This window comes from Carya illinoinensis, chromosome 16 (assembly GCF_018687715.1).
Source record: "Carya illinoinensis cultivar Pawnee chromosome 16, C.illinoinensisPawnee_v1, whole genome shotgun sequence".
NCBI lineage: Eukaryota > Viridiplantae > Streptophyta > Magnoliopsida > Fagales > Juglandaceae > Carya > Carya illinoinensis.
In genome coordinates, this window is record NC_056767.1 from 26655214 (window position 1) to 26727302 (window position 72089).

Below are 72089 nucleotides of genomic sequence, written 5' to 3' on the forward strand. Positions count from 1 at the left end.
CTAACTAGTGACCATTGCAAGCGCTCTGCACTCACCTCTGTCTTTGTCTTTCTATTTGACTAAATGCAACCGGCCCCGCCCGCCCCTTATTAGAATCTGGGCAATTAAAAAAAAAAAAATGTTTTTTACACCCTAAAATCTAAGCTGAGAATTGATATTGAAATTTTATTGACTACAATCTTCTCATAGTTGCAAGCTGTTCGGAGTAGAAAATTCAGAAATTAATCAACTTGTCTAGATAGAACTGCCTAATCTCGTTTGTTTTGAGATATGAGACGTGGTAAGTTGAAAGTTGAATAAAATATTATTAAAATATATTAATTTAATATTATTTTTGTATTGAGATTTAAAAAAGTTAAATTTTTTATTTTATTTTATATAAAAATTTGAAAAGATTGTAATGGCTAAGATGAGATGAGAGTTTTCTGAAAGTGAATAAATCTTTTTTTTTTTTTTTGTAAAGGCCTTGAAAAAGTCCTCGATGAGACAAAACAGGCCCTACACGTGCCCATTGTATTTGGAGAAAGAAAAATTCTATTTATAAATCGGTGTAGATAATATATTTAATAAAGTATTTATAAGAAAAATTCTATTTATAAATCGGTGTAGATAATATATTTAATAAAGTATTTATATGACATAATTTAATTTTAAATTTAAATTTTATAAATTGAATATTATCACTTAAATGATGTGGATGATGTGCTCAATACACCAGATTAAGAATAGAATAACTTTAATACTGTGTTTGGAAGATGAAGTCATTTGATCAAACCATCTTAAACTAATCATTGATGGGATCTATTTTTTTCAACTTTTCATAAAAAATTAAAACTCATCTCAATCCATTTCATATACTTAATCATATATTTTAACCTATTTACATTTAAACACATCTTAATTAAATTTATAAAATATTATATTCAAACACATATCTCAACTTCCAAATGAAGATGCAAAGAAACTACATCCAACAACCAAACAAATGTTGTTGGAAAGATTTGCTTGGGATGCCAATTTGGATGGAAATAAAGAAATATAACATCGATGTTGAAAGATTTTTCTCCTCTGAAAATGAGGTATGGGATAGACATTAAACGAGGAATATTATGGGATAACTAGATTATGATTATTTGAATATTGAGATAAAATGAAAAATTTGTAAATAGTAATGAAATAGTTTGTAAATATTAGTGAAATGGTTTGGATTAAAATATTTTATAGAATTTTAAAGAATGAGAGAGAGAAAGTTGAATAAAAATATTATAAAGTTAAAATATTGTTAGAAAATAAATTTTTAATATTATATTTATTTTAGAATTTGAAAAAGTTGAATTTCTTCTTTTATTTTGTTTAGAAGTTTAGAAAAATTGTAATGACTAGAAGAAAAAATTGAAATTTTGAAAATTTTCTATTTAAGTGTGTTTGGATATTGTGTTAATGAGATAAGCATCCAAACTAGGGCTAAAAAATGGTGAATTTGGCCTCGTTTATATAATGGGATTAGATTAGACGATTTATGAATAGTAGTGAAATTGTTTGAGTTAAGATGTTTATAAGATTTTGAAAAATAATATAGAAAAGTTGAATAAAAATATTAAAAAACTAAAATATTGTGTTAATATATAATTTTTTAATATAATTTTTGTTTTTACATTTAAAAACGTGGAATTGTTTTTTGTGTTTTGTTTGAAAGTTTAAAAAAATTGTAATGATTAGATATAATTAAATGAAAATTTTGAAAATTTGAAATTGAAAAGCATTTATATTTATAGTGTTTGAAAGGTACGATGTGATGAAATGAAAGTATCTTGATATCCAAACCAGAACTTTAAGTATCTAGGCTTTTACTAAAAAGTATTATAATTCTAAAAGCTAAATTTTTTTCTCATTAATTTTTTATTTGAAGAAAACAAAATGGGTAAAGGATTAGTCAATTTTGCCCCTCATTGTATAAGAAAATGTCTTGGCTTATATATTAATTATGTGGCCACCTTGTAGGGATCAATGGAGCGATTAATTGATCTCAATATTGATTAATTTAAAATAGGGTTCCATAGGTTTATAACCATGAAGAGATATCAAATTAATTAATTTAAAATGCTTATGAGGACGAGACATGATGCACGCAACTTGTTGGAATGGATTGAATGAATTTTAATTACCTCGTTTGTTCTAATTATTTAGCTTATATTAATTCTCACGTGGCACAAATTGATCACAATCGACAAAAAGGTTGGAGCACATTTACAGCGTTTGGGAAGTAGATAAGCCATTCAAGAAAAATGGTAGGTAACACCTCATCTTACAATTAATCACATTTGGCTTAATGACTTTTAATATCAAACTCATGCAAGTGAACCTCCTATTTCATTTTGGGATTATCTTTATTTTATTTTATTTATTTTTTAATAACATGGGGAGGGGTGGTTAGTGTAACTACCTTATCTGGACGTGACCATAGTTAAGAGTCTCCACTCGCTATGACATGTTCGGATACTGACCTCTAGAGGGATAGCCCGTCACGAAATTATCTTTATTTAGTCCTTAACTCTCTTTATTTTTCTTGTAGTATATATATATATATATATATATATAATGAATGTTATAAGAAAGTTTTATACTACACACTTTTATATAATCAACATGTGATTTATCATTTTTGTCATTTTATTTAAATACATTCATATTTAAGCATTAAGATATAAGCGTAAAATGATAAATCACATATTGATTAAGAGGAAGAATATATAATGTGAGCATTCCATGTAGAATTTCTCATATATATATATATATATACATATAAAGGTATGTGTGTGTAATCTAAAGTTATAGTTTAGAATAAGGAAAAATTTAGTTATAAGTACAATCGTATACTAATATGTGCATCAATCTAATGTGATTGATCAAAAAGTAGATTTTATTGAAAACAATACTAATTTAAATTTTAAATATGAAATAATCAATACTGATACGCAAATTAATATACAACTTTACTTATATGTAACAAAACTCTTAGAATAATACATATGAATTGTGTATCATGAATAATTAAGCTAATCTTATCCATTCACTTTTTATCGAGATACATCTAGTAATACTATCATTTGACACCAACCCAACTCATAATATCTAATAGAAAATACTATCTATACTTATAAACCAAAGTATGTACTGATGCATCAGTAATTGAAAATGATAAAAATCTTAAAATTTGAAATTATAAAAAATTTAAATTAAAAAAGAAAATATTGATAAAATGAGACTGTTACTCAATGCATATAATATTATGCATAAAACTATACATACGTGAGCAATACTCATATTCAATTATAGGTTTCGCATCAGCTTCCTAAATTACGTTTATAGTTGTATAAAGGTAAGTGCATGAGTTCCAACTTCCAACGTAATCTTGGTCCACCTGCTACTATAACTAACTAGCAACCATTGATTAGAAAAAACTAGCGACCATTGCAAGCGGTCTGCACTCACCTCTGTCTTCGTCTTTCTATTTGACTAAATGCAACTGCCCCGCCCGCCCTTATATAATCTGGGCAATTAAAAAAAAAAAAACATATTTTTTACATCCTAAAATCTAAGCTGAGAATTGATATTGAAATTTTATTGACTACAATCTTGTCATAGTTGCAAGCTGTTCGGAGTAGAAAATTCAGAAATTAATCAACTTGTCCAGAGAGAACTGCCTTATTAGGCCTCGTTTGTTTTTAGAAATGAGATGGAATGAGATAAATTGAGATTAAAATTGAAAGATAAATAAAATATTATTAGAATATATTATTTTAATATTAAAATTTGAAAAAAATTAAATTATTTATTTTATTTTGTATAAAAATTTAAAAAAGTTGTAACGATTAAGATGAGATGAGATGAGAATTTTCTAAAAGTAAACAAATTTTTTAATTAAATTTTTTTTTGTAAAGGCCTTGAAAACGTTCTCGACGAGAGAGAAGAGGCCCTACACGTGTCCGGTGTATTTGGAGAAAGAAAAATTCTATTTATAAATTGGTGTGAATAATATATTTAATAAAGTATTTATATAACATAATTTAATTTAGAAGAAAAATTTTAAAATTTAAATTTTATAAATCGAATATTATCATTTAAATGATGTGAATGATGTGCTCAATATACCAGCTTGAGAATAGAATAACTTTAATACTGTGTTTAGAAGATGAAATCATCTGATCAAATCATCTCAAACTAATTATTAATGGGATCTATTTTTTTCAACTTTTCATAAAAAATTAAAACTCATCTCAACCAATTTCATATACTCAATCATATATTTTAAGTTATTTATATTCAAACATATTTTAATGAGATTCATAAAATATTATATTCAAACACATATCTCACCATGCATCCAAATGAAGGTGCAAAGAAACTACATCCAACAACCAAACTCATGTTGTTGAAAAGATTTGCTTGGGATGCCAATTTGGATGGAAATAAAGAAGATATATAGCGTCGATGTTGATAAATTTTTCTCCTCTGAAAATGAGGTATGAGATAGACATTGAACTAGGAATATTATGGGATAACTAGATTAGGATTTATTTGAATATTGAGATGAGATGAAAAATTTATAAATAAAATTGAAATAGTTTGTAAATATTAGTGAAATGATTTACGTTAAAATATTTTATGGAATTTTAAAAAATGTGAGAGAGAAAGTTGGATAAAAATATTATAAAGTTAAAATATTGTTAAAATATAAATTTTTAATATTATATTTATTTTAAAATTTGAAAAAGTTGAATTTATTTCTTTATTTTGTTTAGAAATTTAGAAAAATTGTAATGACTAAATAATGATACTAGATGAAAAAATTGAAATTTTGAAATTGAAAAATTTTTCTGTCTAAGTGTGTTTGGATATTGTGTTAAGAGAAATACTTTTTGCAGTCGGCAGATGCAGTCAGCTGTAAAAAAAAAATTAATATGGGACCTACATGAAAAAAAAATTATTTTTATAACTTTTTATAATTCATGTAGGTCTCCCTGAATATAAAAATTTTTTTTTATAATTTTTTATTTATTTATTCCGTACAACCGACTGCACGCCGACTGCATCTGGCGACTGTATGTAGCAAAGCCCTTGTGTTAATGAGATAAGCATCCAAACCAGCGCTAAATAAGGGTGATTTTGGCCTCATTTGTATAATAAGATGAGATGAAACGATCTATGAATAGTAATGAAATTGTTTGAATTAAGATATTTATAAGATTTTGGAAAATAATAGAGAAAAGTTGAAGGAAAATATTATAAAACTAAAATATTGTGTTAAAATATAATTTTTTAATATTATTTTTATTTTGACATTTGAAAACATTGAATTGCTTTTTATGTTTTGTTTGCAAGTTTAAGAAAATTGTAATGATTAGTTATGATTAAATGAAAAGGTTAAAAATTTAAAATTAAACTCATCCAGGTAAGATCTTATGGAATGGTAATGAAAACTAATTTCCGCTGCCGGGATTCGAACCCGGATTTAGAGCTGAACTCTGAATTACCATTGTACTACAGCGGAACTTATGAGAGCTCTGGCCATAGTTTTTATTTATACTAACTATCGTGATCTTACCTATCTTGATATTCAAGCCAGACCTTCAAGTATATAGGCTTTTACTAGAAAGTATTAGAATTCTAAAAGCTAAATTTTTTGCTCATTAATTTTTTATTTTAGGAAAACAAAATGGGTAAAGGATTAGTCAATTTTCCCCTCATTATATAAAAAAATGTCTTGGCTTATATATTAATTATGTGGCCACCTTGTAAGTATCAATGGAGCGATTGTTTCAACATTATTGCTCTCAATGTTGAAGCAATAGCGTAGTTTTTTCTTAGCAAATGATTTATATAATTTTAAAATATGTAAAATCTACAAATTCAATGTTAATAGTGGATCATTTATTTTAAAATAATGCGCGAGATTTACATACTCTAATACTATATCTAATATTATTATTTTTTCTCTATATATCATGATGGTATTTTCCTTTTAATAGCTTCTTCAAAACAGCTGATTTTGATAGGAAAAAGTCCCTTTTCTTTCTAATTATTTCCTACTTTGGGTTAAACATATTCTTAATTATGAAGCTTCCTTAGCTCTCTTATTTGAGGCATCACTGCCTTTTAAAAAAAAGATATGAAGAATAATTTTCCCAAAAGCCTTTCAATGGTATTGATATAAAACTTTCCTTAATATCAACGAATATGACATTGAATTGGATTCGATCCGATTCGTTGATATTAGTGAATACAATTTAATTCTAAATCCCCTCTTATTTATTCTTGAGTTTAACGATTAACTTTGCATTTTTTGTGGAACATTTACTACAAAAATAAGTAATATTATTTTGTTTTCGTCATGTTTTTTTCTCCATTTTTCTCTTAATTTTTGTAATGGTATAATTAAAAGAGCAATGTTACTCTTCATCCTAATTTTTATTATCCTTTCATTATTTCATGATGTGGTATTTAATGATTAGATATCACTATTTATTATATTTCATTTATGAACCAATCATCTAATACTAAATCATAAGATGATGAGAAAATAGATGATGAATATATTTTTTCTAAGAGCAATGCTACTTACAGTCTCCAAATGGAGACTGCAATGCAGGTATAGGTAATTTCATCTTTAAAATTTTTTAAAATTACTAAAATATCGCTCTTAGAATGATATTTTTTTCTTTTAATAAAGAGTCTGTACATACAATCTCCACTAAATAGAATTTTTCTTTTTCTAATTTTAAATATTAGATCGGCTGCCATCCGTAGCCCAAAGCCACCGTGTGTTGCTCCTCTAGTTCAGCACCAACCCATCCATCACTTACCATTGCTAGATTGCTTCCAATAATTCAATATAAGTAATATTAGATACAAGTCATAAATATATAAATTTTATACAAATTTTTCGTAAAATTGTGGGTCCCATAAAATATAAGTTAATTTTTCATATTTTTTTATAGTGTCCATTTTTTATAAACGACTTGTACGAAATTTGTATATTTAAAACTTACATATATCATTTCTCCTTCAACATTATTATTGCGTCTTATTTTTAATAAAAGTTTTTTGTTTTGTTTGTTTTTTTTGTCAAAAAGTAAGTATTTATTGTTTTCTTAGAATATGGAGAATGAGAAAATAAGGAACCCTCTCGAATTTTTCAAAATAGGCAAAGTTCAATGCATCATTATCTATTTTCGTTGATGTTGCACACTAACTGTCTTTTATGAAGATCATTTATTTGGTATCGCCGAGAAATATGGGTCCAAATCATTTGTTTCCCCATTTTTAATCATATTTTTATGCACTCTATTAGTGGTATAATTACCATATATTTATTTTACTTTTTTTTTTTAGTTCTCCTTTTGGTTTAGTGAAATATTAATCATAAAAAAAAAAAAAAAACGGACTCTAAGAGGTTATTTCGACAGTGAGATGAGATGATTTTAGATAAAAGTTGAAAGTTGAATAAAATATTTTTAAAATATTATTTTTTAATATTATTATTATTTTAAGATTTGAAGAAGTTAAATTAAAATTTGAAAAAATTGTATTATTTATTATATTTTATGTAGAAATTTTAAAAATTTTAACGATAAAATGAGATAAAATGACATGAGACGAGAGTATTTTTCAATCTAAACTACCTTTGCAAAGAATAGTATTCTATATTTTCGGATTTATTTATATTACAGAAATTTGAAGAGAGGGAATATATTCCTTCGCGTCCCCATCTGGCTTTTCTGTGACGCTCAATTACCTCTTTAAGAAGGAAAATGGTAAACAGATTTGTACGCTCATGGTATTCGGTAGTCACTTATGTCTTCAAAAAGCAACAAGCTCCAATTGTCGGCAAGCATGGCTCTCTATGTGATACACTTACATTTGAACAGATCCCACGTATGCACTGTGCTACATCCCAGTTAGCTTTAACAGCTCGACCCTTTGGTTTATTCTGACCATTTCCCTTGCAACTTTGCCTGTGGACACTCAGCTTGCTGAAATTCCTAGCTTCATTGTCATTTTCTCCCATAACTTTGAAAAATCTTCCTTCCTATTTGATCACTACTGTATAGGACTAGAAGATTCTGCCCACACGTCATTTGATGCTGCGCAACTCCATAAAGAGTGGCCCACTGTCTCATCTCTCACATGTAGGGCATATGGGGATTGATTATTGGTAACTTTCCTATGGAACATGGTTTTCCTCGTTGAAAGGATATCATTGCTTGCTTTAAATAAGAAGTTTTTTACCACTCCTAGCACATTGATTTTCCATATTTCTTTCTGACCAACAGTTGCATAATTTTGCATTGATGATTCTTCTTCCATCTTTCTTCTTCTGTTGTGTTCTACATAGTATGCATTTTTAATAGAGAAAATTCCAAATTTAGTGTAGCCCCATAGTAGTTTATCTTCTACTCCCATTCTACTAATCGGTATACCACTAACCATGTCAGCCTCATCACTCTTATATATATGATATCCAGTATTTTAATGTATTTTTATTGAATAAGTATTTTAATTAATTTAAAAATTAATTCCCTTATTTTAAATTTATCAGATTTTTGTTAAATTTATTTTATGATTTTTAAGTTGTAAAAATTATTTTGATGTGCTTTTTTAATATTAATTATTGTTTTACAGTAGTTTATTGTTAAATTTTATTAAGTCATTTTGTTTAAATTATTTTATTTAACTCTTTTTAAAATTTATATTTGTTGGATCAGTTTGAGACCATGAGTTGGAAAAGGCTGAACCTCATTTATTTTCATTCATTTTTCTTTTTTCCATTTTCTTTTCTACTCTTTTTCTTTTCTCATTTTTCTTTTTCTTCTTTTCCTCCCCTACTCCTCCCCCAGCTCGCGCAACTCGTTTCTCCCATTTTCCCTCTCATTCTCTTCGTCCTCCCTACGTGCCTCCATGTGCCTCACTGCCCCTCTCATTCTCTTCCCCTCTAACCAGTGAATATCCCCCTCCATTTTCAGACCACCTAGTGCTATCGATAGCCACCACGAGTCCCTCCAAGCCGTGGCGTCCATTTGCTCTAGCATCGCTGTCGCTCCACCTTTGGCCACCATTTCTTCACCACTTTATCACCGGCCTATTGCCTACTTAACCCACTCATTTCTAGTTTCGATTCGTCGCCAGAGCAACCACCACGAGTTAAAATCTGATTGGGCCATTTTTGACTTCCACCGCCACTTTCGCCACCATCCACGGCCAACCACTACTTCCACTAGTTTCACCAACACCTCTAAACCATTACCTATCAATTTCAAGTTTTAGTTTGTCTCTATTCAAAAGTGGGTATTTTGAGATCCACGACCTTAGTGTGATTCACATTGTTACATTGCTTTTTTGTCACCTTTTGCAGCTTATTGATCATCCAAAAATTATTTTATAGTTCTGTAAGTATTTTCCAAATGACTTTTAAGATTTAAATATATTTCTGTATTGACAATAATTGTGATTTGGTTGGTTGTGCCGGACTAAGTCCAAGGAGTCAGAGGTCAGTTGAATTGGAGGACAGAGTTGTGTATATAATTGTTTGATGTTGGAAATTGTTGTTGTTGGTTATTTTTGATATCTTGTCGTAAGCATTGCATAGTGCATGCATGTACATGTGTTGAAAAAATGAAAACTGAGTTTTCATGTAATTGCATGCATATTCATGTGCATATTTGAAAATTTTGTTTTCAAGCGAGAAATAATTTTGGGTATATTTGAACGATTGGATCGACTGGTTTGAGTAAGAAGTATTATAGGGATTGTGGTAAGAAGAGACAATGGTAGAGTATCACCTGTGATTCCCGCCTACGGTACACGCATATGGATAGTGGTAAGCAGGGACGGTGGTAGAGTCCCACTTGTGATTTCTGCCTACGGTGCAAGCATAGGGATGGTGGTAAGCAGGGATGGTGGTAGAGTCCCACCTGTGATTCCCGCATACAGTGCTCTGATGATTGATTATTGGGCCATTTTCTAGAAAAATGTCGAGATTTGATGTTAGGTTATTTTCTGAAAAAATGACAGTTGTTTTAATGGGTTGGGTTTTTGAGCTAAAATAAGATTTTAGCATGCATGTAAAATTGCTTATTTTGGGAAAGGGTGATTTTCGGGATATATACATATGACATCATGTTCATACATTTGGTTGTTGTATGAATGTATTTTTATCTTATGGTTTGTTTGGATCGTTACTTACCTGCAGTACCGTAGATTTTTTACGCAGGTGATGAGGAGGCCGAGCCTGAGAATGCGGCTCCACCGGAGGAGTGATTGGGGATCACTTGTGGGTTGAGTTTTATTTCCTACTTTTGGTTATTGTTTTTTATTTGTATGATATTTATACATTATACTGGTTAATTGTAATATTTTTGGTACACTTATGTTTAAGCGAACTTGTATTTAAATAATTTTGATACTTAGTTGACTGACCTTATTTATTCCATTGCGTTCCTTGTTGTGCACGTGTTGCATGCACACACACACTTAACACATGGCGATGAGATGTGTGACCTGTATTGTCATCATCCAGAACGTCTCGATTCTCGACTTTCTGTAAGTGGGGGTCGGGGGCGTCACAATATATTTCTTTAAAGACACTTTCTTTCCACCTTCCATTCTCTACATCAATAAGTTCTTTGACTTTTGAATCTCTTTATAGAATCTTTATTGTAGATTGGATGCAATAAAATGATGGTGTCGGAACATACTTGTCACCCCATATTTTGATATTATGTCCATTTTCAACCCTCCATATTAACCCATTTTTAAGCAAATCCACATAAAACCATAAACTCCTTTGTATCATTGAAGGATCGTATCCTAAATTAGCCTCCATAAATTATTTTTGTTTGAAGTATTTTTCTTTCATGATATTTGCAGCCATCGAGAGTGGATTAGTCAAAATCTTCCAACCTTATTTTGCCAGCATGGCCTTATTAAAACTCTCAATGCCTCTGAAACCCAATCCTCCAATAACTTTTGGTTCCTCCATCTTACACCAACTCTTCTATTGAATTCTCTTATCTTTATGTTTATGACTCCACCGAAATCTAGTCATCAGAGCAGAGATTTTCTTAGACAAATTCCTTGACAGTTTAAAATCACTCATAGAGAATATTGGAATAGCTTGTATTACATCCTTAATAAGAATATCTTTGCTTGCTTGGAAAAGAAAGTTGTTCTTCTAGTTATTAATCTTCTACCACACTTTTTCCTTAATACACTTAAAAGTGTTGTAATTTGATTTCCCTACCATAGCTGACAGACTCAGATACTTTTCATAGATTCCATTGGCTATAGCCCCTACTATTTTAATGATCATTCGAATTTCTTCTTGCGTTTTTATGATCTTCATACTATTTGTATTTGTACTCATCAATGTCTCTGCCTTTTTTTTTTTTTTCTCATTCCAAATACTAAGCTAGCATTAAAAAGCTTGTTAATTCTACAACTTATGAGCTTGACAGTTAAAAATGTATGGAGAATAGATGGTAAGATCTTAATAGAGGGGAAGGGTTTGGCGTATATTGTATTTTTTTAATAGCTTGAATATGCCGTATATCAAGTTCAATAAGTATATCTTTCTACATTTATAGATTTAAAGATTTATAACGATCACAATGTGATTATGTGACATGAATATGAACTTGATAATATGGTTAGAATTCTTATTCTCTCTTAATTAATTTGTTAAGCTGTCTTTAATTAGTTGTGGCATTTGTTACATTCTTTTTCTAGGCAAGCATATTACATATATATATATATATATAACAATTACAACAAATAAGAGTTAAAAGGGTGGGAGGTCCTAACAATTATTTCAATTCAGCTAATATAACACAAGGAAAAAAAAAAAAAAAAGGATTTGGAGTAAAAAACTTGGCCCCTACCCATTCCCACAAAGGGAAGCCACCTGAAACGGTTTTGATATAGGCTAAAATACATACTGCAATACTATGACCAGAAGTCATAGTAGATTATTTTATGCTACATTTTGTTAGTTTGGATTGATTGAATGAGACTTTCACTATTCCTTTCTCATTATCTTTGGTTAGAAGAAACAGAAATATAAGAAATAACAAATGACAAATGGTTTGAATTGCTAGTAGATGACAATCATTGATTGTGTATGTGCATGCGGGCATGCGCCATTGTTGGCGAGAGGAGGTTGGTTTGATTAGAAAGATCCGAAGCCACTAATCTCACTAATATCGTGTGTGGTAGCAGAAAACTCACCATAATATAGTGGCATGTGGATCTTACACTCAATTTAGGCTACACGTGTGACACGTGTTGCTCCTTTTGATAATCTTCTTCTATTGGCCAAATGATCAACAATTTTTTTTTTTTTTTTTGAAATGAAATGATCGACAATTGAAGAGTCTTGTGGTGTGGTACGTGACGATCATAGGTGGCCATAAAATAGTAGATCAATGCATCTCTGTGCGGCACAGACTGTGCCATTGTAAGAAACAAAAAGAAAAATAACCAAAAAAATAAAAAATTGTTTGACAGAAATGAGGGTATTGTTAAGTGTTCGATGGAAAAAGGTAGGAAAGAACTATCCAATATGGAAAATGATAAACTTACTTCTAATTAACAATTTGTATACAATTATCTAATAAAATAATATTATTTTAAATTTTATTTTGACTTTTCTTTTAATTTGATGTGTTAAAATATAATAAAAAATATTATTATATTTAAAATTATTTTATAAATTACGAATGGATTGTCAGTCTATCACCATCCATCCAATATAAGTCAAGGACAGACCCTTGGCACTTTTAGTTGGTTAACAAGAGCTATAGCTCAAACATTTCTTAAAATGAAAATGCTAGTGGAGCACTCAAATTTACTGTTCATGCATTTGAATTTTATTTATTTATTTTTTAAATTAAAAAAGTGATTATTAGTAAAATTTTTAAATTTTTTAAATAAGTAAAAATGTGAAAAATATTTTAAAGAAAATAAAAGAAAGAACAAAAAATTTATAAGTAGCAGCACGCCTAGCATAAAACATTGGGCGGCCCGCTAGGATGATCCTTTTGCAAATACACCGTAAAGGATTAACATGATTGATTATTCTTTTGTTGAACAATATCATGTCACTTCCACCCCACTTCCACCCCACTTTTTAAACATGACATTTTGTTATTAATCATCTTTTATTTTTCAAATAATTTAAAAATTAATAAAAAATGATATTTTTAATCTTAAGATGTCTAAGTTTCGTATATTTTATTTAAAAATATTAATAAATTTAAGATTTACATAAAAAAATTACTTTTTATAATAAATTTTGCTCATTTTTTAAAAAAGCATGTAAGTTCTGCACATTTCAATACCGTAACTAGCATTATTAACAGTAGTACAATGCTGTAAAACTACGTCCTCCTCTTGAAAAGAAGATCAGGCATTAAGGTCCGCTTATTCTGTCTGTCGCCTTAATCTCACTGTTTGTAAATTTCGATATGATCTTGCGGCCAACAAAGTTAGAGAGCGGAGTGATAAAAAAGATACCCTCTCCACTGCTGTCCTTCTCCCCTTCCCATTATTACATACATCCTATCCTAATCACAGACCCAGAATACATTTCTAGCTCTGTCAAGAAAACAAAGAGCAGATTGAGTTTGGAAGATGAGTAGTAGTACCGGAGGAAGAACAGGAAGAGGATCAGGAGGAGGTGATATTAATGATCAGTCTGAAGACGAAGGATATGAGGTTGATCAGAAGCTGAGAGACTCGAGCAAGAGGTACTCTTGGAAGGGGAACTTGGCGTCTTTGAAAAGAGAGCTTAGCATCAGTACAGCTTTCAGTGGGACGCTTGGAAGAGATCAACGGAGTGGATACGGCAGCAGATGGGATCGGTTTGTCATTCGTCCTGATAACTGGTACGTATATACGTACGTACTTCACTTCAGTGTGTATGCAGAATGCATTTCTTTCTACGTGTCTTCCTAGTCTGTGTAGGTGAGCTGTTTTCCTCAGGGGGCCTCATCTTGTGGCTGTTATTGGCTTTTGGGGCCAGATTTTCATTATCCTCACATGATGGATGATTGCAGTTTGTGTTTGGTTGGCAGAAGTTCTGTCCTTTCAGTATGAGTTATGCTGTGTATAGCCTTTTATTTGTTTATATATAATTAGTTAAAATAAATATTTTATATTAAAAAAATTATACAATCAATTATATTAATAAAATACATAAAAAAAAAATACACAAAAATAACGACTTTGACGTAAAATTTTTGTATTTGATTCTGCGCTAAAATTTAGATAAATGATCAGATGAATCTTTTGAGAAAATAGGAATTCTTTTATAGTTTCAAGGATATTAATTTTTTTTTTTTTGGAGTTTTAAAGATATTGATATTAAAAATAAGAAATTACGAGTTTCCAAACATGCACAGTACTATGCCATCCTTTCCGACCAGCTTCAGATGCTTACCACCACCATCGCCACGACCGTTTCTCCTCCTCTAGTTGTTTCTCGTTAATCTGTACCTTGTTTCTCTTCTTCTACATCCAACTGCTTTGTTTTGATCCTAACCCACATTAAATAGAGATACATGTGATGTGATGACTGTTATTAGCTTAGCAACCAAATCTGCCGTCTCAATCAATCTGATGAAAAAATGGGAAATTTGAAGAGATAAAGACAAAATCTGAGAATTTGAAATAATGGGTGCGGGAAACGCAGGTGGTATGTGTTGTGGACGTATTTCATCCTGCTATGGGCGGTGTACTCGTCGTTCTTCACGCCCCTGGAGTTCGGTTTCTTCAGAGGACTCCCCGAAGACCTCTTCCTCCTCGATATCGCCGGCCAGTTCGCCTTCCTTATCGACATTGTCGTCCACTTCTTCGTCGCCTATCGCGACATCCACTCATACTGCATGATCTACAACCGCAATCTCATCGCGCTTCGGTAACTTTACGGTTCTTTCTTCTTGTTTTTTTTTTTCCTCCTTCCCTTCATTTTTAACCTATTTAATCATGCAAGAATGTAACCGGTTTTTCTTATTTGCATAATTGTAGCTACTTGAAGTCTCGGTTCTTGGTTGATTTACTGGGTTGTTTTCCTTGGGATGCCATCTTCAAGGTACTGTCTTGATTTTTAATGTCTTTTTTAACATGGGTTTTATTTTGTAATAAAAAATGTGGTCTTTTTTTTTTGTTTAAGTAACATGCAGCATGTGGATCTTTTAATTTCTCAAGTTTTCTTATGCACTAAATTTGGATTGCATTTTAATTTTATGTTGGTAGAAAAGTTAAGATGGTCAAAGATACAGAACATAAGAGAAATGGAAATACCAGTCTGTTTTTTATGAGTTCATCTTTATTCTGATATATGTCATAATGCTTTTGGCCAAATTAGATTAATAAAATTTCTAATTTATAATTAAAATATTGAGAAACGGAATCTAACTATACGGGTCTCATAATTTCTCGTTCATGGTTGAGAAAGGACCATCATGAAGGCAATTTCGTCAGTTGAAGGAGAATCCATTAGCATGAGGAGGTGCACTGCAGTTGTTTGTGTTCGGGGTAGTTGTGGATGATCTCCTTTCTTGCATTCTTGGATTACAGAGTATATAAAGGTAACTCTCGGAAAAAGAAACATGCAGCTCTCGGCAAAAAGGGATGACAGATTTGATGGCTGTAAGACACAGCGGCGTATTGGAGAAACACCCGCTGCTGGCAGTGCATGGGGCCCATGTGCTGGTCAAAATGCGGAGGTGCTGTGTGGGGAGGTGGAGTGAGACACTAGGACACTCCTGGTTGCGCGTGTAAGGTATTGGCTAGCGGTTGAGCACAGATTTGAGGTTGGTAGTAGGCAGTGGTTGGCCAACAGTTGGCCAGCTAGAAATGGTTGGCATTAAAATAGGCTGAGATCTGAGTTGGTTTGACGATGCATGGCGGTCATGTGCTGGGCGGTGGGAGCTGAGGGTGCTCACAAGTGGAGGGAAATGGGCAGTGCTTCCGAAGGTAGGGATAGCGTGGTTAGTTAGTGGACCAAAAAGTTTAGATCTAACCTTTAATGGCTTGAAGAAGAGAATAAAAAAACTAAGGAAAAAGGGAGAAAAAAAAGGAAAGAAAATTGGAGATGGAGGGAAGGAAGACACTTTTAGAGGAAGAGGAACGGTGGAGGAGGGGAGAAGCCAGGCTGAGTTATAGGGTGGGGGTTGCTAAGGTTTTGAACTTTGGGGGGATAGGGTTGGGAGAGGCAGGGTTTTTCAAAGCAGTGCATCCGTTTTAGAAAAGGATCATATAGAAAAACTTATATAAGAAATATGTTGACTTTATAAACTACTCTAGTCTGTGAATTCATACAAAAATGATAACTAGGGTATTTTGTAAACCTACAATTCTAGAATGTATCATCTTATATTTTTGTAAACCTCCATCTAGTTCCTTGACTTTATTTGTTTTTCTTCACTTTCTATGCCTTTGTTCTTTCGAGCTCTTTGCAATATGCACAAGGTGACATAATACTACGTACTTGTGTATGTGTTGTTACACAGTTAAAGTATTTTACGAGTCTGGCATAATTTATCTCACAGCAGTAGCAATTATTTATTCTGCAATATCCAAGCTCTTAAGTAAGCGATGTCTCCACTGCAGTGACTCAGAGCAGGAACGTCTTATGCCATCCTGCAAGCTTTAACTGCAATTACTATGAGCCCCAAGAAGGAGAAACACTTAACTGAGATTTTCTATACCATACCATACAAATTAGACAATGAGAGTTTTTGCATGCATTATCATGAAGGGAGGGCATTTGGTTTTCTTTGGTTTTTACTTTTTACAATATTGAACCCCCCCAGAAAAAACCCCAGAAAAAGAAAAGGGTAAAAAGGAAAAGTGACGAAGGTACATTTGGATGATATGCTACAATTTAGGTACACATTATTATTAATAATTTTCTATAAATATTTAACAATAGAAAAAAAGATGGGCAATTTATAACATTTAGTTCTTTTGTTATGACGTTATATTCTTCCATACAGTTTTTGGTTGATTACCATGTCACAATTTGTTTTATTCTTGAGTGAGCCTAATAAATGCTTATGAGGAATCCCTTTTCTACTAAAGAAAGTAGTTGTTCTGTCTTTCTTCCTTATCAAATAAAAAGAAAAAGAAAGTAGTTATTCTTGTGACATCTTTACTTCCCATTTGATTGCACTCCATTGAGTTTGACATGGACAACTTAGCTCAGTATTCCTTATTTGATGATCTGAACACAACTGCTCTGAACAGGCTTCTGGTAGGAAAGAGGTAGTCAGGTACCTCTTGTGGATTAGGCTCAGTCGAGCACTCAGAGTGACTGAGTTTTTTGAGAAGTTGGAGAAAAATATCAGGATAAATTACCTCGGTACAAGAATTGTGAAACTTTTTGTTGTTGAACTCTATTGCACTCATACAGCTGCATGCATCTTTTACTATCTTGCTACCACTGTGCCTCCTGCGGAGGAAGGTTACACGTGGATTGGAAGTTTGAAATTGGGTGACTACAGCTATTCACACTTCAGAGAAATTGATCTTTGGAAGCGATATGTGACATCTCTTTATTTCGCTATTGTTACCATGGCGACTGTTGGTAAGCCTGTCCATATTTCTCACTCGAAGTTAGAAAAATAAAATAAAATTTTACCGTGTATCTTTATGTGCCACACTCAAAGATTACTGCACTTGTGTATGTGTGATCTCATACTCTATTTTATGGATTTATCTTCTTTTTCTGAGGTTTGTCATAGTGTTTTTCTCATGAACATCTAAAACAGGACAATGATCCCTTCTGATTTTGATATGAAGCAGTGCCATGGCATAACTATTTTCTTGGATCAGATATCGCACAGTACATTATTTGTTAAATGCTGATAACTGTCCTTCTCATCTCCATATGAATTAATGCTATTTTTTCAATTTGAGTTTCTCATATCATATTTAGGATGCTTCACTGTATGTGCTATTCTATGCTTTATTTTGCAGGTTATGGAGAGATACATGCAGTCAATATCAGGGAAATGATATTCATTATGTTTTATGTATCGTTTGACATGATTCTTGGTGCTTATCTGCTTGGTAACATGGCAGCACTGATAGTAAAAGGATCAAAGACAGAAAAGTTCAGGGATAAAATGGCAGACCTTATCAAATATATGAATAAGAACAATCTTGATAGGAATATAAGCAAGGAGATCAAAGATCATCTGCGATTACAATATGACCGCAGCGCCATAGAAGTTAGTTTACTTCAGGATGTTCCATCCTCTATCCGGGCTAAGGTATTGATAACTTTTCAGGTTCATGTGCACCGTTGGTTTGGCTTAGTTTTACTAGTATGTGGCATGATTGATATAAATTGTCACTCCATTCCTAATAGCCTAAGCTTTTGGGATAGATTCTTCTCCAACATTATATAAAAAGCTGGTTATTGTTTATGGGGTTTGGCTCAAGTCTTGGTAATACTTTAGTAATTTCTTCTGTTATAGAATTCCATGCTTGATATACCAAGCTCTCATGATAAATGATTCTCCAAAAAATTACTCAACAAGAATGGTTTTCAGAATTGGTTGGAGGCATTTTGAGAATGTGAATCTGTGCAACTCCTCCTTGATAAAAGTAATATTGGATGCTTTTCCTCATGTGGTCATAGAAAAATACAAACATCTATGCTTTTGACATATCTCAAATGAAATTCTCTTTCACCCATACTTCAAGTTACAATTTTTTGGACAGCGGTTGGCGAGGAGAAGTAGACCAATTAAGGGATTCAATATTTCCAATTGTGAAATGTGGACTAGAAATTTCTTAGGATGCATGATGGTCTGTTCACTATGTAATTTCAATGGAATGGATGACACAATTTGTGGGGGACATCAAGCGGAAAGGTCTGGCTACTTGAGCTGGTCGTGTTTGTCTGGTATTTGAGTCTACGATGTGAGGGTGTGAATGGATTATCAAAATCTCATTTTTCTTGTTATGGGACTTAATTAAAATGAAGTGCACATACTTTTGTATTATGCCTCAGTGATTTTAGACATTATTATCGCACTTGACAGATAAATAAAAGGTATCCGAGAATGCTTATAGTTCCAATAGGGTTTATTTCTCACTTCATTTTCAGTTTCACCAACCATTTAGGCATATGCTGGTGCATCAGACACAATTTTGTCCATTCCATATCATCACATTAAACACGGGTACTTTCAAATCTTGCATGTTAAAGAAAATGGTAGAATACAAATTGAAAAACTTTCATTTCTCACATGCTGGAAGGCTTCCTAGAACAGATCCATAATCAGTTGAATTGGTCATTGTACTTACAAATATATGGACTGTTAAAAGCTATTGATACATTGAACAATTTTAACTTTGGCGGAAGTTGTTAGAATACTAGTGGCTTTTGGTTGAAAAGCAATTGTTTTTTCCATTTTATAAAGTTTTAGCTGACTATTTCTTATAACAGAAATTGGTAAGTGTCCTCGAGTTCTAGCTAAGTTGGATTTCCTTGCCTTGTACTAACAGGATGAAGGTGGGTCACAGGTTGGAGACCAATTGTATGTAAAATTTACAATAACAAATTAGGGGCAAATGTGTTTGTCCCATAATTATAAATTTACTACCATATTTTGTAAAAGCAGTCACATTTATGCCAGTAAATATTCCCTTTTCCTGTCCAAACAATTGGTGGGAAATGTGAAATTTTGTAATGGGAAAGGCCTTGGTCTTGGGGGTATGCTCCCTCTAGGTCTAAGGTTCGAATCCTCTTTGGTGTAAACAATTTCTAGGGGCCATTGGACTGGAGGAACTTCCCCTTGAATTATCTGAAGTGCACTTGCGGGAATCTCCTTGTGAAAGAATTCATGCTGCAGCCTTTTAATTGTTGACTTGATGTTCTTTTATTGCATTTACCTGTTTTTTTTTTTTTTTTTTTGATCAATTAGAGTTAGTGCTCAATTTATATCTTTATATAACAGTTTTTTTTCCCCATCGGTGCAGATTTCACAGAACTTATATGAGCCATATGTTAAAGAAGCTTCTCTTTTCAAGGGGTGCTCTTCGGGATTCATAAAGCAGATTGTAAGACATCATGCTATTCATATAAAGTAAAATGTGAATTAGAAAGACTGAGCAATAAGAATTTCCTTTTTGTTTTTAAAAGTTGAATGACACATGATTTCCATGAATGGAATCACATCCATTGACTGGTAATCTTAGGCATGTTTGGTTTACAATTTTTGAGAAAATCTTTATAAAGTATTGATAAATTCTTTGAATGTGTTGTTTATTGGGTTTTATGAAGGGAGAGAAAATTATTGGGTTTTATGTGTTGTGGAATTTATATTGGACGATGGTTGTCCATTATAAATCCCTAGTTGGTTTAAACAATTGTTAGTGTAGAAAGGCACACCCAGTATGGTTGTAACATGTAAATAATCCATTTACAAATGTCACTTCCATTCTACCCCTTACCCAAGGTTCCCACTGGGTTCTTTAAAGGCTATTTCGGTACCTGATTCTATTATTGAAATTAGAGGGGTTTGCTGGATTTAAGTGGCAGTACTTGACAAAATCAGGTAGAAAACTACAGTCATAGAGTACCTTTTTGAGTTTCCTGACTTATTTTTAGGCCTATTTTCTATTTGTGGCATGAAACATGATGAGTGGAAGTACCATTTGGTTGATTGGGGTTAGGTTTTTGTTCCCCTATAGATGTTGGCGGTTTGGAGTGAAGCTGAGGATCTTAAAATGAAATTTTCAGGGGATTGAGATTGCTAGGTTTTGAAGGAGTGGTGGGGTTGAACTGGGGAAGGATGGGTCAACTTTACCAGTGCAAGACATGGAAGTGGAGTTGATGGATGTTGTTTCAACTGTTACATTTCTGCATGGCTTTGCTAATGTTCAGAATGCTACAGCTGGCAATTAAATTAGAAATTTAAAAATGATCAAAATATCTATAAAAAATATCTTCTTATTTATCAAAAAAAAAAAAAAAGGAATGTAAAGTTTGACGCAAAATACAGGGCAGTAGAAGGACAAAATTCTCAGGGAAATGTGGTGAGCTCGCACCCCTATGGAAGTAATTTTTGACTTGGATGACTACCTTAAGTTGCATTGTTATGGGCACAGAATTTTGTGAAAATAAAATACTTTGCTATTATTTGGTGGGATATTTGTGTGAAAGGGATGGGGAGACATGGGATCATTCTCTTTTATGTTGTAGACCTTGAACTGTTTAGTTTATTTTTGCATTCCCTCTTTATATTTTTATTCATTTTTTGGGGCTTCTCTTGTATTCTTACTGTGATACAGAGTTCCCCCCATTCAGAGTATATTGTATCGATAACTTATTTAATAAAAAGAATGAGGCCTAAGATAGTTTGAATCTAATGGTTAGTTGAGTATACTTGCAAAAACAGAAAGGGGAAACTACACTTTTCACTTTGAACTAACGCCCTTCGGCAATGTGGTCACTAAATTGCCACCTTTGCCACATAGTACCATTAAGCTTCCATTTTGTTTCAATTGTACCCTCTATTGGTTGTTGGCTGTTTTGTTTCCATAATGTGAAGTAATGAGCATGTTGATATGTTTAAATTGGGCAATAAGAAGTGGACTGGGGGTATTGCAATTATTTCAACTGGGGGTATTCTCATAATTTAATTTCGGAAAAATGACATTTCCGTCCGTTTTGACAATGACCGACTGATGGTACAATTTGACATGGAATGGAAGTTTAATGGTGCTATGTGACAAAGGTGGCAATTTGGTGACTTAATCGTGAGTGAAACTATTAATTACCAATGAGTTATTTTAAGTCACACAACAAATTTATTCGGAATTATTTTCAAGTTTACAGTTCAAAGTCTCATACCTACAGTGCATGAGCATCATTGTTTAGATTTACAGTTTTACCAATGTGACATTAAGAGCTTAGATTGTTTCAGTGTAAATGGCTCTCATTCTTTCATGGTTTATCAGGCAAGCAGAATCCATGAGGAGTTTTTCCTGCCAGGAGAAGTGATTGTAGAACAGGGAAACGTAATGGATCAACTTTATGTCATATGTCATGGTGAAGTGGTATGATTTCTTTTAGTTCTTTCATTTTCAATATGTTTTCATTGGATTTATTTTGTGTACTTACAATGCAGCATCCATATAGTATTATATGGTATAAGATAATATTTATAATTATTTACTATATATAAAAAAAAAAAAAAGATAATATGGCCATGTTATGATTTTCTGCTTTTAATTTCTGGATCCTAGAATGTATTTAGGTTCTCTTTTGTATACTTCTGTATACAAGGGCTGCACCTATTTCATTCGTATCAATAAAATTTACATCTTATCTATAAAAAAGAAATGATAATATGGCCACTTTAAATTAATTTAACAGTTTTTATTCTATGAGAAAGTATAAAGTTTTAGAAATAAACAGTTTGTAAATTGGGTGAAGCCTATCAAGAGAGTAACAAGATTTTGCCAAGTTATCATGTTGACTTTAGTACCAATACTAGCGCTTAATACTAGTTTTCTGATAACTTTTACACCTCTATCTGTCTCTCTAGTTAGAACTTGTGCCTTCTCTCTTCCTAGAAATCCAAGTTAGTTTTCACCAAGCTAATGGTCATAACAGATGTACTTGCAAAGGTGAAAGGGAAATTTAGCATTAAGTGGCCTATATTACTGGTGAAGGTATTGTTTGACTTGAACATTCATAAGGGAAAATTACTCCTATAGTCTTTGTGGTTTTGGAAACTTTCAAATCAATCTCTAACTCTCAACTTTTATTCCAATAATCCTTGTGCTCTTCCCCGCTATCAAATGGATCTTTCTATCCATGCCTGTACAAATTCATCTATTTTTTATGGAGCTCTTGTAAAATGTGTATCATATCAATACCAAAAAAAAAAAAAAGAGTTAACCCTAAAAACGTTAAAGAAAAACTTGGGGGAAAAAGAAAAAACAAAAAGAGGGTTGGACACCTTCCCCCCCCCTCCCCCGCCCCTGAAGGAGGCTCCTCCACAATCCACCCCCTCATAGAGTGCATCCGTGGAGGAGATCTGTAACTACCTCACAGTTGGATTATTTTTTTTTTTTGCAAGTAATAAGAGATTTATTAATGCAAGTAAATAGGCATAGCCCAAATACACAGGAAGTATATGTGCAGAAACACCTAAATACAAGCTATGAACTAGTAACTAGTAAAGTCTGAAAGAAAATCATTTAAATTATCCCCATTCATTAGAAGAACTTTCGCCCAAAGACAGAGTTTGAAATAATAACTCTCCAAGTTCTCCCAACGAGCATTCTCTTTCATCAAAACAGTGTCCAAAATTAGCACAATTGTGGCTCAGTCCACAAGCCAGCAAAACCCATTGTTGATGGCCAACACCATTGGCAAATTTTCCAATTGCACGCATTCAGACACAAAATTGCTCCATACACACCAAAAACCATGAGTTAACAATCACACCAACAAAATATCTGAAATCAGGGCCAATTGACGCTAACAAAATCCCCGTTTGAAATAAAAAATGTTTGAACACAAATAATAATTTCGAAACCCAAACACCATTTCCAAACTAAACCTTTCTATCAAAACAACCACAAAGTTAATCCTGGTCCATCAAAACCAACTCATATCTGAATGGAAAGAAAAAAGAAACTGGTCTGAATGGCAAGGTTCTTGAACACAGTGGAGAGGTAGATGGGAGCTTTGGCAGCTACACATTTGACGCACTTCCTAGCCTAGAGAGACCCTGCCTCCTCCCCACCAGGCACTCACTCAAGTGCTGCCTCTGCAAGTTTGACACCTTCGGCTTGCCCCTCCTGCCCCCATCAGTACCTCCACCCATCAAACTCATTCCCAACCAAATAGTTGGAAACCACAATCAATTTGACCAATAGGAAATGAAGTCAATGAAAATCTCACCCTAATGCTGACCTTAGCCCTTGTGGTTTTTTCTGTTAGTGATGTGAGGTTGTTTTTGTTTGAAAGAGGAAGAAGGGCATTGGTGTTCTCTGGGCATTAAGACTTTGAGCTGTTTGGTGTGTAGGTAGAGTGATCGATCTGGTGTTAGGGGTTCAATGTAAGTCTTTGGCGGGAGTGCATTGGCTTTGGGTAAACTTGATGGAAGAAGAGAGAAGTTTAATTAAAACTGTCGAGTGCTATAGAGGGCGCAATTGAAAAAACTTAGAATTGTAAGGATGTGAATAGATATGCCCTAAGCACAAGGCGTGTAGCTTATATTTTTCCTTATCTCGAGGATCAATGTATCTCATTTTTTGGAAATATTTCTTCTTATTTGCTTGCTTTTAAAGTTAGATGTAGCATAACTCATACCTCTTTTTTTTTTTTTTTTGTAATTTGTATCTATGTAGACTTGAATTGTAGGCTTTTGATGCATATCATATTTTCTACAGGAGGAGGCAGGAAAAGTGGAAGATGATGAAACTGAAGAATCTCATAAGCGTTTGCAAGCCTACAGCTCAATTGGAGAGGTTTCTTTTCTTTGTAACACTCGTCAGCCCTGTACAGTTCGAGCTCGTGAACTATGTAAGGTCTTGCGACTTGATAAACAATGTTTTGTAGAGATCTTGGAGATAGGTTTTCCTGATGGACGGACTATCTTGAACAACCTCCTTGAGGTAAATTGATCTTTTTTCTTCTCCTTCAATCTAATATCTTCACCCTTAAAATATGGTCCTTCTGAAATAATTGTTAATACCTTTGCTGCTTTCTACAATAAAAAATCAATTGGGTCCACTTACTGGCAAAATTTCTCTATATTCACAGGAAAGATTCTAGAATTTAATGGGGCTAGAAATTTGAATCAATGAGTCAGTAAATAACATTCTAACACTTTACTAATGACAGGGAAAGGACCCCAATCTTCAGAGAAAGATTTTGGACTCGGATGTCACTTTGTATATTGAACAGCGTGAATCAGAGCTGGCTATGAGGGTTAATTGTGCTGCCTATGATGGAGATTCTTATCGACTAAAACGTTTGATCAGTGCAGGAGCCAATCCCAATAAGACAGATTATGATGGAAGATCACCTTTGGTATTGATTTTAGAAGCTGAAGTTGCATTTTATTTTTCTTTGACAATAATGCAATGGAGTGCCCGTACCTTTTAAAAATTTTAAATACTTCATAATCTTTCCTCCCTGTTTTATCTCAATGACATGCGTAAACTGGCAGCTTGGTTGTTCTTCAAAAAGTTTTAATTAAGGGAGAGGTGGGAGAGGTTAGTGTATGATACAATTTATCTAATTTTAAGGGACATAAAGGAAAAATATCATGAGGTCCTTTATCTATGGCGCTATGGCTCAATAAGATGGTTTTGTACTTAATATACAATCACATAATGCAACAAAGCTCGATTTCATGCTGATGGTCTTTTATGTATTTGTTATTAGATTATGCAACTTGTGCCGGACCATCTTAATTATGGTGTATTTTCAATTTACTAGGATTGTAATGAATTCTTGTATAGCTTGTACTAATATAAACTTGTATATTTTTTTTGTTACAGCATATTGCCGCATCCAAAGGATATGAAGATATTGCTCGTTTCCTTATTGAACAAAGAGTGCACATCAACATTTTAGGTGGGCATTTTAACTGGTTGATTGCCATCAAGGGATTGGGGGGCCCCTGGAGAAGGGAGCGATGGGGGTTAAATGCCACTCTGACCTTCTGCAGTTTGTCATTCTGCCAATGGTTTAGTGTGCTCCATGGCATATTAGCCCTCTTAAGATAAGGCTAAACATAATTTAGAGGGGACGTAGGGTCAAAGTCTTTAGGACTACGTGTTAAATTAATTATTTTTCTTTTCAAAAGTATCACCTTTATGATTTATCTCTCATTCAAAGTCCAACACTGCAAAAACTCTTAAATGTTCACCCTTATCTAAGCCGTAATTTGATGATATTAAAGTATTAAAAAACTAAGTCCACAAACCCAGGAAAAAAGAAACAAAAAAACACTGCATGAAAAAACAAAGGCCACAAATTAAAGCATATATGTAAGATGTGTATCATGAAAAAACATCAGATCTAATGTTGATGTGGTAGAAAAAATACGTAGGATTGTATATAATGAACATTGTCTAGTAAAAAATCTACTCACCATTAAATGTCTAAAAGCTTTGCGGATCACTTTTTCAGTAAAATGTTCTCTTTCTATCTTTGTCAACCAGTTAATGATGCTAAAAATTATTCAAGATTTAGAAATTTGATGTCAGAATCATTTTCCTTGATCCATCATTTAGTGGTATGAGCTTCTTCATAAGAGTTTCTTTTTTGGGGGTAAGCTTCATCGTAAGACTCCTAATTTCTTCATTTTTACACATCATTATTTTCACGAGATGATGTCTTAAATTTTGCTTCTATTTCTTAGTTGGTATATGTAACTGGATTATCAATAAATCTAGTAATTAATGTTAATTAGTGATGTGTATTAGATAAGTTCGGGAACTCTCCCTTGCTTGAAGCCATCAAGAATGGGCAAGATCAAGTAGCTTCTTTACTTGTTAAGGCAGGGGCAGAACTTACTATTGATGATGCCGGTGGTTTTCTCTGTACGACCATCGCAAGGAGGGATTTTGTCCTTCTTAAAAGGGTTTTGGCCAATGGCATTAATCCAAATTCCAAAAACTATGATCGCCGAACACCACTTCACATGGCTGCCTCAGAAGGGTTATATTCAGTGGCAGAGTTACTTATAGAAGCAGGAGCAAGTATTTTATTAAAGGACAGGTATGATCTGAATGCTGATCTGGTTTTGAAGAGTGTTATTCTTTTTAAGCCTCCACCAGTTAAGAAGTGCAAAATATGAGATCGTACAATGAGGAAGTTGGTATGATCTAGTTGATGTATGGGTTGAATATGTTTATGGATTAAATATAGTTTTATATTCTTTTCATCCGTATTTTAGCATTATGATCAACAAGGTATGGTTTTGATGATTATTTCCACTACCAGTCTTTGGATGGGTAATTAAATGATCAATCTTTGTCATTTAATATTACATGAGGCATGCTAGTTTGATCTGAATGGTCTAGATAGTTTTGGAAAAAAGCTAGCATGGTTCATAATTTTACATAAAAAAGAATTATGAAGTCTTTTTATGCCTTAGCAAAACTTTTTCTTCCATTATTAGTCTCAAAGTCTATCTTGGATCTTTTCAGTTTTATCTGGACAACTTTGAGATTTTGTATGAGAATTGTCTGTGTTTAGAGATGATACCTTGCTTCTTTACACTAAGCAAATTGTCGTATACTGTTGTCAATATTTAGTATTGAGTTACTAGAACACCATCTACACTGCCTCTGCATAACATGGACTGTACTGCATAACATCCCAATAAGCTCGCTCAAGTAGCAGTTTTTCTTCTTTCTGCTAGCGTTGCTTTATTTTCATATTTCATTCTAATGACTTTATGACCACAGTGCATATTTAGCTTGGAAAAATCATTGAATTTTCAGATGAAAACAAGAACTGTTGATGTCTTTGAAATAAGTTCAAATATCTGCAGTAATATGCTTATGATCATGTTTGAAGTTAAGCTTGATTACTCTCTCCTGACTAAGCATATTTTTTCGTCCCTAAAATCTTAAGTTTCATCAAGTTTCTTATTCTTTTTTTTTTTTTTTCCTTTTCTCGGAAACTTTAGGATAGAGAATACCACAATCTTAGCATCCTCCAATCTCATTGATATTTAAGGATTCATTGTTCTCATTTTTAGGAGTTTTCTGTGTGACAAAATCAGAAGTACTGTTTATGAGGGCAAAATGAGTTTTTCTTTAGATATCTACAGTGGCTGGATACTGCTTGGTCAGAGCATGGTTCTAGAATTGAATTTCAAATATAATCTATCCCAGGAGTCCAGCTGCTAGCTTAACTGAAGCTCATCTATGTGATAAAATTATTCTGGTTCTTATGTCATGAAACTTTTAAAAATTACTTCGAAATAAATTTCAATTTCTCAGTCATCCAATTGTTGTCAGAATAAGTGAAAAGTACAGAAGGGGACACCCTTCCAGTCTGCACTGACTTTAAGATGAAAGAAAGAAAGGAAACCATTTACGCACAATTAGCAATCCATAGCTTAGTATCTCTTTTACTACAGAATTTTACCACCTGGAGTAACCTTTGTTAGCCATCTACTGCTTGCAGATGGGGTAATACCCCACTTGATGATGCCTGCATATATGGAGATAAGAATTTGATCAAGCTGCTTGAAGTTGCCAGAACTTCTCAGTTGTCTGAGTTATCTAATGGTGCCCAAGAAAGTCGAGGTAATACTAAAATTTTACTTCATGCATATAACATTTACATCCTCAATTGTATGATTTGCAATAAACTAGTAATTTCTGGAAGGAATTTTACTGCACAAAAAATTTGTTGCTGAAAAAATCACTTACCAAAAGATGCTCTAACAAAGAAATGAATAGCAATAATCTTCCAAAAAGGAAGAAAAAAGAGTGGTTTGCTTTACTGGATTTCTTTTATTAAAAATAAAAATTTTACTGAAGTAAAGAGGAAACCTCATACAAACAACTGTACAGAAAGCTATCTTAGAGCATTACGATAAAAAAGAGATAATCTATAATATCGAAGAACCTAAGGCACAGTGCCCCATTCTGCGCTACCAGCCCACATCTTACCAGGAAATGTGCTAGATGCATATATATATAATGTCATCAAAGTGGTGCCAAGCACATGAAAGCACTCGCAACAATCTCAAAAGCAGCTATTTCAAATCAACAATAAACAGTGATTTCCAACATTAACCTGGGGCAGTCGGATAGGGACAATTTAGCGCAGCCCCTGTGATTTTCAATCCACTTTTTCCATCCAAATAGCACATCAATGACCTTCTTAGGTCCTTATCCATTGAACTCAAAGACTGACAATAAATCACCCCAATTTGCTGCCGTTACACAATGAAACTGCTAATGTTCTGCAATATCATCAGTATACTTGTACCTATAATATTTTACCCTACCAACTAATACCCTCCTACTTTCAGTGAGATGACGATATTTCTATTGACAATAACAGATGAACTACGACAGAAGAAATGCACAGTGTTTCCCTTTCACCCATGGGATCCCAAAGAGGAGAGAAGAGAGGGAGTTGTGTTGTGGGTACCACAAAGCATTCAAGATCTCATCAAAGCAGCAAGGGAGCTGTTGAAATGTTCAAGTGGCTCTTGTATTTTGTCAGAAAATGGAGGCAAAATTCTGGACATAAGCATGGTTACTGATGATCAGAAGCTATATTTGGTTGGTGAAGCACAAAATGGGTAATTAGGGTACTGTACTAACTAGAGTGATTTAAGATTCTGCAACTGGGAAACGTTCATCTTGCAAGTTAGTAATCTGCTAAATGCTTGGCATGTCTAGAATATATCCAGACATGTTCATGTGAGAACATAATTATCAGAACGACACCCAAGAGATTGCGATACTTTCTTTAGATTCACAAATAATTCTACCCTGTAAATCTTATAGAAAATAAGGGACCAAGTAGCACTTGACACTTAGGTAAGTCCAAGTTGAAGCCAGGAAACAACTGATAGCCTCAATATTGGACTCATTTTCATTGTTTATTGGTGCTCCTTGATTATACTTTAATATTTTACCAGTTCTGGATTGGAATATCCTACTCATTTACATTTACCTTCAAGAGAGAAATTTCTTGGAGCATATATGAATCCTGGCTAGTTTACCTGATAGGCCAAGTACTTGATATTTGCTAGGAAAAAAAACGACATTATTTGACTGGTATGATATATTTCCAAACATGTCATGGAGTTTACATGCTTGCACATAAGTTGTTAGTGTGCTGTGTCACTACTGGTTTGTCCTTGGAACAAGTCATGTACAAAAATGAAATCGAGTAGATCTATCAGTGCAAATAACTAAAAAGGATTTGACCGATACGGGTTATGACTAGGGTTTTCTGATTTGTCTATGGTTTTGGATCATCATGAGCATGTGCATATTAACACCACAATCCTACTCTTTCATGTCAATTTGCACACTGAAAAGAAAATTGACATGGAAGAGAAGGATTTTTGGGCAATACCCTAATAATATATAATTTACCAATGCTTCCTTGTGATCATGATCATTGATTTAGTAATTAATAGTAAGTCTTGAGCATGGGATTTCTTAAGTTAAATAAGGAGTAGTCTATCGTTTTACAAACAAATAAGAAGAGTTGCAGTCATCATGCACTAGAATGCAGCACGTGTCTAGTTTTTATCAATGATCATGATTGTCAAATGATCAATGACCATAATTTGCGTTATGGTTTTTCACTAAAGCTCTAAGTTCAGGATCAAGCACCATCTTTTAATTCAAGGTGAAATTCGGGCTCAAGCACACTATATTACAGATGTGAACTCAGAATCTAAGGTGAAAAAAGTGAAAAAACTGAGAATTGACAACTATATTAGATACATTGTAATAATAATGGAGTTCTAATTGAATTTGTTGGACTTGAATTCGATGGAGATCCTTTTCAATTGCTTGACCGAATTGGATAGACTAATGGAAAAAGATAAACACACTTCAAACATGCTACGTGTATATACGTACGTGTGTGTATATATATATATATATATGAGTTCTGTTGCATATAGTCACTTTTGCGTACTATTTGACACTTCAATAATGTGATTGATCAAAATAGTTATTTTATATTAAAAAAAGTGATGCAGCCAAATACATTAATAGAATTTATAAAGAATACACAAAAGTGATTTTTTTTTTTTTTTTGAAATAGACTTCAATTCAATTCATGAATGAAGGAAATTACAACTGTGACCAATAAGTCTGGGTACAAATCCTGATTACAAGCCAACTACTTATCGGTTATAAGCTCTCTCGTACATAACTTTCATTGTGCCGGATATTGTCTAAAAAATTTCAAGAAAACTCTCTAACGACACAGTCTTTTCTGAGATGCGAGACTCTGTAAACAGAGATGTCCATATCGACTTGTTAGAGAAAATAAACACATTTCACATTTAACCTCACTCTCCAAAGGAGAAAAGGATTTTCACCCTCATCCTCCAAAGAAGGATAGGGACTCACTACCTTCCTCCTCCAAAAGAGAAAAATGAATTGTCTATTTCAAAATTCCTTATTAACCTAATAGAAAAAACAAGAATTAATACACCAAACAACCCTAACTGAAAAGCAAACAAACAAACACTATGCTCTCCAAGCCGTATGCACACGTCGTCTGCCCACGCTGTATGCCCACGCCGAATGCCCACCCCATCTACTCTGGTACTCTACGGACCACTCCACCCTGCAGGCCCTGCCCCATGAAAGGACCACTCCACCATCATCCCATCTCTTTCCAGTCCGCATAAACAGCTTCATCGCCGTCAACCTCTCCCAGCACCAATAAGCTGTGAACAACATTTCCAAGGCTAAAACCATATCCGATAACCTCCACTATGGGCTGACAAAGGCTAAACCAGAGACAAAGCCAACCTCTATTTTTCAACCAGCAAAAACAGGGCCAACGAGAGGTTTATTACAGACACCCAAAGCCAAATAAACAGGATTGACAGATCTAACAACCATACGAAAAGAAAAACTAAGCAACCGTTTAGCCACTGCAACTCCCGATTTCTGGCCACCAACCCTGGGAATGTCCATCGTGAGTTGCGACCAGGCTCCTTCCCAAAAACCGCTTCAACCCCTCCATGTTGCTCAGCATACCACCCGAAACAAACCCTCCGTTTTTCATAGATAAAACAAAGCTCCTTTACCTCGCGAGAAGCACCCCAAACCATCATGCAAAACCATCATCTCCGGAGCAAGATACCCTACCCACACTCACACCGTAACCCTCCGACATGTCCCCACAGGAGACTATACCTAAATAGTCAGGAACATCGGCCAAAACGAAGTTGAGAACCTCCACACCTACAAGAAATGAATCTCCGCCCAGTTGGGTGAAATAAAAAAGTAGAGGCCACGGGACGCCGCCTCTGGTGGTGGCCTTTCAACCACCAAATTGCAGCCAAAACGGTTCTTATTATCTCTAACCTAAATAGAAGAGAAATAGGCTTATTACTAACTGAAACGAAAACGAAAGCTGGAAAAAGATTGGGGGAGGGAGGGAGGAGCCGAAGCTCCACCTCCCGCGGACGCTTCCTGTTCTTTTAACCTAGAGAGAAGGGAGAGCTTCTCTCCCTTATTGTAAGGTCCAAAAGTGATTGTACACAGATTTTATATATATATATATATACACATATTGTAAGGTCCACAAGCTATGTCTTTCTCTTTTTAAAATTGAACCTTCTAATTTGGTCAAATAATTAGAGAGAATCTCGACTCGACTCGATTCGATCAAATTCAATTCAATCGACCCTACAGCTTAGAAACATCCCTTTAGTTTGTCTTCCTAGCATGCAACTGAGAGATTGAGTGACAAATTACTATCACACAAATGCACATTTGATGCCTTTAAAATTAAAGTGTGTGATTTTGGTGAATAATAGATGAGTGTTTGGATGAATTTTTAAACGATTATATAGACTTAATACATGTATTTATTCTCCTCTTCAATTGAAAATAAGGATCTCCTCCTAATTGGATTGGAGAAAGTTCCTCCAAAACAATATTTTATGCGCTTAAAACAACTTAATAAACTGATTAAGAAAAGAAGTTGAGAATTCTTATCTGCCTATTTTAATTAACTCAATTCCTTTTTGAAGGGGGTCAAGTAATTAATTCTCTTCGCTCCTAGTTTGTTTTCGTATATAAAATGAGATGAATTGAGATAAAAGTAGAATTAAATATTGTTAAAATATATTTTTAAATATTATCTTTATTTTAAGATTTGTAAAAGTTAAATTATTTCTTTTATTTTGTGTGAAAATTTAAAAAAATTATAATAATTAAATGATATGAGATGAATTAAGAAGAATTGTGAAAACAAACGAAGCTTAATTTTTTGCAATTAATTTTATTAACTTATATCAAACTTTAAATGGGAAAACAAGTGAAGAAAGATAAATGATATTTACAATCCTAGAATGTATAAATCTCATGTATTCTTTTTGAAAAAAAGTAGGTAAATATGATACTTATATGAAAAAATTATTTTTTAAATAATGGATCCCACTTCTTTTAAAATGAGCACCTAAGACTGTATGTCTACTTGTGAAGAAAATAAATGAAAGAGTTTATCAACCTATCAACCTTAGGGGTTAGCTCAAGTAGTAAATGCCTTAATCTTGATGATATGCTCCATCTAAAATCTAAGGTTCAAATCTTATTGATAATTTCTAAGATTTATAAGATTGAGAGATTTTCCTCTCGAATTATTATCCGAGATGCACTTATAAGGTTCCTCGTAGAATAACTTAAAAAAAATATAGTCATAATCATGAGTATGTAAGTTCTATAAAATCATTTTAAAAAAAATAAATAAATGAAAAACTTACGTAAAAAATAAATAAATTTTTAATAATAAATTATACTTTTTTTAAATTAATTGTAAATCACTCACTTAATCAAAGAAAGTTTATACCCACTAGAGTCCGTACAAATCATTTCACTTTTATAAGATCTAACGATTAAGAAAGCCGCACTCGCCAAAACTGTCCCTCACCTGGAAACCCAAAGAAACTCTTTCCGGTCGTTTTACCTTAGTCATTAAGCCTCGCAAGTAGCATCTGCAATCCATTGATTCAATACCGAAGAAGAAGAGAGAAGAAAAAGAGCAGTGGGGAAAATGGCTTTGCAGTGGATGATATTGACGTACGTTGTGGCAGCAGAGGCCGCCATAGCCGTTTTATTGACCTTGCCTTCACCCAAGTTCGTCAAGGATCGTCTTGTCTCTTTGATTTCTCTTATTCTGCAACCTGCCCTCTTCGTCGTCCCATTCGCAGGATTCCAGCTCTTGGGTTTGTTTCCCATCTCTCTCTCTTTCTCTCTGTTTTTCTTTTAATCTCGGGTTTGTTTTTAATCCTTTGCTAAAAAAACAAGGGTCAATTAAATGAGAATTTCGGACTATAACGGGTTTGCGCCTGTTGTGGCCATTCAGAAGCAAAGAAGAGGGCTTTCTCTGGTTTGCTGACGAGAAAATTGGAGAATTGACTGTTTTTTTTTTTTTTTTTTCGGTTTTGGTACTTCCTCGGTGTACAAACGGGTGATTAGGAAAATGGATTTCGAAATATTTTCTGAAGATCTGGAGTTTAGTGTTTCTTGATTATTTGCAGATATTTATTGGAAGAACGAACATCGCTTGACGTGCACGTCTGAGATCTGCACTGCTGCTGAGAGAGATCGCTATGAGAAATCCGTAAGCTTTTCTTTCCCTTTTTCTGCGTTTATTTTCCTTTTATTTTCAAAGTTAATTATATCGTTTATTTATTAAATTCTGTGTTTTTATATTTTGGAAAAATAGATAATTAGTTTGGTTTCGACATTTCGTGTTCTTGTACTTTTTTTTTTCCTTGAGCTAATTATTTTAATTTTATAAGCATCTAAGACTTTGGAATTTGGACGAGACACTTGTTATTTATCTGACTCTAATTGTGATTAGAGATGTATTACTAGATATTTTAACAAAACCCAACACAGGCACACACACAAAAGAGGAGGCTAGTTCTTCTGATGTGGGATTCTCTGTGGAATGTACTGGAAGTTGTCATACCAATTCCTGCTATCTTGTAACTTGTTTGTGGATTTGTTTAGATTTCATCGAAGGTTGTCTTTTGTTTAAAATTTCCATAGAACCCTAATATTTATGACCGCCCAAAAATTCCATTTTTTATAACTGGGATGATCGATGTTTTGGGAAAAGAATTGATGGTCAAAACATGCACGGGAAGATGCTCTAGTTTTGGAGAAGCTAGTTGAAGCAGATGCCCCGTTGCCTTGTGAATCTAATTATACAATGGTATTAAAACTTCGAGTAATGCTATGTGTAGCCGTGGAGTGCACAAACGCCGTGCAGTCGTTTTGCAAAAGAGTGAGATCAGTTATTAAAAAACTATTTTTTTTTTCATGTGGATTCCATATTTATTAACTTTTTTCAAAGTCACGGCGCTTGCACACTCACGATTGCAACTATTATTTCTCTAAGCTACTCTTTCATATGGGCTGATAGAGACAATAATTATGAATTTTTTAAAACGTTAACGACCTGAAGAGAATGAATTGATTTTTTACGGCTACGTCTTTCTGTACTTACTAATGAAGGATGTTTATCCATTTCCACTGAAAAGTGATGCCTGATTGAAGGCTTTTTGTCTAGGGGAAAGCACTAGCCACATCTACGCTATAACCCCAAAAGAACTAGCCAATTTGAAGCTTCTCTGGGATCACTTCTAAGATCCAGTTTCACCTAAGCTAATGTGGGATTCCGTACCCATGACTACCCTTATTATAACCTTCCCACTCTGTGTCGGTTATTCATATTCTCAATGTGGGACTCTGGGGTGTTACAAATTTAGCCATCAAGCTCTGATTATTATCTGTTCTGCTGAGTGTGATTCATTCTTTATGCTATAAGATCGTTGGCATTTTTTAATTCTCTAATATTAATTTCAGGGGGTGTCTTTGGATGCACCTTTAACTCATTCTTTGTTTGGATTCAACAACCATCTTAACTCATCTCATCTCATTTAATCAATAAAAATTTTCCAAATTTTCAAACAAAATATAATAAACAATTCAACTTTTTCAAATCCCAAAACAAAAATAATATTAAAAAATTATATTCTAACAATATTTTATTCAACTTTCAACTTTCATCTCAACAAAACTCACCATCTAAACCTCCTAGTATAGATTAATAAGTTCTAGTACCTATAAAAAAAAATGGGGGTGTCTGTAAACCCGAAGTGTCAATTTTATGAGCTTCTTTAGATATTGAAAGGTTTTTTTGCCTTCTCTGTCTTTTTGACATGCTGTGTATATATTTTTGGGGATGGCGGTGGAGAAGGGCCTGGTATTGGAATAATGGGATGAGAAAGGTATTCTCCAATTTGAGAATATACTACCACTCTATTTTTGATAGAGGGAGTGAGGGAGCATGGTGGGATTAAGAGGGGAGAAAAGGACAAGATGCAGTGATATGGGATTTGGATGGATTCTTTTCAACAAATTTATTATCGAACTATAATTCCATTGTTGCATACTGTACTTGCTGTTTCACTTAATTGCCTTAAATAGAAAAATACATTTTAGATTCATTCAAGACAGGATATTTTTAAGAAACAATCTTCTGAGTCTTATGCCTGGTAAAATTTAGATCTTAATAATGATTCCCATGCAAAAATTGAACCAAACAGAACCGAATGGAAATTAATTCTTTTCATAGGATCCAGACAATAATTGACAAGGGTTCAAAACGTGTGATTGAATAAGCATTAGTAAATAAAATACAGTTAGCTCTAAGGTGATTGCATATCCGATGCACAGTCCATCTCCATTCCCAGGTTTCCCATGGCATAAACTAGTTCAAGTCTGGATAATTTGTACTTCTGCCGCCTTTCATATACTTACCTTGGACCTATGTTGTGCAGATCTACAAAGCTCAAAGGAATGGCGTTCTGTGTGCTGCATCAATTCTTCTCTATTGGTAATTTCCAGTAATCCATTATCCTTGTTATTTGGATGCTTTATTTAGGAGTCTACGCTTAGTTGTTGTCAATAGTTTTAAATGTCTTTTGAATGGGTGTGCAGGTCTGTGTACCGCATTTGCAAGTATCACAAGGAGATCCAGAGCTTGGAGGAAGTGGAGAAGAGATACAAGGAACAGTAGCTTTCTTATCCATGCCCTTCTATCCAATTAGTGGGAAACAACAGAGTTTATTTTACTCAACACTGTATGAACAACCGACATTGCTTCTAATCTTTGCTATCATGCCATGAACTTCATGCACGTCCAATTGCAGCCATCTGTGCTTGTGGCATGTTCTTTATGTTGCTCGAAGCTGCTACTCATTTTTTGTTTTTCCATACAAAGACATGAAATTCTTTTGGTTTTGTTTCTTTGCATCAAAAACCAATTGTCCACCCACTTGAGCTTTTGGGAACTTAGTTATACCACAAGTTTTCTAATTTCAGATCAAGTTTGAGGCCCTTGTGTGGTTGATGCTCTATAAAGTTTTGTTAAACAGTGGTGTCGAGAAGATGCATTGTGCATTGAAACCATAATTCTCTCCCTCGAGAAAAAGATAGGCTTTTGAGTGGGTAAAGGAATTGTAATGGCATTGGGCTGGATTTAGCGGCCCCATATCCAAGTGTACCAGACTGGTTCAGAAGCTACTCGACTCTGCAATTTGCAAGTTGACAAGTGTTTGATTTGGAAAGATATTTTATAAAAGTAAGTTTATAAAGTAATTTGACTTAATGCGATATGTTATATCTATTTAAAAAGAATATTTAAAAATTTATTATTTATTATATCATATCAAGTTATATCAATTTTTAAGTTTTTTTTATTTAATTTTTTTTTAAAAGATTTTTAAAGATTCTTGGTTTAGATCAAGCAGCTCTCTTTCTCTCTTACAAAAATGAGTTCTCTCTACATTCTTTGTTGTAAACCTGATCTCTCTTTTCGTCCCTTACACTTCCATCCGATAAATTCAGAACTTCTCTACAAAGCTTTCCTTTCATCGCTTACTGAAACTCCTCTTCCTATGGACATGGAGAAGCTAATCCATCAGACTGAAGCACTTTCTTGAGAAGGTTTAGACCTTTTCGCCTGAAAATGAACATGCATTTAAAACAGCTGAGTTAGTACTCATAGGCAAAATAGTAGCACCTCGTCCCTTGAATAGGATTTCCCTACATGCCTCCTTTAGAGCAGCTTGGAGTTTTATCAGGAAATTCCACATTGAAGACTGGACCCCAACATTTTTTCTCTTCACTTTTCAAAATGAAGTAGATAAGCAGAGAATCCTAAACCAAATCCCTTGGAACTTCAAGGGGCATCTTCTTATTCTCAAAAATTGTCCTGCAAAATCCATATGGCAAGAAATTAGTCTCAACACTTCTCCCTTCTATGTCCAAATTCATGGCCTAACCAGGAACCATATGACAGAGAAAAATGCTGCTAAAATTAGAAGAGCTCTTGGCATCTTTCTCGGAGTGGATGTTGATCCAGTTTTTGGATTAGCTTGTAAAAAATTTAGCAGAATTAAGGTGGAGATTGATATTATTAAACCTTTGAAGCAAGGACTCTGGGAACCAAGGAATTTCAGTTTCAATGCTTGAGTGTCCTTCAAATATGAATGCCTCTCCGGTTTTTGTTATGCATGTGATAGAATTGGGCACTCCCAAATCTTCTGTAACGTCTTTTTTTTTTTTTTTTTTGGATGTCGGGGAACCTCTCCAAGGCAGGGCCTTTTGGATCCACCCTTGCAGAATAAACCCCGGTCCCGTGCACCGCATCCTCAAAAGTTTCCCTACATAGAACTGGTTAAATCACTGGCTTTTCATCAGGGGGTGTGGCCCCAAAGAATTGTTTGCACTAATGAGATGTTGAACCTTGGACCTTGAAGGGAATAAGACCCCAAGACCAAGGCCTTCACCACTTGGGCCAACCCCTTGGGTTAAATCTTCTGTAACGTCTTAAGCTCTATTCCAGAACAAATGCCTTTTTAGACCTTGGCTTCGTTCGGAATCTCCTATTTTCATGACGGTAAATCCAACTCAGCGATGCAAAGAATGTATTTCTAGGCTCCCGTTGGATCATTTCATAGAGGACAAACTTAGCCAGGAACACTTTCAACAAACATCTGAAATGGAAGAGGATCGACTATTTGGATCCTTGGCTCTGATCTTGCCCTTGTCTCCTTTGATTGAAAAAGAGAGAGGTATACATTTGGAGGATTCTTTTGGGAAAGAAAAATCAGTAATCGATGATGGAAATCAATCAATGGTAGAAAACTCATTCGGTTGGGGTGAATTGGTGAAAAATTGGGAACACATAGGGACCAACTAGAGTAAGCTCTTCTCAGGAACTCATATCTTACTCAAATTAGAATTTACAGACATTTAATTCAGAGGAAAGCTTCAGAGAGAAACTTACAGAAGATACCTTAAGGAGATCGGCATGGCAGAAGAAGATGGAACCCAACTCGGTGCTTCAGCAGCATTCGTCAGCCACGTACGGTGGCGCACCTGGAACTCAAGCTCCTCCAAATCAGAAGGTGGATTTGCCTTCACCCACCGTTGACTACAGTAGCTCTTCTCAAGGCATTAATGGGTGCTCAACAACTGGATTAACTTCATTCACTCAGAGTATTTACTCCTCTACACTAAACCAGATCCCATCAAGCTTGAAAGACCCTTGCACCACGTCAACCGTACCACTGATTTTAGTAGCAACCCCAAAGATTTGGAAATCCAGTGCCCAAACCTCTCATCAGTTTTTGAATGCAAAGAGTGGGTATCATGTTGGTTGAAGACTAGCGCCGAATAGGGGTGCTACCCGCACCATACGGTGCGGGGTAGCCCCCTCTCCGCACCCTGCCCCGCACCATGCGGGGGTGGGGTTTTCCTCCCCGCCACCAGCCCCCCCATGTACCCCGCCCCGCTAGGCGGGGTGCGGGGCGGATACCCAATCCACCCCGCCTTATTTTCACTTCAAATATTAACTATATTTTATTATTTTAAAAAATTATTTCTAGATCTAAAAGTGATAAAAAAATATATTTTTAGATCTAAATTGTAAATTTAAATTTTGTAGATATGACTATAATTTAAAAATTATGTAATTTTTAAATTTACTAATACATATTTTGTGTAAGTTGTAGTGTAGTAGTTTTTAAACTATATAGTTTTTAAATTTGCTAATGCATAATTTGTGAACAAGTCTAATAAATTATAATATATATATTTATATATACACAATTTGTAAAATATAAATATATATTTATATATATAAATATATATTTATGTTTTTGTATATATAAATATTTATGTTTATATATAATATATATATAGGTGAGGGCGGGGCAGGGGAAATGCGAGGCGGGTTTGGGCCCTCCCAGCCTCCCGCCCCCTCTAGGGGGACTAGATGCGGGGCGGGGGCCCCCGCCCCGGCCCATGCGGGGCGGTGTACCCCGCCCCGTCGTGCGGGGGCGGGGCGAACAGGGGTGGGGTGCGGGGCCCTGCTGCCCACCCCTAGCGCCGAAGCTTTAATGAAATCTAATTTATCCGGTTTTCATTATAACCTAAATAAGGAAAGTAGCTCATGGCAAAGCAAGGCTGGGCCTTCGGTACTGGGCCTGTTAGTGAAGCCAGGGAATTTAAGCCCAGCGGAAGGTATGATGGCCCATTTTGAATAGAAAATCCATTGTCTAGATTGGAGCTTTGGGCTCCCTTTCAATGCTCAAAATTCGATGGGTGCAAAACCAAGGGATCTAACTTTCAAGCCCTCTATCTCCTACAAATTAGTTCAACTGAACCTAGGGCCCATTATCCGTTTTGAGGCAAGAAACTTAGCTTCACGTCCAGATGGGCCTCTTGCCCAAGACTCATTTCATCTCCATTCTTTTGATAGCTCAGTATCTTAGTTCCCATAACGGATATTGATACCCCTTTGAAAAGGGCAACACCTCCTAGAGGTCAAGAGATCACTTCTTTGAAATCAAAAGTGCAGAAAGTTTTAGAGGTAGAAATCCCGAAATTAGGAATAAAAATCATAGAAATCAGAAATGAGGAAAAAGAAGCGGCTTCGATGCTATTATCCATCAAGTCAAAGTCATCGGGGAAGATTAAAAAGTCCAAGGAAATTGCGAGATCCAAACCTTACAACAAGACCACTAAAAAGGAAACTCTATCTAGAATCACCAAGAAAGTTGACGAGGCGGGCTATACCATGCCTCCAGCACATCCATGAAATCCTTGGTCTGGAATTGCAAAGGTTTGACCCACCCCAAAGCAATCAGAAGTATAAAGGTTTTTATAAATAAGTTTAATCCGGATATTATCTTTTTGTCGGAAACCATAGTGTTTGATTATAGCACCACTAGTATTGTAAATAGACTAGGTTTCCATCATTTTGTACATGTCCTAACCTCGGGAAAAAAATGAGGTCTTTTGTCATTATGGCGACCGGGTGTCGATATCGAACTGGTTCGTGCTAATACTAATGCTATCTCTATTTTGGTTTACTCTGATCCTCCTAATCATCATTTGTTAGAAAATTTTGTCTATGCCCCTACACAAAGGCAACAAAAAGCAAACTTCTGGGCTCACTTAGAATCAACCCACAACTCATTTACTGGTCCTTGGCTTTGTATAGGTGATTTCAACGATCTACTAGGCTAGTAAGATAAATATGGTGGTAGGCCGCTTACATCCTCTTCCATTGGTGGGTTACAAAGTTTAATGGATATTCATGGCCTCATTGACATTGAATTCTCGGGACCCATCTTCACCTGGATAGACAACCAGATTGGAAGAGCCATGATTCAAGAAAGGCTGGACCGTGGCATTGCAAATGCATATTGGCGCCTTCTCTTCCTAGACGCTACAATCTAGTACATAATTTCCTCAGTCTCAGACCATAATCCTCTCTTACTAAATACTTTGAAGGCAAGGAAGAATTTCTCTCCCTTTAAATTTGAGGAATTTTGGATTAGAAAATCACTCAGCAAGGTTATTATTCAAGAAGCTTGGCATCATCAATTCTATGGAAATCCTGCCTTTATACTATGCAATAAAATCAACGAAACAAAGAAGGCCCTTAAGCATTGGAATAAAACCCACTTTGGGAAAATCGAGACCAATATCTAGCAAATTGAGATTGAACTAAACAATTTTCAAGGTAATCCACCGAACCCATGGAGTTTACATAGAGAAATTTCTGCATCAAAAGCTTCAAGATCAATTAAAGAATGAAGAAATCTTTTGGAGACAAAAGTCAAGAATCAACAGGCTCATCACAACAGATCTAAACACAAAATTTTACCATTTGTCTACAACAATCCGTTGAAGAAGAAACGGGATCGACTCAATCAAAACAAGCCTAGGTAATTGGACAATGGATAATGAAATTATTGAATTTACTTTCTTAGATTATTTTAAATCCATTTATACCTTCACAAATCCTACCTTCCCGGATAATCTTAAAGATCTCTTTGAACGATGGATTTCAGATGATGAAAATTTATTCTTAACAGTTGTTGTAACAGCCTGTTAGAAATTCAATTGTGAAATTTCTATTAATTTTAGGAACCTCGTGAAAACCACATAAGTTTTCACGAATCCATTAATCGTATAGGTTTTTGTCTAACTACATAGTTAGTGTTATTATTTACTATGGTATCAGAAGTGTGTTTTTGATTATTGGAGATAGTTACAAGTGTCAAAATGTATTATGGTTTGTGCCATTAGACTCGGAGGGTTATTTAAAGTCTTATGGCACAATAACATTTTTTCATATTTTCGGACAAAACGTCTGTTCACTGTAGATATTATTGGATAAAAAGAAATATCTTGAGGTAATTTTCATGAATATTATTGGGTAAAAATATTTTGAGTTGTTTTTTATAGATATTATTAGATAAAAATATCTTAAGTTGATTTTTGTAGATACTATTGGATAGAATATTATGAGATAATCTTTTATAGTTATTTTGGGTAGGAGAAAACTACACTCAACTCTCAACTCCAGTCTCATCTCTTCCATATCCCATCCATAAGTATCTCCAGCCACCTCTCCCCACGAAATTATCTTCATTTACACTTTCCATTGAAAGAATATCAAACACTCTCTTTCGGACAGCTTTCAGGAGGTCTTTTGCACACCCATTTCGAAGCTTTTGTAAGTATTTTATCATAAAATATCCTTCATATAAGTTGTTCCTTTTTTAGTCTAGTTTACGTGGATATCTTATTTGTCCCATTTGAAAATCATTTGGTTAGTCAAATATTGTATAAACTATAGAAAGGTCATTCTGGGAGATAAACTGGAGAATATGTTATAGTTTGGAGTTTTTGACCAAGCTAATAGATAGATATTGGCCCGAAATTTTTATGAAGTATTGTTAACATGTGTATATGATTATTGGTTGAAGATTTTTGCATGATTAAAGGTTTTGATGAAAGATTTTCTTAGATTTAGAAACTGGAAGAGGAAAAACAGTTTCTGTTTTGAGAAAGTTTAACTCTTTGGTGGTCTAAACCTATTCTAATGACTTTGATAATTTTATTGGAGGATCCTAAGCATCTTATATACATGTTATATTATTATTTTGAAGATATTTGATGTTAGTTTCAAAGATATGAAATTTTATGCAAAGAGATATTTAGATAAGCCAAAGTGTGGATATTCTTGGCTAAATTTATGTTTTGATTAATTTCTAACCATGTGATTTTGAATTAGAAGCTTATATATATTTTAGGACATCTTTTTAAACCATGTGATGATTTGGTTTGAAGATCATATATTTATAAGTCATAGATCAAGAGATTTATCAAAACTAATTGAGGAAAAAGTTTCTGTTTTTGGACTAAGTGTAAGACCAAAAAACTCCAAATGTTATTTTGTGATTTTGGTGACTTTAGTTTGATGATTTAAAGCATGGTTGATGTTAGGATGATATTATGAATATGTTAGAAGTAAGATTTGATTTTTGAAATTCTTGGAGATGTTTTGATTTAAGGTCAAAACTTGTGATTCAAGTGCTTGGATCTTTTTACAAAAAAGTTTGGTGTTAATTATTAGCTTTTTATAAATGAATGTTTTAAGTATAGTTTTGAACTTAGGATTGGAAGATGTTTGTTGCAAAATTTTCGTTTAAGCATGAGTTTTGAAGTTGGAAGGAATTGCAACAAAAATCAAGGGAAATGACCTATGGATGTTTCGGCCATAGTGTGTTCTTCATAGTTGTGTTTTGTTTTAAATTTTTCTGAGTTGATATTTAACTTTAGGACAAAATTTACATGAGGAATGTAAATTTTGGAAACTTTTGGAGTTAGTATGCAAAATCCTTAAGTTATGGGTAAAACGGTCATTTTCCCACATGTAAAGAGTAAAATGAAAATTTTACTCTTTAAGTTAGTATTTTCCATATTTCAAATTATTAGTGATTTAGTTCTAATTTTTAGAATCACTAATTACAGTTCCTCGTGATCGCACTTGAAGTTTTATAAGAAACGCGGAGATCGAGGTAAGTTAGCTTTTAACTTACTAGCAGTCTACTGTATATGTGTGCTAAGTAAAGGAACTACAGTGTATGTATGTGTGTTATCATATATGTTATGCTATGCCAAGTTATCACGTAATTGTCTATTGATGACAGAATTTATTCTGTCATCAATTTTTATCTGTTACATAATATATTCTGTCATGTATTACTGTACCTTACAAGTACGTCATACTAAGTATGCCATCTATTACATGTATGTCAAGTCATGTAATATTCACTGTTGCAAGTATGTCATGTTAAATATATTGTCTATTATATGTTATGCCATGTTACGAAATATTTCTATCTCAAGTTGGTCATTTATTTCAAGTTATGTTCAAGTCACGTTATGTTACGTCAGGGCTTCAGTCCTTTCGTATTCCAGTCATATTTCATCTTGATTACTTATGTATGGGGTCACAGCAATTGTGATGCATACACTACGTGAGATACATCAATTGTGACACGTAGAATACATAGGGCCACAACAACTGTGGAGTGTGTATTTAAGCAGTTAAAGAATAAGTTCCGTAGAATACATGGGGCCACAACAACTGTGAAGTATGTATTTACACCTAGAATACATGGGGCCACAACAACTGTGGAGTATGTATTTACACCTAGAATACATGGGGCCACAACAACTGTGGAGTATGTATTTTTCATGTCAAGTCAAGTTTGTGTAGAATACATGGGGCCACAACAACTGTGGAGTATGTATTTTTCATGTCAAGTCAAGTTTGTGTAGAATACATGGGGCCACAACAACTGTGGAGTATGTATTTACACGTAGAATACATGGGGCCACAACAACTGTGGAGTATGTATTTTTCATGTTAAGTCAAGTTTCAGAACAAGTTCATGATAAGTCAAGTTTCATATCACGTTCATGTTAAGTCAAGTTTCAAAATAAGTTCATGATAAGTTAAGTTTCATATCTTGTTCATGTTAATTCAAGTTTCAGAGCAAGTTCATGCTAAGTCAAGTTTCAGATCAAGTTCATGTCAAATCAAGTTCAGTTCATGTTTCAACTTAAGTTATGTCAATTATGTTATGTTGTACGCCAAGTTATGCTTTAATTACTTATGAATTTGAATATGCATTTATACTTTTACTGTCATCCATGCATCATTAGCTTGTGTGGAGGTTTTTTTGTTAACTTACTGATATTTGTAATCAAATCTCACTTTGGTAGTCCCAACTACCATTCCCCCCGAATGGTAGATCTTGTTACAGGACATGAAGGAGAATCAGAAGCTGATCAACTAGACACAGTTGACTAAGCGACGGTGCGACATCAATGTTAATATAGTAATTAACGTAAATTACTACTTGTACGATTGAGTTGCATCTCTAGTACTTTTTGGATCATAACCATTTTGAACTAGTGTTGTGATCTTAGTTGTTCAATGGGTTTTTATGTATGAAGTATGTTTTAAGTATTTGGGATATTTTCAATTTGGTGCATAGTATTTGCTAAAGAAAAAATTTATCCGCTGCGAATATTGTATATTGTTAGATGCATGTTAAGAACATTACATCTTATATGTCATGAACGGGGGCAGGTAACCTTGTGTTGCATGTTTTGACGCTTCAAATGTCCGTCCGATCCCAAACGGAATTTGGGGGCGTCACAGTTGTGCCTTTAGAATATGAGATTCATGAAGCCCTAACGCAAATTCCAAACCATAAAGCTCCTGGTCCTGATGGGATGACAACCCTTTTCTATAAGCATTATTGGCATATTATCAAGAGAGATGTAATTGCGGCTGTTCAAGATTTTTTTAGAAGTGGAAAACTTCTATAACAAATTAATCATACTCACATAACTCTTATTCCAAAAATTGTAAGCCCGGAATCTCCTCATCACTTTCAACCTATTAGCATGACAAATGTCATTTATAAAGTCATCTTCAAAATTCTTGCAAACCGCTTAAAAAATTCCCTTCCAACCATTGTTTTCCCCCTCCAAACAGCTTTTGTACTCGGTCATAATATCAAGGAGAACTCAATTATTACACATGAGATGTTTTATCATCTAAAGCACCATAAAGGGAAAAAAAGGTTTGATAGCCTTAAAGCTTGACATGGAAAAAGCTTTTGATCTTATTGAATGGAATTTCCTTTTTAAGGTCATGCAAGTCTTGGGTTTCAACTCGACTTAGATAAATCTCGTAAAGGAATGCATCTCGACGGTTTCATTCTCTATACTCATCAATGGATCTCCAAAGGACTCTTTCAAAGCACAAAGAGGTCTTTGACAAGGTGACCCCATCTCACCTTTCCTTTTTATCATGTGCACGGAAGTACTCTCAAGATTATTAACAAGATTAGAAGTGTTGGGGCAGCTAGAAGGTATTAAAATCAGTAGAGATTCCCCCTATTTCTCACATTCTCTTTGCAAATGATCTAATTATCTTTGAAAAATCAAAAGAAACATCGATCCAGGTGATCAATAATGCTCTAGAGAAATACCAAGTTTGGTCAGGTTAATGCATCAATCAAAGTAAATCCTCTATCTTCATCACTCAAATACCAATCAAGCAACAAGAAGAGCAATCACGGCAAATCTCCCTTACAAAGAGTCAAACTCAAAGATGAAATATTTGGGATTTTGAACTACATTTAGCCGATCCAAGAAAGAAGACTACAAAGAAATGTTGGAAAAAATAAACAAAAGACTGGATGGTTGGAAATAAAAAATGCTCTCCCAAGCTAGTAGAACTATGCTTATCAGAACTATAGCAAGCTCCATTCCCACTTATCACATGTCAACACTATGCTTTCTAAGTCTATCTACAAGAAGCTAAACACAAGTTTCAAAAATTTGTGGTGGGAAAAATCAAAAGACAAAAAGCATAAGTTATGCCTAAAATCATGGAAAACTTGAATGTAGCACTATTAGCAAAGACATGATGAGAAATGAGCCAACCTAAAAATAGCATGTGGCACAAGCTATTATCAAAGAAATAACTAAAATCAAGCGTCTTTGAATTAGCTGTTCCAAAGGTAATTGATTCAAATCTCTGGAAGGAAATTCTTAAGACCAGATCATTGCTGGGAAAATGTATGTGTTTCAAAATTGTTAATGGTTTGTCTGTGAGAGCTTGGCTTGACCCATGGATCCCAACTCTGGAGAATTTCAAGCCTATTCCCCTAACCCAGACAGATGATCTCTCGACCTCTCTCAAAGTATTAGATCTGATTGTTCAAAATATTAGAGCTCAGAACCTTCCTTTATTAACAACTCTTTTCCAACAAGAAAACATCAACGAAATACTAAAAATTCCCTTGCCTTTTTTAAACTAGAGCCCGTATTGCCCCAATTGGACCAAAACCCCAAATGAAAAATTTTCAGTTAAAACTGCACACCATCTTGCTTCCAATGTGGATAACTCTAGCAGGGATGTAATCGAGGATATCCCTTGGAGGAAAATTTGGAATCTCAAAATCCATAACTGCCACAAGCTCCTCTTATGGAAAATATTCCGTGATATCCTTCCAACAAGAGAGCGTCTCAAAAGATTCATTCCAAATATCCAATCCATAAATTGCCCTCTTTGCGACAAAAAAGAAGAGACCCTTCTACATCTTTTCATGGAATGTCCCTTAATTAGAATTCTCTAGAGTCAAAGTAATTGGCCTCTAAATATCCCTTACTTGGTGGTAAACGCTATGAAGGATTGGCTTCAGTTCATTTTATACCCCATACAAAAACTCGGCCTCACCTCCTTGGAAGAACATCCTTTTAAAGTTTTTGCAGGATTGATTCTTGATTTCATCTAGAGGCTTCGAAATAAAAAAGTCCACAATCAAGAAGAGATCTCTCTACATCAAGCTTCTCAGCATCTGAATCTATTATACTAAGAAAATCTATAGGCTTGGAAAGAAAATAACAATACCAACGTGGAAAAGGATTGGCAAAAGCCACCCACAAATCAAATATGCATTTCTTTTGATGCTGCTATCAAAAACTCTTTCTCTTTGGCCTCAGCAGCAAGTAGAAACTCCAAAGGTGAAGCCATTGAAATTTGGATTGAGAACAATTCCACAACAATTCCGGTGATTGCAGAGGCTCTTGCGGCCAAGTTGGCTTTCAAAATGGTGATACATCTTAACAATCCTTTCACCTCCTTAGTTGGTGATTCACAGTTGGTTGTTTCTTCCATCTACAAAGAGGAAGAGGTCAGGCAAATATCTACAATTACGTATGATATTGCAAGCTCGTTGAAATCTCATGATGGCTAGAGGTTCAACAAAATAGATTGATCCCAAAATCGATTTGTGCATTCAGTTGCGCAATGGGCAGTTACAAAGTATTCTTTGTTTAGTAGCATTCCATTAATCTCGATTCCTTCTAGTATTTTTTATATTGGCAGTGGGAAAGACCCTTCCTAGACTTTGTAATCTCTTTTATTATATTCAAGCTTGCTTAGAAAAAAAGAAGAAGTGATAAATTAAAATAAATAATATGCACAAGAAAATGATATACAATCTTTTTTACTAACTCCTTTTATAACTTTACTTTAAATAGATGATGGTTTGTAAAATTTGAAGCTCAAATCAAGAAAATCTTGTATAATCTCTGATGAAATCTTATTCCTATCATATTAATTTACTGCTTATAAAATGGTTTTAAGATATTATTCTAAGTATAATGGTGGGCAAGAAGAATCTCAATAAACATTTTAATAAAACACATGCAAAGCAAATAAATAAAAAGACAACCACTAAGGGTGGGGCTAAGTGGTCCATGAGTTTGATAGTGGGCACTAGGTCTTGGAGTCAAATCCTACAACGGGAAGCACTCAGCATTATTGGTGACCTTTTGGCTCATGAACCATTGATGCTCTCGTGGGGATGGGGTCAGGCTATGGCTCAAGTCTGACTTGTAGGAAGTATCTATGGTTCTTGCCGTCTAAGCCCCTCCTGTTTGGCTTCCTAGCTGTTTGGGTGCTACTATGGTCACGTCTTGATAGGGAAGCCATCTCTGATTGCCTCTCCAACTATTTATTGTCGAGAAATAAATAAATAAAAAGACATAAATTAGATAGGAAATAGGAAATGAGCAGTAGCTAAAGGTGTCAAATCGTGTTAACGGGTCGTGTTTGTGTCATGTCAAAATATTTATATTATACTATATAGATCAACTCTAACCCGATCCGTTAACATAACAGGTCGTGTCGTGTCAATCCGTTTTGACCCATTAGTGAATATTACGAAATAAGTTAACATGATATAATATGACCCGTTTTAAAATATTTATGTAAATGGGTTGAATAGACCTGAAAATAACTCGTTTGACCTGATTAAATTTAATATAATTTTATATAAATGTTAAAATTACAATATCTATAAAAATTATAAATCTAACTACAAGTATAAAATTACAATCCAAACAATAAAAATATTAAAATTGAAATTCTAACAATTTTACTTTTAGGTATAAGGGTATAATTGTAATTTTAAATTTCTTAACGTGTCATAGCGGATTATAACGGGTTGACCCGTTGTTAACCCGTTAAGCAATCGTATTTTAACAGGCTAACCTGTTTTGACCCAAACCTATTAAGACTAAACCCTAACCTGCTATTATCGTGTTGTGTTCATGTTGGGTTAACAGATAATGTAACATATTGCCACCCTTAGCAGTAGCAACTCTCATATTTCAGATGAACACTTGAATCTGAAAGGCAATCAGCTTAGAAACGTGGGCGAATAACAATCAAGTAATTAGGGTAGGATTATAGTGACAACTAGCCAACAAAATCACAGTATCTTTGGAACTGCTTTTGAAAAAGGTGCCCTGTATAGTTCTACAAACAATGACAGTGATCAAGATATGGGTTTGAGAACAAAATGATCAGTGTTTTTTTTTTCTTTTCTTTGATAATTAAGTTCTAACCACCAAATAATTAACATCCATTTATTTCTCTCCTTTTTCTGGGTATCCAACCTTTTTTTCTTACCAGAAGATAGTGCCAGCTTCTTAATTTCCACTTGAAATCATGCTGATTTATAGATTCATGAAATCGATGGTGGATCCAACAAGCTGTGACAGTCGCAACATGCAATGCATCTCCTTCACCCTTTTTCTCTCCCCCAAAACAACAATCCCATCATGAGAAACCCCCCAAAAGAGGCTTCTGATCCCTCTGATGATCTCTTCTCTTCCGCTTCCTTTTCTGTCGGCCTCAGCATATGCCTATTTGCCTTTTTTTTTTTTTTTTTTTCAGGGTTTTCACTCATTTTTTCGAGTGTGATACTTGAAAACAGTGAATTTTAGAACATCGTTTCCGGTTGTACTTTAAGCCACAATACATGAACTTTCCCTCAGTTGGAATGCACCACGAATTGCTTAATTTACATGCCCGTCCTTCTTGGTTTGGTAAAAATAAATATTAATGTTAGATACAATCTTAAATATGTAAATTTTGCGTATGCTTTTTAAAAAATATTATGACCCACTATTAAAAATGAGATTTTTTAATGTATTTTAAAGATTTCCTCACTTTTTTTCTAAACGCAGACTTTACACACGCAGAATTGTAAAAATCATTTTCAAAATAACCTAAATATCTTTTGAAATTTGACTACTTCAAAAATTATGAGGTATTTAGGAGATACTGGTATTTGAGATCCAGCACCGATATAGCCTTCATCACGCTTGTTTTCTATTCCTAAACAAAAGGGGAGAAGGAGAATTGAATATTAATACTTGTTTTCTTGAAGATTCAGCCATCTTTCGCATGAAAAGAACATCTCTACTTGTACATTTTGTAAATAATGATCAGAGCAGAATTCTGATGGATATATGCTTAATTATCATCCACAGATCTTGGTAATCCTTCATTGCCCTTTAACCTTCGATGTGAAGTATGGGTGTGACGATGGTGACTGATGTAGCCATGATGATTAATGGATGGAGATATGAAAGATCCATCCCACCATGCCATGACAGACACACATTACAAAGAGTTTGGAACTCAGATAATTAATGTCTGAGCTTCAAATCAAACTGCGCAAACGAGCACACACGTAAAAAAAAAATCTTCATGATCATGAGCAGTTTCAGCTTATGATTGAGGTCAGATCAAGTGGGTGTTCATGTTGTCTTCCCCAAGGGTACAAATTCAATGCATGTCTCAGGCTTCCTCCTTAATCCATATGTTAGCAACTCCAATCAATCAGTACTGCTTTATCACTTTACCTCCCATCAATCAGTTCTGTATCACTTTCATGATAATAATAACCATGTCCATCATCAGGTACTGGTGTCATGTGACATTACATATTAGTTTTCTTAATTTGGGAGGACAAGATATTATTATGCCTTCTACCTTTCGAGGAATTATCATGGTGGGTGCAATGGAGGAAATATATAAACATCTGTGATCAACCAAAGAGTTTTCTGCAATATTGTTAATTACCTGTTCTTTCATTTTCCAAAAGTCTAACCCACATTAATTTTTCAATTAATTTTAATTTCCAGTCTCCAAAAAAGATGCAGTGTCATTAATTTTAAGACTCCTACTATTTTCTTGGGTTTTTAGTTTGCATCTGATAGATCTATTATGCAGAAAGCATGCATTTTAACGATTTCTTATCTTCTACTTAGAGAAAGCATAAGAAACTGTACTGTGGCTATGCAATATCTGTCACTAATTTCCAATGTTGGCATCTAATAGAAGAGGAAAACACTAACAGCATCAGAAGTTATGCTTTCTGTGAAAACAGATTAAATTAAACCCTATCTGCTGCATGCACGCGCTGCTTCTGCATGGCATGTTTGCACTTTGATTACATGATTGTGGATCTATAGATCGATCCACAAAAAGAAAAAAATAATAATTACTAATTACACAGAGTCGAATAATTATCTGGATATATATAAATATATTAATCAGAAAATATAAAAATTAACAAAGAATTAGTTTATCTTCACAATCTCAAAATGACCTTTTGAGATTTTTGAAATCTGTAGTCTCGATGCATTCAAACGTCCCGGCAACCCTGTAAGGATTCAACAGTTTCATCAGCTCAGTTGCTTTCTCCTTTGTCTCATCACCACAACCAACCTGTATCACTAACAAAAGCTTCTGAAAGGCACCAACTTGAAGAGCCTCCACCAAAAGCACTCTTTCAGCTTCATGCCTTCCATATTTGCAGAGCTTCAAAATAGCAGAAATGGAATACTCAGTGGCCAAGTCTGATAACCTCAAGATTTTCTTCACCAAGACTGGTATTGTCAAAGCATTACTTTGAGCCTCTTCTATCCCTTCTTTGCAGCAACAAATCCCGTCAAAAACACCCAAAGCCCTTTCGCCTATGCTTTTCTCCGAATCGACAAGAATCTCCAGCATTAAAGAAACCAGACCCATCTTAACAAATGTTGACTTGATCTTCTCACTGGAAGGGGAAGAAGAAGAAACCAAGTAGAAAATTACCATGATTGAAGCTTTTGTAATGGTTGGACAGATTTGCTTCCTAACGAGTTCAATTAGTATTTCATTCACTCCCTCAATGCTTGATACCTTTTCCACAAGCTGTTGATCACAAGCAAGAAGCTCTTTCAATGCTGATAGGGAATTTTTCTTTGACGAAATATCTCTGCAGCTCAAAAACCAGACCATGCAACCTAAAGAAGCTCGAGATCCCAAGGATTTCTGGGCTTCAGTATCAACTGGAAACATCCAATTCAGTGCAGACAGTATGTCTTCCAACACCGTTGCATTTCTCTCAATAGATTCATTTGCAAATGCATCAAATGCAGCAGCCAGTACAGCAGCCGCTCCATTTGCAACGATGCATCGCCTGTTACGTTCACTCTCTGCACCCCATTTCTGAATTTTCTGCACCAGTTCTAAGCACCTGTATTGATCCAACCGTCGTGCCGACTCTGAAACTCCGGAAAGAATCTCCGAGACCTCAACCGGCGCTACTGGAATTCTCGGTGTAGGGATGCGTTGAACTCCATATTTTTCCTTCTCCACGCACCAATCTTGGATCATTTTCGTAAGCGCATGGTTAGGAATCCGATCAAAACTATTCAGCATCTGATTCGTGACCGGGCACGTAAATTTCCCCGTTTCAAGCCAGGTTTCGATGCTTTCACGATCATATGTAATCCCAGAAGACAACGTGACGGGATCTTTCATCAAGTCAAGGGATATCGGGCATCGGAAATGATTCGGGATCACGAGCTCCATGTCCGAATTTCCCGTATGATTTTTGCCGTCATGGCGGGCTTTCCTTGATCCCCTCCTCCAACCCAAAGGCATTAGTACAAAACTTCTAAAAACCAAGAAGAAGAAAGGAGAAGGAGATATGCACTTGTTCTTTTCGTTTTTGGCAATGAAAATGTATAGAAGTCGTAATCTTCTTTCTGAGAGCTTTACATATATATATATATATATATATAGCTTTGAGGTTGTAATGTTCAAAGTTCAATGTTCAAACCTCTTGATTAAATAAAATAGAAAATATCTCAAGAGAAAAATTCAAAACTATGTAGAGAGAGAGAGAGAGAGAGAGAGGGTTTGCTTAGTGTTAGCGAGAGTTTGAACATTGACCGCTGAAAGCTGGTTTGAAAATACAGAATGTCCAACCGTCAAAAGTATGAAAGGGTAAAAGAAACCAAATTCAATAGTCTGAGGTTTCTATACGCATGAGATGCGGTTTGAGTGTTTTGACCAGCTGACGAAGTCTCTATTTTTTAACTCAAATATGCAGGCCAGCTTCCATGCACCCTTTTGTTGAGAAATAAATTGCATATTATCGGTAGGTAAGATCTTAAATATATTTATAAATAATGTACAAATATTTATTGTTGAAATGGTTCTATCAGATAAGTTAAATTCATAAATTTCTTTATGATATCAGACCCCATCACAGAATAAATGAGAGCCCACATTACTTACTCTTTAATAAGAATCAGAAAAAATATTGACCTGTATGTAAGGAAGGGTGTTGAAGAATAAATCACATATTAACGGTAGACGAAGTATTAGACATATTTATAAATAATATGAAAATCTTTCTTGTTGAGCTAGTTTTATAAAATGAGTCAAATCCATCAATTTCTTCACCTTTCTCATGTAATCAAAGTCATAGCCATCATAAGGAGGCACCCTATAACGTTCTGTGGTAATTTTCTTCTGAAAAATTTTGTAATGCAATAGAAATTGAGGCAGCCCAGCTTCAAAGGCTGATATTTGCAATCAAATCAAAGCCATCCTAAAGCTGTATGTGGGGAGGGGCATGCATGCACAGTACTATAACCTTTTGTGGTAATTTAATTTCTACTGAAAAAAGTTTGTAATGCAATAGAAATTGGGGCAGCCTGGCGAGCTTCAAGATTTCTGCAATCAAAGTCATATATAGCCAGCCATCTTAAACAGATCTAGAAGAGGGGCCCTATAAATTTATGTGGTAATTTGCTTTTAATTTCTGAGAAAGGAACAAGAGAGAATATATGATCGTGACAAGACATGAAGTGCATGGCTTTTGAGGTCTACATTGTTATTATTTTGAATGAATTGGATATAAAGTATAGGTCCCTAGCTTGCAATTACTACTAGAAAACCGTTCAATTGTGATAAGTTATTTTTTTTTAAATAATTATTTTCTATCAAAATGAGTTTGTTTTTATCGCAAACATGAGTCATTTGTTTTTATTGCAAACAGTCATTCTCGTCATATATAATTCGTCACATATGGTCCTTTTTTTTTTTTTTGTGGTAGTGAATATAGATTAAAGATAAGTACTATCATGATAATACTAATACCAAAATAAAATCTCTTGATTTCTGAGAACTATACCAAAAACAGACCATGCATGTGCTACGAAGAAATAGTTTTGTGTTTTTTTTTTTTTCCCTAACTGAATATCTAGATTGACTTCGACATACAATTTGGCACCCATGCACTAGGTCCTTAATAAAGACCTCAATGAATTCAACACCGTCAGAAGGAACATTGTTCGATACTTAACCTAATAGCAATACTCAAAAAGAAATTTCTCGGACATGCCATTGAAAGTCACTGAAATGCATATATATGTGGTCAGATACAGCCATCCAAATTTGATGATCAAAGCCATTGCATGCGACTTGCAAACTTGCAGACTAAAAACGTCTTGACCTTTACTAGTTGAAATTAATGTAACACGCGTGACAGAGATCCGAGCTATAACAAGGTTTAGTGACGAAAATGCATGTGAAATTTAGGTATCTAGCTAGGTACCTAGCTTCTATATATCTAAGTAATATTGCATCATGTCATGCATGTATGTGTAAGTATATATATATTCATTATTTCACCTACCCAGATGATGATCATGATGTTTAACTCATGAGAATAGGGTTTGAAAATGCATGTGAAAATTTACTTTTTGCTTTGTTTTTACCTTTTTCACTATTTTTCTGTTCACATTTAGAAAAGTCAAAAGTCTAGTGACGAAATATTCTCATGTTTGAACAAAAAACAAAGCTGCCTCGCGGTAGGGATCATCAGTCCTCATGAGGGATAGCCGGCACCAAACATATAACAAGTCATCCAGCGGCCAATTCATGTCACAAATGATCGATCAAATCATCCAACAGGAGCAAGAATTTTATTTTTGAGCAAAAGAGTCAGCTTTCATGAAATTCTTAAGAAATTTTAGGTCATGAGATAATATCAATCAATATTTAATTAATTACTTGGTCTCGTGGTGTTATCGAGAAAAGTAGATATTAATTTGTCAAACTTTTTTCTTTTTTCTAGCTTTTTGTCAAACTTTCTGTCTTTTCTTTCCCTGTTTTGTTGATTTTACCATTTAACTCACGTTTTCTTTTTTCTTTTATGAATTATTCATAGGTCAAAAATCCACATCTGGGAATTGAAAGGTTCAAATGATCGATTAAACTTTCAATTAGATGTTAGATTAATCAATAAGTCTTTAATTAATTGTTCATTAATTACGAAAAATTGGAATAATTATTAAGTCTTGATCATTTATATAGTTCACACGATACCTCCAATAAAATGACTTTTACACGATGAGATCGACCTACAATATTGAACCAAAAAGCTCGAGATCAGATGGGGCATGGTGATCGTGTTTAATTGTCAGCTTTGGCACCTGCATGCGGTACTGGCCGTGCACGTACGGCCAATTCAAAAAGGGTTGCATGGGAGGAGGGATCGATTATGAGTTTTGCAGCGAACAACAAGGCCAGGGAGGCCGTAGGAGAGGCAGTACTGTACGTACAAGAGCAAGAAAATAGTTGAGAAATTAAATAAAATAAAAGATCAGCAGAGAGACATCATGTTATAATTAAGAGCCTATGTATAATGAAGAGATGATATATGCTACAACAAATACTACTTTATGCCGGGAGGGTATGTGGTCGGAAAAGGTACTATATATGTGATTTGTGGGAAAAATTGTTTTGTGGGAGACCCATGACTCAAAATTGATGACATTAAGCCTTTTTTCTACTAAAGCACCAACTCAAAATTGATGACATTAAGCCTTTTTTCTACTAAAGCACCAACTCGATCGTAAAAAATATTCATTTTCCCCACCACATCACCTACGGACAAAGGCCATGGATTTCATGGGAAATGATCAATGAAATTGAAATATTGGCGAGAAATGCAACATATTCCGGTGAACAAGCTTGGTGGAAAAAAAGTCTTATGGCGCAAGAAAAAAAAAATGCCACGAATACATCTTGTGGCAACTGTTAATTGAATTCAGATAAAAAAAAAAAAAAAATTGTAAAAGCAAAATAAGAGAGTCTCCTTACATACAATTCTATGTAATCATACTATTGTTCCCCCCTTTTTTTTAGAGTCCAACTTGTAAGAATAGTAAGCTCCTACATACAACCCATGTTTTTAGGGTATGCCTATTGATAGGAAAAACTTCAAGTCCGATGGGTGTGAAACTATTTTTCACACTGACCAATAAGCAAATGCCACATAGGCATTTCAAAAAGCAAAATTGCCGCCGCATTCACCCCATCTCTCACTCTCCTTCTTCCTCTCCCTCTCCTCCCCATATGCAATTGACTCCGACGGAAAGAAGCCCAGAAAAATCATCTTCAGTTTGAATCGTAAAAAAAATTTCCTTGTCTGGTGAAGTTCCAGATATTGTAGAAACCATATTTATTTATTTATCTTTCCTTCCTGGGTTGCTTTTGTTGATGGATCCCTCTCCTTCTTCAATGAGCCCTCTATCTCCAATAAAAAAAAATCGTCTTGCTGGTTTCGATTTTCTTAGATAGGTGGCACAACACAGTTGTTGTTGAGAGCTTAATTTTATTGTTAGCATTGATTATATTATATATATGTGCATACGGATTGAAGAAATTCTTTTATCTTTATTAATATACCCAGTTATTGTAGTTTTGCAAACATGTAGTCTATAAATTGATATAGCTGAATTCTTGTCCAGCAACAAATCTCTCTCTCTCTCTCTCTCTCTCTCTCTCTCTCTCTCTCTCTCTCTCTCTCTCTCTCTCTCTCTCTCTCTCATCTCTCTCTCTCTCTCTCTCTCTCTCTCTCTCTCTCTCTCTCTCTCTCTCTCTCTCTCTCTCTCTCTCTCTCTCTCTCTCTCTCTCTCTGTGATATGGTGAACAAATGATTGGAGATGGATAGTAATCTTTTATCAATTAGCTTTTAATATTTCATGGAAATTGAAGTTGAACTTTCCAAACAAGTTTATGATTATTTTCAAATTCCTTCCATTGGTGTCGAGTGCAAATTGGGCGGGAGAGGGAGCTTTGGCAATTTTTTTGGGGCTACCTTCTATCGGTGTCGAGTGCAAATGGGGGAGGGAGAGGAAGAGAAATGAGAGGGAGAGATTGACAGGGCTTCGGCATGAGTGTAGATGGGGGAGAGAGAAGGAGAGAAAGAAGGAGAGGGAGAGATGGGTTGTATGCGGCTGCAACTTCTCTATTTCTGGAATGCCTATGTGGCATTTGCTTATTGGCCGATGTGAAAAATAGTTTCACACCCATCCGCTTGAAGTGCGACTCAAATATTATCAATTAAATTTATGATTACCTGTAAATAACTCAAGTACATTATATACCTACTTTGACAGGGACAAGCTCATGTATCCAAGCCTTCGATACTCAAGCTTGAACTAAAAAACTCCATAAACATCAGGAACCTTGAATGTTGCCATAAAATAATGACCCTGCAAGAGTACAAAATTACAAACAGTAGTGCTCATTCAGGCAAAAAAAAAAAAAGACTTCAAACAAACTTGGCCACCAAAATCACACGCAACTCATGACTAATTATTAGAGTACCTTCTTGTGAGTTGACAAAGTCTTAAGAACATAGGGACTTATCATGTAAAACTGCACCTAAACATCATCAGCTACAAACGGTTCCCAACTTGAAATCCAAATGTAAAATTACCAAGTCATCATTGATCCTATACATGGCAGGCCAAGATGAATAGAGGAGTCATCAATAAGAAAATATGAACTATATAGAGTGTCAGGTGTTTATAAAAAACAGACACCTTTATCAATTCAACAAACATCCACCTATAAAACAAAATAACCCAGCAGTTGCTAGCAAAACACCCAACCTAACTACATGTACACATAATATTAATTTCCATTATAGACACAAACTCTTTCCATGCTGCTGAATGTCAGCTCCAGTTCATATCCCCACAATCAGTAAACAAAGCCTCTTCATCCACACATCTTAGGGGCTCATAAGTACTTGAAAAATCATTTAATCAACTGTATTAGTCAATAGAAGAACACACCAGTTTAAGACCCCCCCTAAGACTCATAACCATATCAGAACAATTTTCATCACAAAAGGTTTCTTTGCAAGACACGATTTTGGAAACCATCCATTATTGTCATAAAAAATCCTAAATAGCAGCAATAACTTTCGATGAATGCTTTTCTAATGGACTTATTGGAGGTTATCTTGCTACAATACCCTAATTCATTTTCCACAGACATCCTTTAATTTGTGTAGTCAACCGTGTATTTTCCACCATGATGTGTCTTGGAAAAAAAATATCATGGGAAAAGACCAAATTTGTTCATGTAGTGATATGACAAGCTGAGAGAAGAGTTGATGGAATGATTAATTTTTGTGATCAAATTTCTAGCTTGAAACTATATATATAGCTTGAATGGCATGCATGCATGTTGCTAATTTGAAAGAACTAAGGAGTACATGAAGTTGGCCGTTAATTAGATAATTAATCGATTGAGTACTATTAACTATATATACGCTATGCAGAGGTACGACGACATGCGTGCATGCATGCTCTCAATCTCCAATTTTATAGTGATATTATATATAGTCTATGTAATCGCTTTGAAAAATAGTAGAGTTTATTATTAAAAAAATAATTTTTTTACATGTGGGTCATGTAGTTACTTTTTCAAAGCGATTGCATACGTGATACTTGCATATTTTACGACTGCAAATATCATTTCTCTCAATTTTAATGATGATATATTATACTGTAAATAACTTTGAACCAAGGAAAATAAAAATTAAAAAAAAAAAAAGCCAAGTTCAACTTATATTAAGAGCTGCAAGTATCTCCAAAGTATTTACCGGCTTTAATTTATCACCTATATATATGTGTGTATTCCATGCCATACAGATAGCGTATTCCCTACGACCTAGCTTCTTAATTAGAAGTTCTCTCTTGACCTCTTTCTTATTTTCATTTCCTCTGTGATCTCTTTTTCTCCTTGATTTTTGGATTAATGGGAGATTGGAAAACTAGCTAGATGTACTACTGTACGTATACGATGAAAAGCATCAAGCATATGCATGCTCTATATTCATTAAATCACTTCCATTTATTGGTGAGAGAAACCGTACGTGCACGTATCTATAAGGAAATGCATAATAGACTGAAATCAATCGATCGAGATCACCAGACTAAGATGGAAACGTAAATCACCCCTTACCCTCGATAGTTTATTTTTCTAATGAAACATCCTTAGAAGTTTTACCCAAATTCTCAAGTCTCGAATAGGAAAAAAAGTCTTTAACATTGAATTAAATGAGTTTTAATATTGCCCAGAAGACAAAACGGCCGGTCCCATAGACAATAATAAATGTTGTGAGATTTATAATTTTTATGCATCAGTTTTAATAGAGGTGGGCAGATGGTTGGCACACCTACCCGCCCACATATGGATTATAAGAAACCTATCTCTCAAAAAGGATACTCTTTTATAACTTGTCCATATTTATAAAAAGAGAAATGTTACTTATCATTCTTACACTATATATTAATATGTGATTTATTATTTTATTTAAACATATATACATTGACACATTAATATGTACTATATGTTTAAATAGAAAAATAAATTATATTAGTGTATAGTATAAAAGATAATGTGTAAAATTTTTCATACAAGAAATCCCCACAATCTAATAAAACCCCAGGCTCACCCTTCTCCATTTTCTCTCTTCTCCTCTCGCTTCTTCCCTACCTTTGCTTCTCTTTTTTGTCTTCTTGCATGTCTAGACCCTAAAGGACTATAATGACACTACATCAAATCCATTGAAGAGGCCATGGCTAGGGCCGTGGGTTTCATCATTTGCAACGAGTAGGTCATGTTTGTGATTGTGCGTCTGTGTATATCTTGCCTCGTACAGATTCATAGTCGCAACTGTGAGTTTGTTTAGATCTTGATTTTTATTTGTGGACCTAGATTTTTTGTGATGGCTTGAACGGTGGGCTTGATAATTTGCCTGCCCCCCTTCCCTAACTAAGCCAGGACAAGCGGTGGTGTGGGGGTAAGGGTGGGGCCAAAAATTGGCATGGTTTGTGATGTGAGGATAATGGGTAAAGGATAAAATAATTGATTACAAGATGCATTTTTTTTATTGTAACAGATTCTCTTAGAAGAGGGAACTTTTTATTTGATTGACATATAATTTGTTAAAATATTATCCATATTTTTTTAAAAAAAGAGTTAATACTATAAATATGTTTGTCTAGCTTAGAAAAAAAATTAATTAAAATATCCACCACCTAATTGTTTATCCAAATTAATGATGTAAAGTACCAAATAGTATAGTATTTTTTAATAATTCAAGCATGCCAACTTGTCCTCCATGCTTCTATTTAGAAGTTTTAATATGTAATAGTTTCTTCATGTTGAAAGTGCATTAGTTTACTATGAGTTTATTGGCAAAAAAAAAATGGTTTGTAATCAATTAACATCGTGTTTCGCACGTCTTTGGGTCGAGATCTCTACAACTCAGGTCTACAACTTTGGGGGCTTGCAAACACTAAGAAAACACCACGAGACAGGAGATGTGGTTATTGTCGAGTAGTCTCCGATGCTAAAACTAGTATCTTCTTAAAGTTGAGTGCAAGTATGTAGAGACTTCAGAAAGAGTTTCTAGTGCCTGTGGATTTGCCTTTTATACTCGATTCTTGGGATCATGATATGAACTCTTGAATCCACAATCTATTTGAAAACTTACTCAAGAAAGTCAAAATCAAGTCAATGGATGGAAGAATCTAGATTCATTGAGGAACTTGTTTCAAAAACCTAGATTATATTAAAATCTAGACCTGTTGAAGAACCTATCTCAAGAATTCAGATTACAAAGGAGGAACGCCACAAAAGTGTGATTTACCTTTGATAAGTTCAAAAGTTTAATGAAGAACAAGAGAAAATAAACTCAACTCATAATGAATATAATTCATCAAATTGCATAAACTTTCATAAACTGTTTAAAATAAAGTAACAAGAAGTATTTAAACTAAACCCTCACAAAAACCTAGGTTGAAAATTAAGTCCATCTTTCTCAAAATTACCCTTGATGAATAGTGCCTCTCTACAGTACCGTAAATAGTGCCCCACTACAGTAACGTCTTGATATCCTAGTTCAACAAAATAATAACTTTCTCAACGTACCTTTAAGTCATTCTGATAATAAATCTAATTATTTTAGACTAATAAAATAAGTCATTTAAATGAATTAAACAAGTTGAAAGCCTTCAAGTGCCCAAAGCTTTTAAGTCATGTTGTTGCCTTCTTCTATAACTTATATCAAATGAATCAAAATTATATTTTCATCCTTCAAGCCCATATTAAATGTTGGACTCTTGCTAAACTCTTCCCAAGTGGATTTCACTCATCTTTGTATAATTTCATTGATTTTTCTAACTCTTAATCTTGTAATTGCCCCATCTGAAATTTGTAAATGATCTTTAAAATTTGGTCCACCTTTGTACCCATCAGATCAGCTGCCCATGTTCGTGTCAAGGGAATGTGTCCTGTCAGTAGTCTTTTTAGTCAGGTTCCTTTAATGTGGCTTGGGTCCCTGGGGTGGTATAATAAATGCGGCGTGACTCCCTATCCCACTCTTACACTGTCAGGTCTTCCATTTTCCTATATGTCAAAATATCAAGAGCCCTCTCGGATCCTTGCTCGCCTACCCGCTCAGGGTTACATAAGATTAGGCTTCGCAAGAGGATGTCAGGATGGCGTGTTCCTTCTTTGCATAATGGGGATTTCCCACGCTTTTAATTCGTGGGCCATCCCTTATTTTAGGGCCAGGGGCCCTCCTAATTGGACTGACAAGTTGCTCAGTTGGCCTGGCCTCTCGCATTCTTAGGCCTTCAGCTCAGGGAAAAAATTCCCTTACACAGTTGTGTACTGATAAATATAAAAAGTTAAAAACAGATTGTCTTGTCATGTTCGCTTTTTTTCTCTATTTGGTGAAGAAGGTATACTTAGGTCTTTTAACAATCCTGCAATTACTGAGCCTTCTACTTGAACTTTGATCCTTTAGACGGGTCAAGTCATTTGGGCCTTCTTTCTGAACTACGATTCTTTAAGTATTAGGTCGAAAAATGACAAAAATAAATATTTAAAAAGAGTAATGCTATACACTACATCACCATCCTATTTGCATCTTACTATATATGATGTGGTATATTTATCACAATTTATTGATAAATATGTCACATCTTACGTAGTGAGATGTAAGTGAGATGGTAGTATGAGATATAAAATTTTTCATAAAAAAAACATGATTTTTTTCCTAATTTTAAAAATTAATTAATTAATTAATTAACGTAATGATATAATTAAATTTAAAAAAATTAATTTTATAAAAATTAACTTAAAAATTAAAAGAATGTCAATTTTTATAAAATTAAATTTATATTTAATTAAATTACTTAATTACATCGTTGATTGAATTTATTTATTTTTAGATTATGCAATAAGATCATTTCTACAAATTTTTATCTAGATTCGTATAGCAAAAGGGAAAAATGGCTATGAGTAAAACAATAATAAAAGAGGTGTAAGGATATCATTATCCATACTAGATATAATTATTCGTGTATATTTTTAAAATGTATCATTTAAAAAATATTATCTCTATAAAATAAATTAAGACACTAAAGTAATTTTATATAATATATTTGATTATAAAGTTATTTTGATAGTAAAATAGATTAATGTATCATATAAAATTATATCAGCTTGTAAATTTATTTTTATAATTTTTTTTCGTGATTGTAGCACGTTTCTTTCATTAATACAGTATTACGTGTTAAAAGATGAATAATTTCTCTATCTATTATTAAATACAAGTTTAAATAACCATTATACCATCAAAATGTTAAGATGATTACACTTTGCACTATAAAAAACTATGACTTACACATTACAAATTATCATATATAAATTGATAATTTAGATCTTTTGGTTTACAAAAGAGTGGAGGGGGAACATTCATAGGGAGAACTGTAGGTGGTGTGTTGGGCCATCTTTTAAAATTTAAAAAATTTGAATTATTTTTTATATTTTATATAAAAATTTAAAAAAATTATAATAATTAGATAATAATTACGTAAAAAAAAAATAATTTATACAAGCTTCAAATATACGAGTTACGTACATATTCTCGTAAAAAAAGTGAACCTTACTTTAAAAAAAAAAGTGAAAAAAACTATTTTTTATTCGTAAGATCCACTTTCTTATAAATATTTTATGTAAAATTTGTCTATTTAAAATTTTTATTTAGTATTACTTTTTTAAAATAAGATGAGATATTCTCAACTTATTTTACTTTCCAAAATTACAACTATTAATGACTATATCAATAGGAAAATGATTAGTGCAAAGTTTTGATAAAAAAGTGAGTCTATTTATAAAATTTATCTAAAATTAAATTTATTATTAAATAATAATAAATATATTACATCATATATAATAAAATATAAATAAAATGATACACGGTATTTAGCATTTATCTATTTATATCACGTAGTAAAGCTTGTATCATTAGCCATCTAGCTGATTCTAGCATAAGGGAGTAGCCCGCAGAAACTTTTGAATTCCACCTTACACGTAATGCAGATAATATCCCTATCCGTACCATTTCCATTAGCCAGACTCAATTGACCTCTCTCTCTCTCTCTCTCTCGTGGGTTTGTACTTCATCTTCCGTCCAAGGTAATGTATTTTTTCATTTTTGGATTTTTTTTGGGTATTGGAGAGTTTTTGAAGTTCTGTTAATGTTTATTTTTCCTTCTATTTTTTGGGATTTGCAGAGGTGAAAATGGAAGCTGGGGCAGCGAGAGTCGTCCGATCTCCATTTGGCATGTCGAGACCGTTCAATTCAGTTGGCAGATCGGGTGTACCCGATTTCGTGCGTTTCGGTACCAAGCTCACGCCCTCGATTAAGGTAGGAGATGTTTGTTTCGGTTTCTGATTTTCTTTTCCCCTTTTGAGTTTCGTCTGTTTAAGGTTTATGCCTGGTGGTGTCATGAAAATACTGTAACCAGGTTTAAAGAAACGCGAAATTGGCCAGTTCGAAGAGGTTTTGTATTTTTGCATGGGTTTCTGATTATTAGTTGGGGAAGTTCTGTTTCGCACTTTATGGGTTTTCCTCGTTTGGCTTTTTCTGGATTTTTTTTCTTGGTCTTCTTAAAGTAGAGAAATATGTATGTTTGTAATTCATTCTGGGTTAGGAGCTGGAATTTTATGCACTCAACTTTGCCTTTTCTCTTTCCTTTCTATGTAGAACCCAAATCAACCGATCCGCTTTAATCTGTTGCTTAGTCATGAGGTTCATTGCAAAACATATCTTGAAGCCCTTCAACAGGGATAGTTCTAGCACATAAATTCATGATGCATTTATGTAAGTATGGACGTGCCGAGTTACTAATATAGGTAGTTCATTTAGGGAGTATAAAATAGAAACAAGGGGTGTTGAGTGAGGTCATGGATTCAATCCAGTATGGGTGAATCAGTGAGGTTTACCTATTCAAGGAATCAAAATTAGTTTGGAGACTTTTCATCTACTTTTGGGATGAAAAGTGCATCAGTAGCACATGTAGAAGTGAATGGTGAGGTCATTTATTCAATCACGTGTGATTTCATAAGCCATGTTAAGCTGCTCCAAAAAATAAAGGTTTGAGGACACTTTCTTGGTTTCTTTTTTCCACTTTCTTGAGGAAACATGCCCAGTACTAGCACACATGGAGGTTGCTGTCTATAATGGTTGCCACCCCTCCCCCCTCCTCCCGACCACACACACGAACCTCTATTTTCTTTCTCTTTATTCTGAAATTTGATGCACTTTCATGTGATTGATGCTTTACAGCATTACACTTCAATTTATCAACCAAGTTCCGGACACAGAAGAGTGGGTTTTGGAAGTAGGAGATGCTTGGTAGTTTGGGCGTCATCATCTCCTGACTCAGCAGGGTCTACTGCCCCAATTGCTCCACTTCAGCTGGAGTCTCCAGTTGGGCAGTTTCTGTCACAGATCCTGATCAGCCACCCACACCTTGTGCCTGCTGCAGTTGAGCAGCAGCTTGAACAGCTTCAAACTGATCGTGATGCTGAGAAAAAGAAGGAAGAACCTTCTGCTTCAGGGACCGACTTAGTTCTTTCCAGGTTGGTCTAAATTTTACCATCTACTTTCTTAGCTCTGTTTCATGTTTGATATAAACAAGTGATGCTTGGTAGGATTACTTACATTTTTAATTGCAAAACTCAATTAAAATGTTCCATTGATAGCTTTTTGTTTTTCAATTTCTTGTAAGATTCTAGATTGAATGCTGAACGCAGGACAAAAAATATGAAATGGAAAGTTTTAACAATTTTGTTGGCTTCTTTCCATTCATTTTCTTGATAAGTGAATAGGGAATCGTGACTTTGAGGAGAAACATCAATCATTCTCATGGCCTTCTGAAATATGCAGGAGGATTGCGGAGGTTAAGGCCAAAGAAAGGAGAAAGGCTTTGGAAGAGATTTTATATACGCTAGTAGTGCAAAAATTCATAGATGCCAATATTTCTTTAATACCCACCATAGCTCCCTCTTCCTCGGATCCTCCTGGCCGAGTGGACGAATGGCCGAGCCAAGATGACAAGCTCGAGCAACTTCACTCTCCTGAAGCCTATGAGATGATCCAGAATCACCTAGCTCTGATTCTGGGGAGTCGTGCTGCTGATTCAACTGCTGTAGCACAGATAAGCAAGCTCAGGGTTGGGCAGGTCTATGCTGCATCTGTGATGTATGGATACTTCCTCAAACGGGTTGACCAGAGGTTTCAGCTTGAGAAGACAATGAAGATCCTTCCAAATGCGTTGAATGAAGCAGAGAGTGATATTCAGCCAGCTGCTGGGGGGAACAAGGAGGCCAGTGGTGAAGAGTTCTCTTCCCAAGGTGTAGCATCCCATCCTGAAGTCTCTTCCTGGTCTGGAGGTATGAGTCCGGGGGGGTTTAATAATGGGATAAAGGCTTCCCGCTTGAGAAATTATGTAATGTCTTTCGATGGGGAGACACTTCAGAGATATGCCACAATAAGATCCAAAGAGGCTGTTAGCATCATAGAGAAGCATACAGAGGCATTGTTTGGAAGACCTGAAATTTTTATAACACCTCAGGGGACCGTAGATTCTTCCAAGGATGAACTCATCAAGATTAGCTTTGCTGGTTTGAAAAGACTGGTGTTGGAGGCAGCGACTTTTGGTTCTTTTCTCTGGGATGTCGAGAGCCATGTGGATTCGAGGTACCATTTTGTCATGAATTGAACTATGTCCACCCAACTTATATCCCTGGTCAGAGCAAAATGACCTTGGAGGCACAACTGACCGACATAAAACCGGTGTTAGTTTGACTTTGGTGATGATTTCGGAGTACTTTGGTGCTAATTTTCCTGTATATAGCAATTTTTATTCTGATGAACAATTTAAATTCAGATCATTATTAGGGAATAAAGATAGCTGGATTTCGGAATTGTGTAGCTACACGTTACCTTTTTTGTGAAACGTATTTGAATGTTTGATCTTTATTGGTTATCCATACAGGCACGGAGAGAATGGGTCGTCATGTTTTTAGGCATACTTTGGTTTGGAATGATAACATCTCAACTTTTAACCGTAAATTTCTGAAATTAGTTATTATTATGGGACGTATATATGAGTCTTTTTATCTTGAATTTTGTCAATCCTAATTAGTCGAATAGCTAATCTGTTTTATATAATACATCAGTCTGTATATAAAATGATTAAATAGGTTGAAGGGTATCTGCTAGTTGCTGCTAATGCAGAAGGAGCCGTCTCGACAGGATGATTGGCCCAAGTTGCTTTCAGGGCCATGGCAACCTATTACGAGTTGCACTGTTGAACACTCCAGTTCTAGGTTTCCACTAGAACGGAAATCAAAACTGGGAAAGAAAAACAGAAAGATACTAAGAAGGAAAACTCAATGTCTGTGGCTCCTTCCTTATATTCTGATCTGAGGCCCTTTGCTTGTCCTATAACACTCGTGTCTCCAACCGTCTGTGTTGCAAAGAGAGACTTGTTTCAAAGAGTTCCTAGAGTAGTTGGGGCCGTCTTAGGCCACACAGGCGACTGCAGAAGCTTTGCTTGTCCAAAGACAGTTCCGTTGATTCATCTCTCTTGCAAGGAATTCATGGATTCACCAATATCCCACTTCACCCCTGTTATTTTTCTTCTTGTTTCCGGCTAGTGCTATGTTGCCGGCATTAATGGTTTCTGCTTCCCTTGGAATCAACTATGGTCAAATTGGAGACAATCTTCCACCACCCAAAACGTTGTTCCTTTCACTCAGTCCCTTGGTGCCAAAAAGGTGAAACCTTTCGACGCAAACCCTCTAGTTCTTCGTGCATTCACAGACACCGACATTGAATTCTGACTTGCCTGGCACCAAAATCACCGGGATGATGGTAGGGAACGAAGTCTTAACCCTCGGCGACAGTGCTATGAGCAGTAACCTCGTCCCAGCCACGCAGAGCGTCCATGGAGCACTCCTTGCTTTAGGATTGAACAAATAGATCAATGTAGCCACTGCAAACTCCATCGATGAGGCCAAGTTCTGATTTAGACTTGCATTTTTGCGTTGTTTAATAAAAATATGAAGCCCGGACCATTATCTGACAGGAATATTTGGCTGTTCAAGCCTGACAAAACGCCAGTTTATTCTCTTGGATCACTCACCACTGTATCTCCTTCAAAAGTCTCCAAACCTTTCATAATTTTAGTGTATTAATTTGGACTTCCCATGGAGGTTAATGTCAGTCGTTTCTACAGTTGAAAGATATAATCGGGTCCTTGTGATGTTTTTTGTCATTATTATAGACATCAAGCACTAATCTTTCTCCATTATTTGGAAGGATTCAGAACAAACATCATCTTTGCATAATTGCATGGGCGTGGTTCTCTTTGCATGATTCCCAGCATGGGATAGAACTTATATTTTGTTGAGCAATGGACCTTAAATGATTTAGGCCAGGTACTGGTCATAAAATGGGATCTATTGGAAAATCTGAAATATGATTAGCAGTAAGACAATTTGAAACTAGCTCAGTCTTTATATATCAGTCCACAGCAATGTTTATTATCTTGCCAAATGAGAACTTGACACGCAACCAGATCCTTGAATCTCCATCCTAGACTCCTAATACATTTGCCATTGCTTATTGCAGGGTAGGTAAAAGGGAAAAATGATCTTGAAGTTTACTAACTAATCACTAAACCATACAGAAATCCTTCAAAGAGTAAGTTTACAATGTGGTTTGGTGCAAATTTTCATATAGATTGGTGAAGCTGCTTCACTGTTCTCCATCTGTGCAAAACATTGCCAAAAACATCATAGAACATGATTTTCGCATCTTTCTTGGTCAACCGCACAGACATAAAACCCTGCCCATCATAGAAGAAATTTAGACGACCTCCATTCAGTCCTTTAATGTCTCCCCTCCATGCCTTGGACCCAGCTCCACTTGTTAGAAATTGTATACCGCTGTCACAAGTTTCAGCATTAGTTAAATACATATTTGGTACCATTTTATGCAATGGTGAAAACTCACATTTTGTTTACCTGTCACTGTCGCTTATATGCTCAAGACAATGGTCATGTCCATTCATGTAAAAATCCACATTGTTGGCCTGTTATTTTGCATTATATTAGTAAGTTTTAGATTCAATCAAATTCAAACCCTTTTCTGCTGTATATAAGAACTGAAAAAGTGCTTGCTGACAATGAAATTAACCTGAAGAATTGGGAGAAGCCACTTTTCAAGTTCCTTTGTATCACCATGATGTCCGACACTTCTAATGGCATGGTGACCAACAACAATTTTCCACCTTGCAGTTGATTCCTCCAGTGCTGATTCTACATCCTACATATTACAAAGATTTACAAGGAAAAAACATACAGAGTGCTTCATCAACATAGTTTTAGAATCAGGCTATAAGCTGGAAGTTGCCACAGGTATATGGAATCAGCTTAACATCTGATTTCTAATTACCTTGTACATCAAATTCTAAGTAAATTGAACCGATCCCAAAAATCTTCAAAACTCCATTAAAAAAACATACCTTTAATAGGTTTGCAGTGTAACCCTTGCGAGATTGGATGCCCCTCCAATCATAAGTATGGCCGTCTGTATCAGTAACGTAATCATTGACAAAAGGAGTGGTGTCCATAAATATAATCTCTGCTAATTCTACAAAACACAGGTAAAAAGGAAAGTTAAATATGATCAGGCTTCAAAAGTTTCAATGTCCATTAGACAACCCTCCATTGAGAAATCCTTGAATGTAAGACCTGTTTACCAGAATTCACAATAAAAGATCTCAGACAAATCCATCTGCTATCAATTTTCCTGAGGAGAGGGCTCAACTGTGCCTCTACATTGCCTCTATAATCATGGTTGCCCAAAACTGCACAGGATTAAAATCGGATAATATCATTGTTTCAGATTGCTATTGATACGTGAAAAGATTGAGATTTCTTTTCTCGTTGTTTCGTTCTATAAAAGTTGGAACTTACCGCTGTACCACAACTTCTGCAGGCTCTTGGCTGTGTAGATTTTGGTAAACGACTCCACAAATGCGGTGTCCTGCACACTAGACAATCCATTGTCGTAGAAATTATCTCCTGTCGAAACAACAAAACTGATGTCTAACTTCTCTCCAATCCTTCCCATCTGCAAGAAAGAGTCATGAAAATCGTAAGAAGAATCGGAACAAGTTCTTTTTATTCCTTTTTTGGGAAACTTCTCATGTATATGAATCTCAGAAACGCATACAAAACGTGGAGAAGATTTGGAAAAAAGAGAAGATAAAGAACCTGATAAGCAACTTGAGATTGGTTGAATTCTCCTCTTCTTCCCCAGTCCCCAACGACCAAAAAGCTAACCGACCCATTACTTTTGGCGGGGGGGCCAAATCTTTGAAGCTCTGCAGATGTATGGAAGAAACACAGGACAAAGGCTATGGCGGAAAGAAGGCAGAAAGTGATGGATTTTTGGAAGAGAACTGCCATTGTAGATTGGCAAGAAACTAAAGATAAAACAGTTAAAAAAGAAGAAGAAGAGAAGGCTGGGATCTTTCTCTACCACGAGTCCTCTCAACGTCAAAGCCACCACCTTTTTATAGACAGGGTATTCCTGGTCCTGTCGAAACACAAACTCTCGTGACTGTCGTGGGATTGGTAGAAGATAACATTAAAAAAAGGAAACAATGGGTCCCATTGCTTTATAGAAGGAAAAATAAAATTATTAATGATTTATTTTATTTTATTTTTAAAATTTTATTTATAATTTAAATGCTAATTAATTTGAACGTCACGTTCTTTAATACTTTATTAATAAATGTATCATATTGCATATAATGAAATTAAGGAAGATAAAACGTTTTTTACATTTAAAATTTCAAATTATCCAATATTATTGACATTCTATTTTATATAAAAATTATAGATAATATGACAACAGAAACTTTTACTTCATAAAGTATATAATATTATGCATTTTAAAATAAAAAATATTTTTTTTTATCAAAATTACTTTTAGTGAAATATCAAGCCACATGCAAAATGTTCCCAGGCTTGTAAATAGAAAAATACAGTGTAATTTGAGAACCTTTACATCATACATCATTCACATAGTATAATTTAATTTAAAAAATAAATTTTAAAATTCGTATCTTATAAATCAAATTATATAATGTGTATTATTTGTAGTGTTAAGTCTTTCAAATAACATTGTTTTATTCTATTTACAAACCGGTGTAAAAGGCGCACCCTCCACTTTGTTTAAAAGACAAGATTTGATTTACATGATTGTTATGAAACGTGCAGCAATTATGATGAATAACATGGAAAAGACAAAACGAGAGAAAGAAAAAATAACACAGAGATTTAACGTGATTCGACAGTGTACCTACATCCACAGGAGCAAATATATAGCAACTGAAAGTTTCACTATAAAAAAAGTAGGATTATATCATGTGTATTTGACTAACCCTAGTCGTTCTGCTCC

The 72089-nt window shown here is 34.5% G+C and overlaps 5 protein-coding genes across 6 annotated transcripts; 3 read left to right on the top strand and 2 right to left on the bottom strand.

Annotated features, from left to right (window-relative positions):
• Window positions 1-13458: 13458 nt before the first annotated feature.
• On the top strand, window positions 13459-29724 carry LOC122299382 (potassium channel SKOR-like). 2 transcript variants are annotated; one of them, XR_006239673.1, is made up of 13 exons: window positions 13459-13940; window positions 14747-14971; window positions 15082-15145; window positions 17305-17644; window positions 18037-18332; window positions 20050-20130; window positions 22033-22131; window positions 24481-24705; window positions 24935-25123; window positions 25597-25672; window positions 26527-26821; window positions 28224-28362; window positions 29129-29329. XR_006239673.1 is itself a non-coding variant. In XM_043109634.1 (13 exons), the coding sequence occupies exons 1-13, from the start codon at window positions 13687-13689 to the stop codon at window positions 29374-29376; spliced, it is 2514 nt and encodes an 837-aa protein (XP_042965568.1). In that variant the 5' UTR covers window positions 13462-13686; the 3' UTR covers window positions 29377-29724. The 2 variants fall into 2 exon arrangements, 1 of the variants encoding a protein (XP_042965568.1); XM_043109634.1 differs by having other exon boundaries at window positions 13462-13940; window positions 28241-28362; window positions 29129-29724.
• A 3949-nt stretch (window positions 29725-33673) lies between these two features.
• On the top strand, window positions 33674-37181 carry LOC122299792. The gene is made up of 4 exons (XM_043110240.1): window positions 33674-34004; window positions 34320-34402; window positions 36633-36688; window positions 36793-37181. The coding sequence occupies exons 1-4, from the start codon at window positions 33833-33835 to the stop codon at window positions 36869-36871; spliced, it is 390 nt and encodes a 129-aa protein (XP_042966174.1). The 5' UTR covers window positions 33674-33832; the 3' UTR covers window positions 36872-37181.
• Window positions 37182-51977: 14796 nt separating this feature from the next.
• On the bottom strand, window positions 51978-53628 carry LOC122299679 (U-box domain-containing protein 21-like). Its single transcript, XM_043110083.1, has one exon. The coding sequence runs from the start codon at window positions 53534-53536 to the stop codon at window positions 52205-52207; it is 1332 nt and encodes a 443-aa protein (XP_042966017.1). The 5' UTR covers window positions 53537-53628; the 3' UTR covers window positions 51978-52204.
• A 10939-nt stretch (window positions 53629-64567) lies between these two features.
• Window positions 64568-67592, top strand: LOC122299371 (UV-B-induced protein At3g17800, chloroplastic-like). Its single transcript, XM_043109612.1, has 4 exons — window positions 64568-64741; window positions 64840-64973; window positions 65895-66190; window positions 66498-67592. The coding sequence occupies exons 2-4, from the start codon at window positions 64848-64850 to the stop codon at window positions 67330-67332; spliced, it is 1257 nt and encodes a 418-aa protein (XP_042965546.1). The 5' UTR covers window positions 64568-64741; window positions 64840-64847; the 3' UTR covers window positions 67333-67592.
• Window positions 67593-69106: 1514 nt separating this feature from the next.
• LOC122299372 (purple acid phosphatase 17-like) lies at window positions 69107-71201 on the bottom strand. The gene is made up of 7 exons (XM_043109614.1): window positions 70898-71201; window positions 70598-70754; window positions 70381-70488; window positions 70144-70271; window positions 69816-69944; window positions 69644-69711; window positions 69107-69565 (listed from the first exon to the last, which is right to left on the bottom strand). Exons 1-7 carry the CDS (start codon window positions 71090-71092, stop codon window positions 69352-69354), a joined length of 999 nt encoding a protein of 332 aa, XP_042965548.1. The 5' UTR covers window positions 71093-71201; the 3' UTR covers window positions 69107-69351.
• Between the last annotated feature and the right edge of the window lie 888 nt (window positions 71202-72089).

Bases quoted from the DNA above. Each gene is read 5' to 3' on its own strand.
- LOC122299382 (XM_043109634.1), top strand. From the start codon at position 13,687: ATGAGTAGTAGTACCGGAGGAAGAACAGGAAGAGGATCAGGAGGAGGT. The intron at 17,645-18,036 runs GTAAGCCTGTCC...TTTATTTTGCAG, and splicing joins TGTTACCATGGCGACTGTTG to GTTATGGAGAGATACATGCA. The intron at 20,131-22,032 runs GTAAGACATCAT...ATGGTTTATCAG, and splicing joins CGGGATTCATAAAGCAGATT to GCAAGCAGAATCCATGAGGA.
- LOC122299792 (XM_043110240.1), top strand. From the start codon at position 33,833: ATGGCTTTGCAGTGGATGATATTGACGTACGTTGTGGCAGCAGAGGCC. The intron at 34,005-34,319 runs GTTTGTTTCCCA...GATTATTTGCAG, and splicing joins CGCAGGATTCCAGCTCTTGG to ATATTTATTGGAAGAACGAA. The intron at 36,689-36,792 runs GTAATTTCCAGT...ATGGGTGTGCAG, and splicing joins GCATCAATTCTTCTCTATTG to GTCTGTGTACCGCATTTGCA.
- LOC122299679 (XM_043110083.1), bottom strand. From the start codon at position 53,536: ATGCCTTTGGGTTGGAGGAGGGGATCAAGGAAAGCCCGCCATGACGGC.
- LOC122299371 (XM_043109612.1), top strand. From the start codon at position 64,848: ATGGAAGCTGGGGCAGCGAGAGTCGTCCGATCTCCATTTGGCATGTCG. The intron at 64,974-65,894 runs GTAGGAGATGTT...GATGCTTTACAG, and splicing joins AGCTCACGCCCTCGATTAAG to CATTACACTTCAATTTATCA. The intron at 66,191-66,497 runs GTTGGTCTAAAT...TGAAATATGCAG, and splicing joins ACCGACTTAGTTCTTTCCAG to GAGGATTGCGGAGGTTAAGG.
- LOC122299372 (XM_043109614.1), bottom strand. From the start codon at position 71,092: ATGGCAGTTCTCTTCCAAAAATCCATCACTTTCTGCCTTCTTTCCGCC. The intron at 70,272-70,380 runs GTAAACAGGTCT...TGTGTTTTGTAG, and splicing joins ATCTTTTATTGTGAATTCTG to AATTAGCAGAGATTATATTT. The intron at 69,712-69,815 runs GTTAATTTCATT...GCAAAATAACAG, and splicing joins GGCTTCTCCCAATTCTTCAG to GCCAACAATGTGGATTTTTA.